We start from the raw sequence: 72,089 nt of genomic DNA, 5'->3' as shown, positions 1-72,089 counted from the left end.
AACGAATTGAGCTACAAGACCTTGACAATTACGTTCATTGTTTAATTATTAAATATTGAATATTTGCTTGGTCAGCATACGAGGAAGAAATTGGATTATTAGAGAACATGCATGGCGAACCATGATTAACACAATTATGTAGAGCAATCTCCACACCACACAGGTAGCTATCACGGTACGTAAAATCTCAACACCACATTGTTCTTGATTGCGAGCATATGAAAAAGTTGAAGTATTTCATTCCGCAATTTAGTTATTAATGGACCGTTTGTGATCGATTTTTTTTGGCAGGAAAATGCAGGAATGTATATATTACTCAAACAGGACAAAACATCATTCATACACACCTTCGTATGGGGAAGAGTCGAACGTATCAGCGTTGACAAAGAGCATTATACACAACAGCGATGAGATATACTAGGTCAAAAGAAATCTGCATGATGCTTCATTTGTTAAGGTGCGTCCTTCCAGTGTGTGTGATCTCATTCCAAACATGCCAAGACGCCAAAGAGTCATGAGCAGAACCATTCTTATCGTCTCAGGTAGATCAGCAAGGACGTCCAGCAGCCACTCCGGCCCTATGTTGCGGACGGAATCAACATCCGGCAGGGGCTAGTTTTCTGCCTTGGCCCGCCAAAGAGCTCTCGCACGAGGGTACTTGTTATGCCTGTCGCGTTGGCAAACATGTTCGCCTCCCGTTTAATAACTCCACCATCATAGCTTCTTTTCCTTTTCAGTTGAGTCATAGCGATGTGTGGACCCCTCCGGTTCCTAGTAATTCGGGCTATTTATATTATTTGGTTATCCTTGATGATTATTCTTATTATGTATGGACTTTTCCTTTGTGCAGAAAGTCGGATGCACTTTTCACTTTGACGGCTTTTTACTCATATGTCAGCATGCAGTTTGGGTGTCTCATCCTTGCTCTTCAGACTGACAATGAAAAAGAGTTCGACAACCTTGCTTTCCGCACTTTTCTGTCGCACCACGGCATAGTTTTTCGTCTCACATGCCCGTATACTTCTCAGCAGAACAATCGAGCCGAATGCGTCCTTCGCACTCTGAACGACTGCGTTCGCACGCTCCTGTTCCATGCTAACGTGCCGCCTCGTTTCTAGCCGGACGCACTCGCTACTGCTTCTCTTCTCCTTAACCTTCGCCCTTACCGCCCACTGTGGAACTATGCACCTCACCATCTTCTCTTCGGTACGCCCACATCTTATGATGGCTTGCGTATTTTCGGGTGCCTTTGCTATCCTAGCACTGCCGACTCCGCTCCTCACAAACTCGCACCTCGTTCTGTCGCTTGAATTTTCATCGGCTACCCCTCCAACTTCAAGGGATATCGGTGCTACGATCCCGTTTCCCACCGTGTGTTCACTTCCCGGCATTTTCACTTTGATGAGCATGTGTTTCCGTTTCACCAGGTACCCGCGGCTGTTCCTCCGGCCACCGGTGACGCGGGCTCCTCGACACCTCTCCCAGGGCGCTCGCGCGCCTCTCTCGGCCCGCCCTTGGCTTCGAGGCGCGCCCCCGCATGTGGCGCCTCCTCCAGCCGCGGCGTTGGCGCCCCCGGCGCCCCAGGCGCCCGTGGCCGGTCCGGTCACCCGCGCCCGTACGGGCGTTTTTCGCCCAAGCTCGCGCTACGCCATGGATGACTACGTCCACGTGTTGAGGAACGCAGTATTTCAAAATTTTCATACGATCACGCAAGATATATCTAGGAGATGCATAGCAACAAGCGAGGAGAGTGTGTCTACGTACCCTCGGTTGACGTAGTCGAACGTCTTCACGATCCAACCAATCAAGTATCGAACGCACGGCACCTCCGTGATCTGCACACGTTCCGCTCGGTGACGTCCCTCGAACTCTAGATCCAGCTGAAGCCGAGGGAGAGTTTCGTCAGCACGACGGCGTGGTGACGGTGATGATGAAGTTACCGGCGCAGGGCTTCGCCTAAGCACTACGACAATATGACTGAGGTGGAAATCTGTGGAGGGGGGCACCACACACGGCTAAGAAATCAACTTGTGTGTCTATGGGGTGCCCACCTCCCCTGTATATAAACGAGGGGACGAGGAGGAGGGCCGACCTCAAGGGGCACGCCCAAAGGGGGGATTCCTACTCCTAGTAGGAGTAGGTTTCCCCCATTCCTAGTCCATGTAGGAGAAGAAGGAAGGAGAGGAGAGGGAGAAGGAAAGAGGGGGGCGCCGCCCCCTCCCTAGTCCAATTCGGACTAGCCCATGGGGGGCACCCCTTGAGGCCCTTCTCTCTTTCCCGTATGGCCCATTAAGGCCCACTACTTCCTCCGGCGAATTCCTGTAACTCTCCGGTACTCCGAAAAATACCCGAATCACTTGGAACCTTTCCGATGTCCGAATATAGCCTTTCAATATATTGATCTTTACGTCTCGACCATTTTGAGACTCCTCGTCGTGTCCGTGATCTCATCCGGAACTCCGAACAACCTTTGGTACATCAAATCACATAACTCATAATACAAATCGTCATCGAACGTTAAGCGTGCGGACCCTACGGGTTCGAGAACTATGTAGACATGACCGATACACATCTCCAGTCAATAATCAATAGCGGAACCTGGATGCTCATATTGGCTCCTACATATTCTACGAAGATCTTTATCAGTCAAACTGCATAACAACATATGTTGTTCCTTTTGTCATCGGTATGCTACTTGCCCGAGATTCGATCGTCGATATCCTCATACCTAGTTCAATCTCGTTACCGGAAAGTCTCTTTAATCGTTCCGTAATGCATCATTCTGCAACTAACTCATTAGTCACATTGCTTGCAAGGCTTATAGTGATGTGCATTACCGAGAGGGCCCAGAGATACCTCTCCGACAATCGGAGTGACAAATCCTAATCTCGATCTATACCAACTCAACAAACACCATCGGAGACACCTGTAGAGCATCTTTATAATCACCCAGTTACGTTGTGACGTTTGATAGCACACTAAGTGTTCCTCCGGTATTCGGGAGTTGCATAATCTCATTGTCATAGGAACATGTATAAGTCATGAAGAAAGCAATAGCATTAAACTAAATGATCATAGTGCTAAGCTAACAGATGGGTCTAGTCCATCACATCATTCTCTAATTATGTGATCCCGTTCATCAAATGACAACATATGTCCATGGCTAGGAAACTTAACCATCTTTGATTAACGAGCTAGTCAAGTAGAGGCATACTAGGGACACTCTGTTTGTCTATGTATTCACATATGTACTAAGTTTCTGGTTAATACAATTCTAGCATGAATAACAAACATTTATCATGGTATAAGGAAATAAATAATAACTTTATTATTGCCTCTAGGGCATATTTCCTTCAGTCTCCCACTTGCACTAGAGTCAATAATCTAGTTCATATCGTTATGTGATTTAACACCAATAATTTCACATCTTTATGTGATTAGTTCACATCTCCATGTGACTAATACTCAAAGGGTTTACTAGAGTCAATAATCAAGTTCACATCACTATGTGATTAACACCCAAAGAGTGATCATGTTTTGCTTGTGAGAGAAGTTTAGTCTATGGGTCTGCAATATTCAGATCCGTCTGTATTTTGCAAATTTCTATGTTTACAATACTCTGCACGGAGCTACTCTAGCTAATTGCTTCCACTTTCAATATGTATCTAGATCGAGACTTAGAGTCATCTAGATCGGTGTCAAAAGCTTGCATCGACATAACTATTTACGACAAACTCTTTTATCACCTCCATAACCGAGAAATATTTCCTTAGTCCTCTAAGGATAATTTTTACCGCTGTCCAGTGATCTACTCCTAGATCACTATTGTACTCCCTTGCCAAAATCATGCTAAGGTATACAATAGGTCTGGTACACAGCATAGCATACTTTATAGAACATATGACTGAGGCATAGGGAATGACTTTTTCATTCTCTTTCTATTTTCTGCCGTGGTCGGTTTTTGAGTCTTTACTCAACTTCACACCTTGCAACATAGTCAAGAACTCATTCTTTGACTGTTCCATTTTGAACTACTTCAAAAACTTCTCAAGGTATGTACTCATTGAGAAATTTATCAAGCGTCTTGATCTATCTCTATAGATCTCGATGCCCAATATGTAAGCAGCTTTACCAAGGTCTTTCATTGAAAAATTCTTATTCAAGTATCCTTTTATGCTATCCAGAAATTCAGTATCATTTCCGATCAACAATATATCATCCACATATAATATTAGAAATGCTACAGAGCTCCCACTCACTTTCTTGTAAATACGGGTTTCTCTAAAAGTCTGTATAAAACTATATGCTTTGATCAACTCATCAAAGCGCATATTCCAACTCTGAGATGCTTGCACCAGTCCATAGATGGATCGCTGGAGCTTGCACACTTTGTTAGCATATTTAGGATTGACAAAACCTTCTCGTTGCATCATATACAACTCTTTTTTAATAAATCCATTAAGGAATGTAGTTTTGATATCCATTTGCCAGATTTCATAAAATGCGGTAACTGCTAACATGATTCAGACAGACTTTTAAGCATCGATACGAGTGAGAAATTCTGATCGTAGTCAACACCTTGAACTTGTCGAAAACCTTTTGTGACAATTCGAGCTTTGTAGATAGCAACATTACTATCAGCGTCCGTCTTCCTCTTGAAGATCCATTTATTCTCAATGGCTCACTAATCATCGGACAAGTCAATCAAAGTCCATACTTTGTTCTTTATACATGGATCCCATCTTAGATTTCATGGCCTCAAGCCATTTTGCAGAATCTGGGCTCATCATCGCTTCCTCATAGTTCGTAGGTTCGTCATGCTCAAGTAACATGACCTCCAGAACAGGATTGCCGTACCACTCTGGTGCGGACCGTACTCTGGTTGACCTATGAGGTTCGGTAGTAACTTGATCTGAAGTTTCATGATCATCATCATTAACTTCCTCACTAATTGGTGTAGGCATCACTGGAACTGATTTTTGTGATGAACTACTTTCCAATTCGGGAGAAGGTACAATTACCTCATCAAGTTCTACTTTCCTCCCACTCACTTCTTTTGAGAGAAACTCCTTCTCTAGAGAGGATCCACTTTAAGCAACAAAGATCTTGCCTTCGGATCTGTGATAAAAGGTGTGCCCAATAGTTTCTTTTGGGTATCCTATGAAGACGCATTTCTCCGATTTGGTTTGAGTTTATCAGGCTGAAACTTTTTCACATAAGCATCGCAACCCCAAACTTTAAGAAATGACAGCTTAGGTTTCTTGCTAAATCACAGTTCATACGGTGTCATCTCAACGGATTTTTAGACGATGCCCTATTTAACGTGAATGCAACTGTCTCTAATGCATAACCCCAAAATGATAGTGGTAAATCGGTAAGAGACATCATATGTCGCACCATATCTAATAAAGTATGGTTATGACGTTCGTACATACCATTACGCTGTGGTGTTCCAGGTGGCGTGAGTTGCGAAAACTATTCGACATTGTTTCAATTGAAGGCCAAACTCGTAATTCAAATATTTCGTCTCCGCGATCAGATCGTAGAAACTTTATTTTCTTGTTAAGATGATTCTCCACTTCACTTTGAAATTATTTGAACTTTTCAAACGTTTCAGACTTGTGTTTCATTAAGTAGATATACTCATATCTGTTCAAATCATATGTGAATGTCGGAAAATAACGATACCCGCCGCGAGCCTCAACACTCATCGGATCACATACATCAGTATGTATTATTTCCAATAAGTTAGTGGCTCGCTCCATTGTTCCAGAGAACGGAGTCTTAGTCATCTTGCCCGTGAGGCATGGTTCGTAAGCATCAAATGATTCATAATCAAGTGATTCCAAAAGTCCATCCGCATGGAGTTTCTTCATGCGCTTTACACCAGTATGACCTAAACGGCAGTGTTACAAGTATGTTGCACTATCATTATCAACTTTGCATCTTTTGGCATCAATATTATGAATATGTGTATCACTACGATTGAGATTCAATAAACCATTTATATTAAGTGTATGACCATAGAAGGTATTATTCATGTAAACAGAACAACAATTATTCTTTGACTTAAATGAATAACCGTATTGCAATAAACATGATCCAGTCATATGTTGGGGAACGTTGCAGAAAACAAAAAATTTCCTATGGTTTCACCAAGATCCATCTAGGAGTTCATCTAGCAACGAGTAATCAGATTGCATCTACATACCTTTGTAGATCACGCGCGGAAGCATTCAAAGAACGGGGATGAGGAAGGCGTACTCGACGTGATCCAAATCACCGGAGATCCTAGCGCCGAACGGACGGCACCTCCGCGTTCAACACATGTACGGTCAGCGTAACGTCTCCTCCTTCTTGATCCAGCAAGGGGGAAGGAGAGGTTGAGGAAGATGGCTCCAGCAGCAGCACGACGGCGTGGTGGTGATGGAGCTGCAGTACTCCGGCAGGGCTTCGCCAAGCACTATGGAGGAGGAGGAGGTGTTGGAGAGGGAGAGGGAGGCACCAAAGGCATGGGGTGAGAAGTCCTCCATCTCCCCACTATATATAGGGGGGCCAAGGGGGGGAGCCGGCCCTAGGAGATCCAATCTCCTAGGGGGGCGGCGGCCAAGGGAGGAATCCCTCCTCCCCAAGGCACCTCGGAGGTGCCTTCCCCTTTTGGGACTCTTCCCTTCTTGAACCCTAGGCGCATGGGCCTCTTGGGGCTGGTGCCCTTGGCCCATATAGGCCAAGGCGCACCCCCTACAGCCCATGTGCCCCCCCGGGGCAGGTGGCCCCACCCGGTGGACCCCCGGGACCCTTCCGGTGGTCCCGGTACAATACCGGTGACCCCGAAACTTGTCCCGATGCCCGAAATAGCACTTCCTATATATAATTCTTTACCTCCGGACCATTCCGGAACTCCTCGTGACGTCCGGGATCTCATCTGGGACTCCGAACAACATTCGGGTTACTGCATATACATATCCCTACAACCCTAGCGTCACTGAACCTTAAGTGTGTAGACCCTACGGGTTCGGGAGACATGTAGACATGACCGAGATTGCTCTCCGGTCAATAACCAACAGCGGGATCTGGATACCCATGTTGGCTCCCACATGCTCCTCGATGATCTCATCGGATGAACCACGATGTCGAGGATTCAAGCAACCCCGTATACAATTCCCTTCGTCAACCGGTATGTTAGTTGCCCGAGATTCGATCGTCGGTATCCCAATACCTCGTTCAATCTCGTTACCGGCAAGTCACTTTACTCGTACCGTAATGCATGATCCCGTGACCAGACACTTGGTCACTTTGAGCTCATTATGATGATGCATTACCGAGTGGGCCCAGTGATACCTCTCCGTCATACGTCCCAATCTTGATCCGTGTCAACCCAACAGACACTTTCGGAGATACCCATAGTATACCTTTATAGTCACCCAGTTACGTTGTGATGTTTGGTATACCCAAAGCACTCCTACGGTATCCGGGAGTTACACGATCTCATGGTCTAAGGAAAGGATACTTGACATTGGAAAACTCTAGCAAACGAACTATACGATCTTATGCTATGTTTAGGATTGGGTCTTGTCCATCACATCATTCTCCTAATGATGTGATCTCGTTATCAATGACATCCAATGTCCATAGTCAGGAAACCATGACTATCTATTGATCAACGAGCTAGTCAACTAGAGGCTTACTAGGGACATGTTGGTGTCTATTATTCACACATGTATTACGATTTCCGGATAACACAATTATAGCATGAATAAAGACAATTATCATGAACAAGGAAATATAATAATAATAAAGCTTTTATTATTGCCTCTAGGGCATATTTCCAACAGTCTCCCACTTGCATGCACTAGAGTCAATAATCTAGTTACATTGTGATGAATCGAACACCCATGGAATTCTGGTGTTGATCATGTTTTGCTCTAGGGAGAGGTTTAGTCAACGGATCTGCTACATTCAGGTTCGTATGTACTTTACCAATATCTATGTCTCCATCTTGAACATTTTCACGAATGGAGTTGAAGCGACGCTTGATGTGCCTTGTCTTCTTGTGAAACCTGGGCTCCTTGGCAAGAGCAATAGCTCTAGTGTTGTCACAGAAGAGCTTGATGGCCCCGACGCATTGGGTATGACTCCTAGGTCGGTGATGAACTCCTTCACCCAAATTGCTTCATGCGCTGCCTCCGAGGCTGCCATGTACTCTGCTTCATATGTAGATCCCGCCACGACGCTTTGCTTGCAACTGCACCAGCTTACTGCCCCACCATTCAAAATATACACGTATCCGGTTTGTGACTTAGAGTCATCCAGATCTGTGTCGAAGCTAGCGTCGACGTAACCTTTTACGACGAGCTCTTCGTCACCTCCATAAACGAGAAACATTTCCTTAGTCCTTTTCAGGTACTTCAGGATATTCTTGACCGCTGTCCAGTGTTCCTTGCCGGGATTACTTTGGTACCTTCCTACCAAACTTACGGCAAGGTTTACATCAGGTCTGGTACACAGCATGGCATACATAATAGAACCTATGGCTGAGGCATAGGGGATGACACTCATCTCTTCTATATCTTCTGCCGTGGTCGGACATTGAGCTGAGCTCAATTTCACACCTTGCAACACAGGCAAGAACCCCTTCTTAGACTGGTCCATATTGAACTTCTTCAATATCTTATCAAGGTATGTGCTTTGTGAAAGACCTATGAGGCGTCTTGATCTATCTCTATAGATCTTGATGCCTAATATATAAGCAGCTTCTCCAAGGTCCTTCATTGAAAAACTCTTATTCAAGTAGGCCTTAATGCTGTCCAAAAGTTCTATATCATTTCCCATCAAAAGTATGTCATCTACATATAATATGAGAAATGCTACAGAGCTCCCACTCACTTTCTTGTAAACGCAGGCTTCTCCATAAGTCTGTGTAAACCCAAACGCTTTGATCATCTCATCAAAGCGAATGTTCCAACTCCGAGATGCTTGCACCAGCCCATAAATCGAGCGTTGGAGCTTGCACACCTTGTTAGCATTCTTAGGATCGACAAAACCTTCCGGCTGCATCATATACAATTCTTCCTTAAGGAAACCATTAAGGAATGCCGTTTTGACGTCCATTTGCCATATCTCATAATCATAGAATGCGGCAATTGCTAACATGATTCGGACGGACTTTAGCTTCGCTACCGGTGAGAAAGTCTCGTCGTAGTCAACCCCTTGAACTTGTCGATAACCCTTAGCGACAAGCCGAGCTTTATAGATGGTCACATTACCATCCGCGTCTGTCTTCTTCTTAAAGATCCATTTATTTTCTATGGCTCGCCGCTCAACGGGCAAGTCAGTCAAAGTCCATACTTCGTTTTCATACATGGATCCTATCTCGGATTTCATGGCTTCTAGCCATTTGTCGGAATCCGGGCCCGCCATCGCTTCTTCATAGTTCGAAGGTTCACCGTTGTCTAACAACATAATTTCCAAGACAGGGTTGCCGTACCATTCTGGTGTGGAACGTGTCCTTGTGGACCTTCGAATTTCAGTAGGAGCTTGATCAGAAGTATCTTGATCATCATCATTAACTTCCTCTCTAGTCGGTGCAGGCACCTCAGGAACATTTTCTTGAGTTGCGCCATTTTCCGGTTCAAGAGGTAATACTTCATCAAGTTCTACTTTCCTCCCACTTACTTCTTTTGAGAGAAACTCTTTCTCTAGAAAGGATCCATTCTTGGCAACAAAGATCTTGCCTTCGGATCTGAGGTAGAAGGTATACCCAATAGTTTCTTTAGGGTATCCTATGAAGACGCATTTTTCCGACTTGGGTTCGAGCTTTTCAGGTTGAAGTTTCTTGACATAAGCATCGCATCCCCAAACTTTTAGAAATGACAGCTTAGGTTTCTTCCCAAACCATAATTCATACGGTGTCGTCTCAACGGATTTCGACGGAGCCCTATTTAAAGTGAATGCGGCAGTCTCTAAAGCATAGCCCCAAAAAGATAGCGGTAAATCGGCAAGAGACATCATAGATCGCACCATATCTAATAGAGTGCGATTACGACGTTCGGACACACCATTACGCTGAGGTGTTCCAGGCGGCGTGAGTTGTGAAACTATTCCACATTTTCTTAAGTGTGTGCCAAACTCGTGACTCAAGTATTCTCCTCCATGATCTGATCGCAGGAACTTGATTTTCCTGTCACGTTGATTCTGAATCTCACTCTGAAATTCCTTGAACTTTTCAAAGGTCTCAGACTTGTGTTTCATTAAGTAGACATACCCATATCTACTCAAGTCATCAGTGAGGGTGAGAACATAACGATAGCCACCGCGAGCCTCAACACTCATTGGACCGCACACATCAGTATGTATGATTTCCAATAAGTTGGTTGCTCGCTCCATTGTTCCTGAGAACGGAGTCTTGGTCATTTTACCCATGAGGCATGGTTCGCACGTGTCAAATGATTCGTAATCAAGAGACTCTAAAAGTCCATCAGCATGGAGCTTCTTCATGCGTTTGACACCTATGTGACCAAGGCGGCAGTGCCACAAGTATGTGGGACTATCATTAACAATCTTACATCTTTTGGTACTCACACTATGAACATGTGTAGCATTACGCTCGAGATTCATTAAGAATAAACCATTCACCATTGGAGCATGACCATAAAACATATCTCTCATATAAATAGAACAACCATTATTCTCGGATTTAAATGAGTAGTCATCTCGAATTAAACGAGATCCTGATACAATGTTCATGCTCAAAGCTTGCACTAAATAACAATTATTAAGGTTTAAAACTAATCCCGAAGGTAAATGTAGAGGTAGCGTGCCGACGGCGATCACATTGACCTTGGAACCATTCCCGACGCGCATCGTCACCTCGTCCTTTGCCAGTCTCCGCTTATTCCGCAGCTCCTGCTTTGAGTTACAAATGTGAGCAACTGCACCGATATCAAATACCCAGGAGCTACTACGAGTACTGGTAAGGTACACATCAATTACATGTATATCACATATACCTTTCGTTTTGCCGGCCTTCTTGTCCGCTAAGTACTTGGGGCAGTTCCGCTTCGAGTGACCACTTTCCTTGCAATAAAAGCACTCAGTCTCGGGCTTGGGTCCATTCTTTGGCTTCTTCTCGGCAGCTTGCTTGCCGGGCGCGGCAACTCCCTTGCCGTCCTTCTTGAAAGCTTTCTTACCCTTGCCCTTCTTGAACTTAGTGGTTTTATTCACCATCAACACTTGATGTTCCTTTTTGACTTCGACCTCTGCTGATTTCAGCATTGCAAATACTTCAGGAATGGTCTTTTCCATCCCCTGCATATTGAAGTTCATCACAAAGCTCTTGTAGCTCGGTGGAAGCGACTGAAGGATTCTGTCAATGACCGCGTCATCCGGGAGATTAACTCCCAGCTGAGTCAAGCGGTTATGTAACCCAGACATAGTGAGTATGTGCTCACTGACAGAACTGTTTTCCTCCATCTTACAGCTGAAGAACTTGTCGGAGACTTGATATCTCTCGACCCGGGCATGAGCTTGGAAAACCATTTTCAGCTCTTCGAACATCTCATATGCTCCGTGTCTCTCAAAACGCTTTTGGAGCCCCGGCTCTAAGCTGTAAAGCATGCCGCACTGAACAAGGGAGTAGTCATCGGTACGTGCCTGCCAAGCGTTCATAACGTCTTGTTCTGCAGGGAGAACAGGTGCGTCACCCAGCGGTGCTTGTAGGACATAATCTTTCTTGGCAGCTATGAGGATGATCCTTAGGTTCCGGACCCAGTCTGTGTAGTTGCTGCCATCGTCTTTCAGCTTGGTTTTCTCTAGGAACGCGTTGAAGTTGAGGACTACGTGGGCCATTTGATCTACAAGACATATTGTAAAGATTTTAGACTAAGTTCATCTAATCAAATTATTAAATGAACTCCCACTTAGATAAACATCCCTCCTGTAATCTAAGTATAACATGATCCGAGTTAACTAGGCCGTGTCCGATCATCATGTGAGACGGACTAGTCAACATCCGTGAACATCTTCATGTTGATCGTATATTCTATACGACTCATGCTCGACCTTTCGGTCTTCTGTGTTCCGAGGCCATGTCTGTACATGCTAGGCTCGTCAAGTCAACCTAAGTGTTTGCATGTGTAAATCTGTCTTACACCCGTTGTATGTGAACGTTGGAATCTAACACCCGATCATCACGTGGTGCTTCGAAACAACGAACTGTCGCAACGGTGCACAGTTAGGGGGAACACTTTCTTGAAATTATTATGAGGGATCATCTTATTTACTACCGTCGTTCTAAGCAAACAAGATGCAAAAACATGATAAACATCACATGCAATCAAATAATAATAGTGACATGATATGGCCAATATCACATAGCTCCTTTGATCTCCATCTTGGGGCTCCATGATCATCTTGTCACCGGCATGACACCATGATCTCCATCATCATGATCTCCATCATCGTATCTCCATGAAGTTGCTCGCCAACTATTACTTCTACTACTATGGCTAACGCGTTTAGCAATAAAGTAAAGTAATTTACATGGCGTTTCTCAATGACACGCAGGTCATACAAAAAATAAAGACAACTACTATGGCTCCTGCCGGTTGTCATACTCATCGACATGCAAGTCGTGATTCCTATTACAATAGCATGAACATCTCATACATCACATATATATCATTCATCATTCATCACAACTTTGGCCATATCATATCACAAAGCACTTGCTGCAAAAACAAGTTAGACGTCCTCTAATTGTTGTTGCATGTTTTACGTGGCTAAAGTAGGGTTCTATCAAGAATGTTTTCTTACCTACGTGAAAGCCACAACGTGATTTGTCAACTTCTATTTACCCTTCATAAGGACCCTTTTCATCGAATCCGCTCCAACTAAAATGGGAGAGACAGACACCCACCAGCCACCTTATGCAACTTGTGCATGTTAGTCGGTGGAACCGGTCTCACGTAAGCGTACGTGTAAGGTTGGTCCGGGCCGCTTCATCCCACAATACCATTGAAGCAAGATAAGACTAGTAGCGGCAAGAAAGTTGACAACATCAATGCCCACAACAAATTGTGTTCTACTCGTGCAAGAGAACTACGCATAGACCTAGCTCATGATGCCACTGTCGGGGAACGTTGCAGAAAACAAAAATTTTCCTACGGTTTCACCAAGATCCATCTAGGAGTTCATCTAGCAATGAGTAATCGGATTGAATCTACATGCCTTTGTAGATCACGCGCGGAAGCGTTCAAAGAACGGGGATGAGGAAGGCGTACTCGACGTGATCCAAATCACCGGAGATCCTAGCGCCGAACGGACGGCACCTCCGCGTTCAACACACGTACGGTCAGCGTAACATCTCCTCCTTATTGATCCAGCAAGGGGGAAGGAGAGGTTGAGGAAGATGGCTCCAGCAGCAGCACGACGGCGTGGTGGTGATGGAGCTGCAGTACTCCGGCAGGGCTTCGCCAAGCACTATGGAGGAGGAGGAGGTGTTGGAGAGGGAGAGGGAGGCACCAAAGGCGTGGGGTGAGAAGTCCTCCATCTCCCCACTATATATAGGGGGGCCAAGGGGGGGAGCCGGCCCTAGGAGATCCAATCTCCTAGGGGGGCGGCGGCCAAGGGAGGAATCCCTCCTCCCCAAGGCACCTCGGAGGTGCCTTCCCCTTTTGGGACTCTTCCCTTCTTGAACCCTAGGCGCATGGGCCTCTTGGGGCTGGTGCCCTTGGCCCATATAGGACAAGGCGCACCCCCTACAGCCCATGTGCCCCCCCGGGGCAGGTGGCCCCACCCGGTGGACCCCCGGGACCCTTCCGGTGGTCCCGGTACAATACCGGTGACCCCGAAACTTGTCCCGATGCCCGAAATAGCACTTCCTATATATAATTCTTTACCTCCGGACCATTCCGGAACTCCTCGTGACGTCCGGGATCTCATCCGGGACTCCGAACAACATTCGGGTTACTGCATATACATATCCCTACAACCCTAGCGTCACCGAACCTTAAGTGTGTAGACCCTACGGGTTCGGGAGACATGTAGACATGACCGAGATCGATCTCTGGTCAATAACCAACAGCGGGATCTGGATACCCATGTTGGCTCCCACATGCTCCTCGATGATCTCATCGAATGAACCACGATGTCGAGGATTCAAGCAACCCCGTATACAATTCCCTTCGTCAACCGGTATGTTACTTGCCCGAGATTCGATCGTCGGTATCCCAATACCTCGTTCAATCTCGTTACCGGCAAGTCACTTTACTCGTACCGTAATGCATGATCCCGTGACCAGACACTTGGTCACTTTGAGCTCATTATGATGATGCATTACCGAGTGGGCCCAGTGATACCTCTCCGTCATACGGAGTGACAAATCCCAGTCTTGATCCGTGTCAACCCAACAGACACTTTCGGAGATACCCGTAGTATACCTTTATAGTCACCCAGTTACGTTGTGACGTTTGGTATACCCAAAGCACTCCTACGGTATCCGGGAGTTACACGATCTCATGGTCTAAGGAAAGGATACTTGACATTGGAAAACTCTAGCAAACGAACTATACGATCTTATGCTATGTTTAGGATTGGGTCTTGTCCATCACATCATTCTCCTAATGATGTGATCTCGTTATCAATGACATCCAATGTCCATAGTCAGGAAACCATGACTATCTATTGATCAACGAGCTAGTCAACTAGAGGCTTACTAGGGACATGTTGGTGTCTATTATTCACACATGTATTACGATTTCCGGATAACACAATTATAGCATGAATAAAGACAATTATCATGAACAAGGAAATATAATAATAATAAAGCTTTTATTATTGCCTCTAGGGCATATTTCCAACATCATATTCATGCTCAACTCAAACACCAAATAACATTTATTTTAGGTTCAACACTAATCCCGAAGGTAAAAGGAGTGTTTGATGGTGATCTTATCAACCTTGAAATCATTTCTAACACACATCGTCACCTTGCCCTTAACTAGTCTATGTTCATTTTGCAACTCCTATTTTAGAATTAAACTATGTACTGTGTACTCAATGCTCCCCAAATCTAGTGCATGTGATAATAGCGCAAATTTAGTTCAGTTCAAGTCTTCAAGATTAAGTGTGGGTGCCATTTAGATCATTTTTGCTATGGGCAATAGCTGCCATTTAGCTCAGTTCAAGTTCAGGTTTTGGTGCCATTTAGTTCAACTCAGTTTGGAGCATCAATTGGCAAGCAATTCAGTTTAGATATTTGCATATGTACTCCTGTTCAATTCGGTTTGGAGCAACAGCTGACATTCAGTTCAATCCAGATTTTTAGCATATGCACTCCTGTTCAATTTGCACATGCACAATGTTTATCTGAACATTCGTTGAACATTCATTTATTCATAGGGGGGGGGGGGGGGGTGCTACGCATCCACCGGCTGCCGGGTCGCTAGCCGCCAGATTTAGCGCCACCAAGCGGCTGACGGACATCCTAAATTTTGCAACATAGATTATGTTGCAGAATTTTTTGGAATAGAGATCATGTTGCGGAAATGTCGGTAGAATTATTTTTTTTGCAACATAATTTATGTTATAGAATATTTTCTGCATCAGCGATCGTGTTGTGGAAACATCTGTAGAGTTTTTTTTTGCCAAAGGTCGTATTGCATAATTTTTTGCAACAGAGCACATGTTGCAGAAACGTCACTTGATTTTTTTTTTGCAATAGAGGTCGTGCTGTAGATTATTTTTCCAACAGAACGCTTGTTGCAGAAGACGAATGAAGAAAAAAAGAAACAAATGGCACTCAGTCATTAGCGATTAAGATAAGAAGGAAAAAGAATGAGCGATGACAGGACCCACATAAGAAGCGTGGTGTGCATCTCATGCTGCGGACGAAGCGCTGTAAATCGGCCGGCCGAAGGAAATCTTTTCCCAAATTTAATGGGTACCCCAAACAGCCAAGTAACAAAAAAAGTTCCAATGTGGAATCAAAGCTAAAAGGATTTTACATTTCGTTACCCGTCTTTTTTTGTCTACTCTGCGAGGCTTGCTGTGTACATGCTACGAGTATAAAAGTTTGAAATAAGAATTTGAAATGAACCATGGGGTTTACGATTTCTAATATGGAACAGCGCGCTTGGTTGCTGGATCCCAGCCACAAATAGCCAGATCTATCAACGTAGATGCATGGTGTTGGGTCAGTTTGCACACTATTTCTTCCACAAGGCGTCGTAGAATTTCCTTTGCTGCCACACCAACAAAAGTAAAATGTAAGGCATGCATATGCTGCTACATAAAAGGGGTAAGCAAAACGAGAGATGATCGATTAGAATGTCGGCCTGCACCTGTTCTGACACTGACGGCTTTATTTTGGATAGTGCTCGCTCAAAGTGCGAGAGTTCAATCGACTCACCCAAACCTGACCCCAATCTATCTTCCAGAGCTTCCATGGCTGCTTCATTCATCTGAACAAGGAAGCAAGGAAGCATACATGCTAACTGGTTCCACTTTGCCCGTTGGATCATAGCCTAAATTACATCCATGCTTCATCAATGAAGAAGAAAAAGTCACAAAAGTACTTACCAGTGATGCTAGGTCAGCACCGGAGAGATTGTTGCACTCCTCACGGCGAGCTAGTGCATCCAAATCGACACTGGGGGAGAGTGGTTTTTTCCCGGAACCTGCTAGTGATTTGAGTATTGAAGCACGCTCGTTAGCACCAGGTAGAGGTACACAACGTTTCCTCCCAAATCTACCAGGCCGTAGAAGAGAATCGTCTATCGCATCAGTTCTGTTTGTAGCTCCAATAACAAAAACACCTTGATCAGAACTACTACCAAGTTCAGTAAGTAACTGCAAGTGCAAAGATGAACTAACATGAGAAATACAGAGCATGGAAAGAAATGACTGAACATGTTAGAGAATCTCTGCATTGCCAATATATATCGGATGTTGAAGTTACCTGGTTCACGACACGTTCAACAACCCATGCTCCCTCATTCCCTCTTTTTGTTGTCAAGGCATCTATCTGGCACGTACAACAAATTAATGGATTAACTAAAAATTTGAGCACCGTATTTTGCTTAGAATATTAAGCACCTTATCAAGCAACACATGCAAGTTGCTGAGCAACTCTAAATTCTAATAGCACAGATCAATGTATCAGACATTAAAAAAATGTTCCAGACTTTCACAGTTTCACTAAACAGGATAAATGTTACAATGAGCAAAGCAAGGACTTATTTTACCTCATCAAAAAATATTATGCATGGGGAGTTCGTCCGTGCACGGGCGAACATTTTCCTTACTCCTGATTCACTCTCCCCAACATATTTGGTTAACAGCTCAGGCCCCTAAGTTCCAAACAAAACAAGAATCTTAGTTAGCAGTCTGTATGAAACTAGAGCAAGTACCGAGAATATGGAAATCTCAAGAGGTAATATCACCGGGAGTCATAAAACTTGCGCTCAATGTTCAGTTTGGTGCTAAAACTTTAAAAAATACGGATTTATGGTCACATAACTTGTCCCCGCGTGCATATACGGTGCTTCCTCTCGTATCCAGCCACATGGCCTGTCAACATGGCATGCCAGCCCGGTGGAGGCCCACTTGTCAGTGGTTGGGAATGCACAAGGCACTAGGTGACCATAGCACGCTGGATTTTTTTACAGAGAACTCCCTCACAATTTATTCAATGCGCACAAAGCCCTCAAATATAATGAAAAAAGATGGCACACATGGGGTTCAAACATGGGACCTGTCAATAAAATAGTCCGCCATACATCATTCCATCAGTGCCGATTGACGTTCAACATGATCAACTAAAATTCGTTTAATCACAAACAGAAGCCCCAACGCAAATTGAGTGACAAAAAAGGATGGCCCAACACATTCGATCTCTCAACCTCAAGCGTGGACACACTGCAGCTAAACGCTACACTAAGTACCAAACAATGCCTGTAAAGAGAGAAGCCCAATTTTAGATATTGTCCTCGACCACTACTCGTATTCATGTTCTTTTTCTCTCAGACCGAATTTTCGACAACCGATCAGTCCCCAGAAAATTTGGCGGTCCCCGGAAAAAATGTTGTCGCCCGAAATTTTGAATTTAAACGACAAAAACAATGTCAAATATAATAACTTTTGTGTGCATACAATATCATAATGACATAGTTAGCTTAGTGGCAGGGGCCGCGATTCTATTCCTTGTATTGTGAAATATATTTTTCTTTATTCATGCTCATTTATAAAAATGGTCTCGAACTGTAACAATGAATTGAACATGCAAACTTCTATATAAGAGAGGAGTTGAGCTGACCACTCTAACAGGTGTCACTTTTTTTTTGCTAAATTAAATATATTTAGACGATAAAAAGATTTGAATTCAAAATTCATTTCAAAATTTTGGTAGATAAAAACTGGAATTGCCAAGATATTTTGAAACCCGGATTTTTTCCAACCCTCTCGAAAAAATGGAATAAAAAATTCTCGCTCATGACAAAGTTTTGTACGGTATGGATTAAACATTATACATTTTGAAACAGTTTTCTTAATTGTTTTTTGGTGAAAAAAGGTGAGATTTTTCGGTATCCAGTTTTTACTAGCCGAACCTGGGAAAAACGGGATCTAGGAAGAACTGCGTCTAATATAAAATCAGGTTTACCTCTTTACAGTAAGGAATATGTAGTTGGTGTAGTGGTTTGTTTGTGCATGGATGTACCCGAGGTGTATGGAGTTAAAATCCCTGTGCGTGTACTTTTTATTTTCATTTTTCACACCACCTCATGCTGACAAATGGGACACACAGAGGGGATTATGCTCAATTAAATTAATTAAATACAGAGCAAGGGTGCTTCTGCAAAGAAAAAATGCGGCGAGCTGTTTCGGCCACTAATAATGGGTCGTATCCACGCTGGGGTGCCACGTAAGTGCGGGATACGTCTGAATATGACCAAAGTGACCGTATTTGCACAAAAACGCACGTTGGATGACCACAAATCCGTATTTTTAAAGTTTTAGCACCAAACTGAACATCGAACACAAGTTCTATAACTTCCAATGATATTACCTCAAATCTCAACATGAGTTACCTTTTTGTAAATAAAATTAGCCCCTGCATCGTGTGCAACTGCTTTTGCTATTAGTGTTCTCCCACAGCCCGCAGGCCCAAATAGCAAAAAACCATCTTGCATATCCACTCCAAATTTCTTTAAAGGTAGATAACAGAGGACATGAATATACAAAATTACAAATAAATAAAGGATACAATTGAAACACATATAAAACATGCCGGATTTCAAGAAATATTGCAAATAAAGCACCACAGGTGCCCATGACTCTAGCTATGAGATCTGTCTTCAGTATACAAATGAACTCAATATGCAAGCCAAACAACAGACTGGAGAAAAATAGCACTTGAACTAAAATCATGGCAAGAATTATGGAATGGAGGGAGTATGATAGAACACATTTCATCACGGGATTCACCTTATAAAGTTCAGGGTGCTTGATACACCGGACGATGCAGCGATCAAGTTCTTGCTTTAAAGAATCAAGACCTCCAACATCAGTCCATTTGACATCAGGGATAGAGGAAAATCCTTCCCTTATCAATGATGGTTGAGCCACTTTAATTGCTTCCTTCAGATCAATGACAAAGGTATATATGTTAAACATGGTACAGTCTACTGAAATCCCCCCTTTTCACATGAGCGGAGGAATTAATTAATTCAACTGTTGCATGTAGCTAGATGTAAAAGTTGAAAAATCATGCTTAACTTAATTACCTCAAAGTTATCCATGGTGACACTTAGGCTCTACATCTCGTTTTGACTAAAAGGATGCCTCCACCAATTCAGTCCATTCTCATTCATTTTTACATGTATCATTAGGCAGATATCTCGTTTTCCTCCCTTAACCCTAAGCGGAGGAAAAACTCTTCCCTCCAAGCTTCATCGGCGAGCCCGTGGATTCCTTCCCTCTGCTTGCCGCTACGGCGGTCAGTGGCCGGAAGGGGATCCTGGTGCCTCCACTCTGGTTAGTTGTTTAGATTAGGGTATTTAGTCCTTGCAGGGGGTTTTCGCCACTCGGGCGAATGGCGAAACTTCTTCTTCGAGTTTATCTTTCGGGCTCTAATCCTCCTTAAATTCGTCTGTCTGGGCATAGTCAACGGAGCGCCGATGTAAATTCCTCTCGTCTCCTTGGGGTGATGAGGTTAAAGTTTCTCCTCGTGTGACGAGATTTGGTGTCAACTGCTTCACATCTACTATTCAAGTGTAAAGTGTTTAACGGCCACAATTGCGGCTCCAGAGTACTATTCCGTGGTGACACGTGCATGAAGACTTCCCGACTGTCATCGGCAAGGTCAAGCCAACTTAGATAGGGAGCGGCGACAGTGACCCGTCGGTAGCTCGTTCTAGCGGCAGTAGTGATTGTTTGATGGTCTCGAAATCTTGATGTAATTTTTATTATACTTGAGATGTTGTACTTATGAGGAATTTTTATAATAATTTGATCCTTTTCACACAAAAAATTATAGCATTAGGCAATATTATAGGGCCACATATCTAGGTGTTAGATCGAATATCCATGGACAATATATCCAAGACTTTATTATTCTAAATAATTGGAGAGCAGGTATATTATGTATAAAACATATAGAGAACTTACTTCTAAATAATGAAAGTCTTAGCATGTGTGTGATTATTTTATATTACATCTCAACAAAAAGATATTAACAATACATGATTATTTTCGTCATAATTTAAATCGCCAAAACTGCTATGCAAACGATTGCCAAAAGATAGGTTGCATGTGCATGCCGAATGATAGTGTTGGCTGGGACACCATTGTATGACGTCTATTAGGCCACCCGGTTTCGAGACGATTCTGTGTGGGATTTCATCGTCAGTCTGACATAGCGGATGTGGCATTTCATATTCACCCTTATATTTGGGCTGGATATGAGGGATGCCGGTCAGCCCGGGCGTTTGAAGACGGCCGTCTAAATCAAATTTTCATGCTCGATCAATGACCGGGCCGTCCGTCCAAACATTTGAGACGTGTTTGAGCAGCCATAGATGTTCTAAGGTTGTGCACGTTCCAAACACCTGCAGCAATTAAAAATAAGTTCTGCTACTGTTGGGGTAAACCACGACGGCTGGCCGCCCAGCACGGAAGGAACCAGTAGCGTCCGGCCGGCCGAGCACATGCCAGACGAGGCAGCGGTGCTAGTGCGGCCTAGAGCTATTTTTCCTTTGCGCTCACCGAATCATGCATGCACACGCGTACGTGCATGCAACTTTGGCCGGTCAATCGCTCCGTCACGCAGCTAGTCAGATCAGGCTTCCCGAAGCAGCTCGCATTTGCTCGACTGACCGCCCTGCCCCGGTCCCCGGAGGCCAACGACGCTTGTCAGTTCATCCTCGCCGCGTTGTGCCGTGGCTCGTAGGGAGCAGCGCAGTGTTGACGAATCGCGTCCGATCAATCGATCGGCACGAGACACTTGTTCCACGCTTGTGCATGGCGCCCTGCAGATTGATTAGACTGGACTTCCGACCGTGTACGTGTGCGCCGGTCTAACGGGGTGGCCAGCAGCACGCGACTTCAGCGCGGTCGGTCGCCGGCCGCCGCCGGCGGAAACTTATAGTGGACATAAATTTTCTGGGGGCTGAATGTGCTGTGCCCTGAGCTGCATGCTACCCTGATCGATCTAAGTATTCTTCATGACTCGGTGTGTAGTATGAACAGTAATTACTCTAATATAAAGCCTTGCACGACATGGAACTCAGTCATCGCTAGTTTACCACTACTACGTACGTATTTGTCCAAAGATAGTACGTGGCCGGCCGGTTCGAAATTCTCGAAATAGGGGTACGTGGCATTGACAAAAGGGATCGCCGTTTAAATGAAGGCGTAGTGACCGTTGGTGCACGCACGCTAACGTAACGGTGGATGCAGTTACGGTCTTACGGACAGGATGCTGCGATGAGCGGCAAAGAGACGAGGGTACGAGGCGCAGCTACAGTACGCCACGTATGCGGGGAAACATGTCCTCTTCCGTCGGTCAGTACCGGCACGCACACCAGCAGCAAAGCTACTGTGCCTACCTAGTACTAGCTTGCTTGGGCGGCCATGAGCGTCGTCCGCCCGTGTGTCGGTCGGTCTGTTCATGCTCATGCCGAGGCAGCAGGACGACGTACACGTACAGGTGGCGCGTTCCGTGCGACTGATGAAACCGGCCGGATGTCCGTAAGTTAAGTCAAACGCTTTGAACGTATAGCATGCAATAACTATCATCGGTGTCACCGTTTTTTATGCCGGATAAGGCGCTGGTCAACGTCGGCGATACACCTGCCCATGTGGGCGATCAGGACGAAGACGACGACGGCTCGTAGACGTCCCGGCGAACGTTGGCCAGCACCGCCGTACGGACGTGGACGCGCCACCGGAACGATTTAGACACGCCGATCGTGATGCCGGAACGTTCTTGCGCCGGCCACCCAGAGTAGGAAAGCACCGTCAGGGAGCGAGCTGTTACGGTCGTGGACAAAGGCGCAAGGGACAGCCGTCGCATCGTCACAGGCTACTATTCCTTTCATTTTTAAATATAAGTCTTTGTAATTCCATTATAAACTACATATGAAGCAAAATGAGTAAACCTACACTCTAAAATGCATCTATATAGATCCGTATGTGGTTCATAGTAGAATCTTTATAAAGACTTATATTTAGAATTGAAGGGAGTAATTATCTGTCGAAACAATGGATAAGGACACGCGCGGGGATCAAAAGACAGATCCATTTTGGATGAGCGGCCGCGGATTTGGCTTTGACAACTACTAATTCAAATCTTTGCAGATGCTACTCCCTCCGCATCAAATATAAGACCTTTTTTGATACTCATTCCGCGCGTCGTGGCTCGAAAAACTCACACGGCGCGATCTCACACAAAAAACGACAGAGCCCTGTGGCATTCACAAGAACATGCACAATAATTTGCAAATAGCTTTGATTTAAGCATGCAAAATACACGTAGGTAACAAGAGTATATCTATACATTGTGTACACGCGTCTATTTTTCTTGCAAACTAATATTAAACAAGAAACATGGACTAGATTGATCTACCATACCAAAAAACGTCTAGATCGATCCCTCATCCATACTTCGATGCTATAGTAAAGTTCATTACCGAAAATCCGAAATCCCCTACAGATAGTACTTAATTAATCATTGTGCGACGACCCAGCCGGGCAAACGCCGGCATGCAGCGAGCCTACGCGGCCGAGGGCGCCGGGAAGTACTTCACGGCACCGGCCTCAACCAGAGCTCCACGTAGCAGGTTGGTGCCCTCATCGCCGGCCTTGTAGTCCAGGCTCTCGTCGTTGTAGATGTCCCACCATTTCTTCACGAGCATCTTGATGTCCTCCCTGTCCATGTTGGCCTCCTCGCCGGTGTACCTCCACGGCTTCGAACCCTGCATCATTCATGCATGGCAAAGAAACATCGAGCATGAATTCAGATATAAGAATAAACAGACTAAAAATGTTTGTACTAGGAAATCGATGACAAAGACGTACCGCTGCGCAGTAGTGCACGACCTTGACCTTGTCGAGCTCGACGTTCTCCGGGTGCCTCCAGAGCATGGCCAGCACCAGGTTGTACACCGGCGGGATGGGCTTGTACACGTCCCTGAAGAACATGTTGAGAAAGTCCTGCTCGGCGAACGGGGTGGGGTCGGTGACGACGAGCCTGTCGAGGAGGGCCTTGGCGGTGGCGAGGCTGGGCTCGTGCACGAACATGCCGGCGTTGAAGTAGAGCGGTGGCGGGGGCACGCTGAGCTCACGCTCCGGCCACGCCACCCGGTCCGGGCACTGCTGGCAGTAGCCGATCCTGTACTGCAGGGTGTGGCTCCACGTCTTCTCGCAGAAGCAGTCCATGACTGCGTAGAAGCTGCCCTTGTCGAGGTCGAAGAGGTGGTCGATGTTGTCGAACACCTGGATGTCCGCGTCCAGGTACACCATCCTCTCGTACTCCACGAACTGTTCGTGCACCAGAATCAGTCAACATCTAACGATCCAGGATGGAAGAAGAAGAGAGCTAGAGAGTAAGTAGGTACCTCCCAGATACGGAGCTTGGAGTAGTTGATGACGTAGTAGGCCATGGCGAACTGGGTCTGGCTCTCGGGCGGGTACACCGGCTCGATCTCGCGGACGAGGCATCCCTGGTCGACCAGCTTGCGGCGGTGATCCTCGGGGACGTCGGGGAGCACGGCCACCACGAGCGGGTAGGCGGAGTTGACGGCGCGGAGGCCCTTGGCCAGGCCCACCACGCCCTTCCAGTAGTCGCCGGAGCCGGCGAGGAAGGTCACGTACGCCGCCCTCTTGGGCGCGGCATCCACGATGCCCTTGAGCATGGGAGCCATTGCTCGCTCGATCGCTCTTGTGTTGCTTGACAGAATGGGTGAGATGGGTTTGCTGTGTGTTGTGCACTGGTGCGTGTTTGTGTTTGATGATGCTTGATGATGGACGATGGTGGTGCCTCCTGGCGTTTATATAGGGCAGCGGGGCGTGGGATCCGCCACGAAATGGAAAGCGTTAAAAAAAAGGGTATAAATGTGGATTGGAATGTTTGAGATGGTGCTATTTTCTTGGGTGATTTGTTTCGGTGGATATAAGGTGACAAAAATCAAACATTATCTTGTCGTAGATCTCTTGCCTTATATGGTAACTGATGACTTAACTAAAGATGGCAAGGAGTGATTTTGGGTGTGATACTCCCAAAATTACCGACCATTTCTGCCACGTATGGTTCGTCGACGGATGGCATCTTCTAGTTTGACTTCAGTATATGCTGATACTGTATTAAATGGCATGTAGGAATATATTGGCAAGAGATCATCAAACGATTTATCTATCCAATCCGGATAATATTAGTTCACCCGAAATAAAAAGATGCGTACTAATATTAGTTGATTCAATCCATTCCAATCCAATTGTAGCAGGGGCTTACGTCGGTTTTACAGATAAAGGTGAAAATCCCAGGCAGAGTCTAGCTACTTCAACCGCCCTCGCGAGGCGCGTCCAGTGAAATCTGCGTAGTATTTCTTTCCACGTCTTGCTTTTCTGTCTGGTCACCCTGCATCCATCACGACAAAATGTTGTTTCTACGACCGCCAAGGAAGATCGACGGAACCTTTTGTGGTTGAGCTACCTTTCACGGTGTGGCCCATGCAAAGGAATCCATCGACAGATCGATCGCGAGATAATTAGTTAGCACATGACTGTGGTCAAATCAAACAACGAACACAAGGATTGCTAGCTATAGTGCACTGTGTCATCAGCTCAGACGGACAACAGAATGATGATGGAACTTAATTGGACTGTGCATTGTGAATTTGATACTACTATACAACATACTGCTACTAATATTATCCACGGCGCGAAGGTGAATGAAATCGTCGGCCTAGCCTGCGTGGAACAATCAGACCAGATCCCAACCAACCTTTTGTACGAACCCAACAGGAAGCTTGTATGCACATTGATCATGGACGGTGCAGCAGTTGGTGTCACCGTTTTTCTGGATAACGTACGTACGTGGTGTGGCCGGTTACTTAATTGTATGCTCCTGCGCCGTGAGAACAACACGGCTGGCAGCAGAGAGACGTACGCGTTTTTCCCCCGCCGACGCGAGGTCACTCTCCGTCGAGTCAGTAATAGCATCGAGCAGTTTTCAATGGAGAGAAATAGCGAGTCTTGAGCTAACAAGATTTGGACGGTGAAAGCAGCCAAGATGGATGGAAGCGGCCGAAGCTGAGCTGAGCTCGTCCGGTTGGGAGAGTACGACACCACAAGGTGCGGGCAGTTCGTGTCTCCCTGCCTTTTCCCTCAACTCTCTCGTTCCTAGTCGTCGTGGGCATGGCCTCGTTTGGACATGTGCGGCAACAAGACTTCTCGCGTATCCTGCAGCAACAACAGGAGCCGCTGTGTCTCGCCCGCAGCGTGACACAAGCTCGTCTCGCCGAAGCCTCGCAAACTAATGGACCAGCCCAAGTAGCTTTGAAGGTTAATACTTTTTTTATTCTCTTTTGTTTATATTTTAAAAAAATATTCCAAGTGCATGCATTTCAAAATTTAGATGCACTTCAAAATTTAAAAACCACACACAAATTTGAAAATTGTTAATGCAATGTAAATAAACATTAGCGTAATTATAAAAAATGACGATAGCAATAAACAAAGTTTTTTTTACATTTAAAAATGTTCACATGATTCAGAGTGTACGTGACACTACAAAATATGTTTATACAATGTAAAAAATGTTTCATAATTCATAAAACAAATGTTTGTACCATTCTAAAAAGTATAGGGTACATTTAAAAAATTGCACACACTTTCAGAAATATGTTCTTGATAAAATGCTCAGAACATATTAGGAAAATTTTCAAAAACATGTAGTATATGAAAAAAATGTTAATCATGCAATTGAAAAAAAAGTTAATTGTGTATAACAATAATGTTTCTGATGTATACCAAAATTTATGACGTGTATGAAAAAAGTAGACATAGAATCATATATTTCCAAAAAATGTTATGTATTTGAAAAAATTTAAACATGTAAAAATATATTTTAAATGTATACGGAAAATGTACAAATGTATGAAAAAAAAGCAGACAACAAAACATATATTTGAGCGAACCAACCTGTCGTTGGATAGTTAGGTGGACAATGGTATCCTCAGGCCACCAGTATTCAAGTCCTAGTGCTCGCATTTAGGGGCAGTTCCCACAATCATATCATTACTTTGAGATTTAAGAATCATTTTGGTCAAACATTCAGCTGCAATGTTGAAAATAAAAGGAAAGAGGGGGTCACCCTGTCTGACCCCCTTAGCACTTTGGAAATAGGTGCCTACTTTATCATATATTTTTTGCGGGAAAAAAAACCCTCTAACTTGTTGCAATTAATCTAAATAGGGGCCTACTTTATCATTAATCTAAATGGACATGGTGCAATTACGTAAAACTTGTTTTGCCCAATTGCGTCATTTTTAATTAAAACCTCTAACTTGGTGGCAGGCAATAAGAATGTCTTAATTGACCATGCCGTACGCCTTCTCAAAATCAAATTTAGTAACAAGCCCCACTTGCTTTTTAACATGAGCATGCTGCATTACTCGTGTAAAGAAAGATTGTCATGCACAATAGATCGTTTTTTATTAAAGAATCCTGATGAACACTAAACGGTTTAATAAAAAAAGATTCAAACAAGTTGTATCTAGAATATCAGTTATATATGTGGTATGAGGATGTAGGAAGGGACAAACCTTACTACGCACGTCAACACATTCAACCAGGTGATCATGGAAATAGGTCGGCTAGAGGTCAAAGCGGGAAGACAAAGCGTCAACACATTCATGCATGGCACAGAAACATCGATCATGAATTCAGATATAAGAATAAACAGACTAAAAATGTTCGTACTAGGAAATCGATGACAAAGACGTACCGCTGCGCAGTAGTGGACGACCTTGACCTTGTCGAGCTGGACGTTCTCGGGGTGCCTCCAGAGCATGGCGAGCACGAGGTTGTACACCGGCAGGATAGGCTTGTACACGTCCCTGAAGAACATGTTGAGGAAGTCCTGCTCGGCGAAGGGGGTGGGGTCGGTGACGACGAGCTTGTCGAGGAGGGCCCTGGCGGTGGCGAGGCTGGGCTCGTGCACGAACATGCCGGCGTTGAAGTAGAGCGGCGGCGGGGGCACGCCGAGCTCGCGCTCCGGCCACACCACCCGGTCCGGGCACTGCTGGCAGTAGCCGATCTTGTACTGCGGGGTGTGGCTCCACGTCTTTTCGCAGAAGCAGTCCATGACGGCGTAGAAGCTGCCCTTGTCGAGGTCGAACAGGTGGTCGATGTTGTCGAACACCTGGATGTCTGCGTCCAGGTACACCATCCTCTCGTACTCCATGAACTGTACGTGTTAGACTCTGTATTTAATGGGCCCACTTGTAATTATGTTGTACATCACTATATAATGGAAAGGTCACCCTACGTTTGGAGGTGTGCCACAAACCCTAAAACCCTTGTTTAATATGGTATTCGACCTAACGATCTAATGTCTTCCGCTCCGCCTCCGCCACCAGCCGCCGCCGCTGCCTCAAGCACCGCCGGCACCGCGGTTTCCTTCCCCGTCCTTCTACCGCCGCCCCCCGTCCACATGGATCACTCGTTCCTTCCACCGTCCCTCGCGCGTCTCCTCAACGTCGGGACTGCGCCCTACACGGCGGACGGATCGCTCGGCCCCCTGCAAACTCAATCCGCGGGGTCTCTCTTCGCCGGCCCGGTGTCTTCGCTGTACGCCGGCGTCTCCTCTTCATCGCCTGCTGCTTCGGCCCGGTCCCAGCAACCGTCGCCGCCGCCGGCTGCCGTGCACTCCCTTGTGCCCGCGCCGCCACCACCTACCGCGTCGCACCAGATGCGTGCGATCGCGCCTGCTCCGGCTGCCTCCATCTACACCGCAGCCGGCCCTACTGTTGCCGATGCCGCCCATGCCAATCACGGCGGCTACCCACTGTATGCGGCGCCGTACGGCCCATCGCCACCTGCGCGTCCTTCCTATGGTGCGTACCCTTGCCAGGGCGCGTACCCGGCTCCGCCGCCCTATGGGGCGCCCTACCCGTACGGCCCCTCGCACCTGTACGCACCGGCTGCGGCGCCATCTGCACCAATGCCCTCTCCGACGCCATACGTGGATGCCGAAGCTGCTCTGGCCGCGATCTCCTCGCCGCCGTTTTTATTCTCGCACCTCCTTCCGGTGAAGCTTAAACCGGACAATTATCTATATTGGCGTGCTCGGGTGCTTCCTCTCCTTCGCAGCCATTACTTGGAGGGGTTCGTCAACGATACACTGCCATGTCCACCGCCACATCATCCGATGTTCCGTGCGTGGATCGCTCAGGACCAAGCCATCCTCTCAGCCATCCAGTCTTCTCTGGGTGAGGGTGTGGCCGGGCTCGTCCTCTTTGCTTCGTCCTCTCATGAGGTGTGGGACATCCTGGAGTCGAGTTTCTCGTCTTAGTCTACTGCTCAATCCATGGCCATCCGTGCCAAGCTTGGTGAAACTCGCAAGGACAATGGTACGGTGACCACCTTCTACAACAAGATCAAGAAGTTGGCTGACACTCTTGCTTCCATTGGAGAGCCCCTTCGTGACAGCGAGTTCACATCCTTCATCCTAGCCGGCCTCGACAGCGACTACGACTCGCTTGCCGAGGTGATTAATGAACGCAAGGAGCCTCTTCGTCCTCAGGAACTCTACAGCCGTCTCTTGTCAACGGAGCAACGGCTCAAGGCGCGCCGCCCCGACGTCTCCATCGACTCCTCCGTCAACGCCGTGTACCGTGACAAAGGCGGTGGCCGTGGCCCCTCTGCAGCTTCCTCGGGGGGAGGGGGCAAGTCCGGTGGTGGTGCGCCCTCGGCACAACAGCAGCAGGCCCCGCGTTCTGGTGCCCCGGTAGTCGTCGTTGACGGCCGCGCCTGCGCCTGCTGTACCACCTGTGGTGCGGCTCAGCCATGTCAACTCTGTGGCCTGCCTCGCCATGTCGCCTCTCGCTGTCATCGCCGGTTCAAGATGGACTTCCTTGGCCTCGGCAATTATGGCAAGGGCAACGAGCGTCATGTTAACATGGCGCAACAGGGTCACACCCTTTCTTATCCTGTTGATCCTTCTTGGTACATGGATACTGGAGCAACCACGCACGTCACGAACGAGCTGGGCAAGCTAACTGTCCAGCAGCCTTACCGTGGGCATGACAAAGTTCACACAGCTAACGGGGCAGGTATGCACATTTCGCATGTTGGTCAGGCATCACTTCGCACAAACACCTCTAGGACATTGCATCTTAGAAATGTTCTTCGTGTTCCCACAGTTGCACGTAATTTACTCTCTGTTTCTAAACTTACAGAGGATAATAATGTTTTCTGTGAGTTTCACCCGTTTCATCTCTTTGTTAAGGATCGTGCTACGAGGAACATACTTCTTAGAGGTCGCTACCGCCATGGTCTATATGCTCTTGATGCCCCCACCGACATTCCCGCTCCTGCTGCTGCGTTCCAAGTCTTCAGTGGCGTTCGTGTGTCTCCATCACTATGGCACTCTCGTCTTGGTCACCCAGCATCTCCCATTGTTCGCCATGTCCTCCATCGTCATGAGCTACCGTCTGAGTCTAGTAATAAAGATGCCGCTGTCTGTGATGCCTGCCAGCAAGGCAAGAGTCATCAGTTACCTTTTTCTGTTTCTACACATATAGTCAAAACTCCTCTTGAGCTTGTATTTTCCGATGTATGGGGTCCTGCCCAGCTGTCCGTTAGTGGGCACAAATATTATGTCAGTTTCATTGATGCTTATAGTCGCTTTACCTGGATTTATCTTCTTAAGCATAAGTCTGATGTGTTTAATGTGTTTTTACAATTTCAAGCACATGTTGAGAGACTCCTAGATCATAAAATCATTCATGTACAATCAGACTGGGGGGGTGAATACCGCAACCTCAGTACTTTCTTTGAAAAACTTGGAATTGCTCATCGTGTTTCTTGCCCACACACACATCAGCAGAATGGTTCAGCTGAACGTAAGCACCGTCATATTGTTGAAACTGGGTTAACCTTGCTTGCTCATGCCTATGTCCCGTTTCGTTTTTGGAGCGATGCTTTTATTACAGCCTGTTTTCTTATAAATAGGCTTCCTTCGCGGCTCCTTCATATGAAAACTCCACTTGAACTCTTGCTTGGTCAGACTCCTGATTACACGTTTCTTAAAGTGTTCGGTTGTGCGTGTTGGCCGCATCTCTGTCCGTATAACAATCGCAGGTTTGAGTTCCGATCAAAGAAGTGTGTCTTTCTGGGGTATAGTTCTGTTCACAAAGGGTATAAGTGCCTTCATGTCCGGTCTAATCGTGTGTATATCTTCCGAGATGTTGTTTTTGATGAGCACGTTTTTCCCTTTGTTCTTCTTCCCTCACCTGACACAAGCTCCACACCGCCAGTGCAACCATCCACTATATTGCCTGATCAATTTGTAGATGCTGCACATTCGCCCTCTTTGTTGTCTAACCATGGTGCAGGTATTGGGAGATGTGTGCGGCTTGAGCTCCTGGATGAGGTTGACACTCCGGCTCCCTCGTCCCCGACGGCTACGTCATCACCACCCGCTCACGTCGATCGGCTGGCTTCGTGCATCTCCCATGCAACGAGCCCGCCTGTGCCCGTGACCGCGACTGCTGCACCGTGTGTCACCACTCCGGCCCAGCCGCCGCTTCTGCTGACTGGCGCATCGGCCCAGCGGCCCGTCACGTCTGCGCCGGCGTCCTTGTCATCGACGCCTGGGTCGTCACCTGCACCGACGCATGGGCCGTCCCCGCCTGGGAGTCCCCGCCATCGATGCCTGGGCCGTCTTCGCCTGGGAGTTCCGCGTCATCCTCGTCGCTTGTGCGGCACTTGTCCCGCTCATCTGGATCAGCGTCGCCCTCGAGTGCGTCGGCGTCTCCTGCTGTGTTTTCCTCGTCACCGCCACCGACTGCATCAGCCTCTGCCATGACGGATGCTGCGTCCACTTCATCATCCTCACCATCGGTTTCGCCACCTGCTCTGCCCCCGGTGTTGCGTCCTCATACACGTAGCAAAAGTGGGGTGTTTCGTCCTAAGGAACGCAAGGATGGCACGGTGGCCTGGCTTGCGACTTGCATGGCGCAGGCGCAGTCCGACCCTACTGCTGAGCCTCGGCATTTTCAGGCTGCCCTGAGTATCCCTCACTGGCATACTGCGATGGAACAAGAATACCACGCTCTTCTTAAGAATGAAACGTGGCGACTGGTTCCTCCCAAGGCTGGTGTCAACATCATTGACTCAAAGTGGGTCTTCAAGGTAAAGAAACATGCTGATGGTTCTATCGAGAGATACAAGGCTCGACTGGTTGCTAAAGGATTCAAACAACGCCATGGCCTTGATTATGAGGACACCTTCAGTCCAGTGGTCAAACCGACCACGATTCGGCTTCTGCTCTCACTGGCAATTACCCGTGGATGGTCTCTTCGTCAGCTTGATGTTCAGCATGCTTTCCTTCATGGTGTTCTTGAGGAGGAGGTTTACATGCGTCAGCCTCCCGGTTTTGTTGATCCAGCTCGTCCGCATCATCTATGTCATCTTGTTAAGGCACTCTATGGTCTGAAGCAGGCTCCGCGCGCTTGGCATGCGCGTCTTGGCACCACTCTTCGGGCTCATGGATTTGTTCCCTCTCTGGCCGATACCTCGTTATTTCTTCTTCAGCGACCTACAGTTACTATGTACCTACTGGTCTATGTTGACGATATCATCTTGGTCAGTTCCTCGGACTATGCTGCGGATCGCTTGGTTTTTGCTTTGAGTGCTGACTTTGCGGTTAAGGATCTTGGGCAGCTTCACTATTTCCTTGGCCTTGAAGTATTGTCCTCTGGTTCTGGCTTGACTCTCACTCAGCAGAAGTATTCTCTCGATATTCTTCGGAGGTCTGGTATGCTCCAGTGCAAGACAGCTACTACACTATGTCCTCCACTCACCGACTATCTACTCTCGATGGTTCTCTCCTCCCTACTGATGAGGCTACTGAGTATCGCAATATTGTTGGTGGCTTGCAGTACTTGACTATCACTCGTCCTGATATCTCCTATGCGGTCAACCGGGTCTGCCAGTTTCTTCATGCTCCTCGAGACTCTCACTGGGCTGCAGTTAAGCGCATTTTGCGTTACATCCGGTCCACTTCTTCTTATGGCTTGCATCTGCAACCGGCCCCCTCTGGCGTTCTCTCTGCGTTCTCTGATGCGGACTGGCTGGGAGTCCGGATGACAGACGATCAACGGGGGGATATGCAGTGTTCCTTGGTTCGAACTTGATCGCCTGGAGTGCTCGTAAACAAGCAACGGTGACCCGCAGTAGCACTGAAGCTGAGTACAAAGTAGTTGCAAATGCCACAACAGAGCTTATTTGGATACAGTTTTTGCTCAGAGAGTTGAAGATTCCTCAGAAGCAGCCGCCGGTGCTTTGGTGTGATAACATTGGGGCGACGTATTTGTCTTCAAATCCAGTCTTTCATGCTCGCACCAAACACATTGAAGTTGATTACCATTTTGTCAGGGAACGTGTTGCCCAGAAACTGCTTCTTATCAAGTTCATCTCCTCGAAAGATCAACTTGCTGACATCTTCATGAAGCCACTGCCTCTTCCTCAGTTTGAAGGGTGTAGGCACAATCTCAACCTAGTGAATTCTTCTGAGCACGGTTAAGATTGAGGGAGGGTGTTAGACTCTGTATATACTGGGCCCCACTTGTAATTATGTTGTACATCACTATATAATGGAAAGGTCACCCCATGTTTGGAGGTGTGCCACAAACCCTAAAACCCTTGTCTAATAGTACGTACACCAGAATCACTACCGGACTCACGGTCTATGCCTACGGCCAGGGGCCGTCGGCATAGGTCCTTTGCCGTCGGCATAGATCTATGCCTACGGTTGCCGTCGACATAGACCCGTCGACGTAGATATCGTCAGCGTAGTCTTGTCAGACCGTCGGCATAGTATAGCCGTCAGCATAGGGACCTATGCCGACGGCCGGGGTTAGCCGTCGGCATAGTTTAGCCATTGGCAGTGTTTTTCCGTCTGACGGCAACGGACGGCGCCGTCAAAAGCGCTGACGAGTCATGGGACGCCATGTGGCAGAGGTACGCTGACGGCTTGGCCGTCGGCATAGGTAGAAATCTATGCCGATGGCCTAGCCGTCGGCGTACCTCTGCCACGTGGCGTCCCGTGGTGCTCCTGGTGGCAGTGCTATGCCTACAGCAAAGCCGTAGGCATAGTCCTGCCACGTGTCTTTCCCTGGTTTCTCCTGGCGGCAGGGCTATGCCTATGGCAAAGCCGTCGGCATAGATGAAAATCTATGCCGATGGCATTGCCGTAGGCATAGATCTGCCACATGGCAAGCCCTGGTAACTCCTCGGCTTATATATGCCGACGGCTTTGCCGTAGGCATAGTTTTTTTTTATTTTTTTTGTTATTTTCCCTGTTTTTTCTTTTTCAATTCATTTGACAGCATTTCAAAGCAGAATAATATGGAATTATGCAGAAATATGACAGTTCATCATCTAAACATACTCAAGTTCATCATCATCATCTAAACATAGTCAAGTTCATCATCATCATCATCTAAATATCATCACCGGTGGAAGTTCATGAACATAAAAGTAGTGCAAGACATGGAACATCATAAAAGTAGCAACATGAAAGGCATGGCACGACGGCCACATGCACGGAATCATCATCGACATCAAGCAAGACCACCTCCGCCAAAACCACCACCAAGACCACCTCCACCAAAACCACCACCACCAAGACCACCTCTGCCAAAACCGCCACCGCGACCACCATCACTCTGCCAGATCGGAGTGACTGGGGTCGATGGAGCAGTAGTCGAGCCACCGGTCCCCTACATGTTTCAGAAAAGATTCTAACGGTAAATATGATATGATAGTGTTGAATGAACGAGAACTAGTTTGCCAGTAGTTAGGCAAATGTACTAACCGGAGCATCACTGCCTAGTGCCACCCATTCATCGAACGTGGGCACGTGTGGGGGTTCTCCCGCAGGTGGTGGTGGGGGTCCCATTTGTGGTGGATCCGTGCGGTTACTCCAAGACGCCAACATAGCCTGGATGTTAGTTAAACAAGCAAACTAGAAGGTCAAAAGGAATGAAAGTGCAAAAATTTAGCTTGGTTTTAAGAGGGCAAAACTAACCGCCATCATCTGACGGTTGTAATCATCATTTGCCTTCACTCGTTGCAAGTGAAGGAAATATGCCCTAGAGGCAATAATAAAGTTATTATTTATTTCCTTATTTCATGATAAATGTTTATTATTCATGCTAGAATTGTATTAACCGGAAACATAATACATGTGTGAATACATAGACAAACAGAGTGTCACTAGTATGCCTCTACTTGACTAGCTCGTTAATCAAAGATGGTTATGTTTCCTAACCATAGACAAAGAGTTGTTATTTGATTAACGAGGTCACATTATTAGTTGAATGATCTGATTGACATGACCCATTCCATTAGCTTAGCACCCGATCGTTTAGTATGTTGCTATTGCTTCCTTCATGACTTATACATGTTCCTATGACTATGAGATTATGCAACTCCCGTTTGCCGGAGGAACACTTTGGGTGCTACCAAACGTCACAACGTAACTGGGTGATTATAAAGGAGCATTACAGGTGTCTCCAAAGGTAGATGTTGGGTTGGCGTATTTCGAGATTAGGATTTGTCACTCCGATTGTCGGAGAAGTATCTCTGGGCCCTCTCGGTAATGCACATCACATAAGCCTTGCAAGCATTGCAACTAATGAGTTAGTTGCGAGATGATGTATTACGGAACGAGTAAAGAGACTTGCCGGTAACGAGATTGAACTAGGTATTGGATACCGACGATCGAATCTCGGGCAAGTAACATACCGATGACAAAGGGAACAACGTATGTTGTTATGCGGTCTGACCGATAAAGATCTTCGTAGAATATGTAGGAGCCAATATGGGCATCCAGGTCCCGCTATTGGTTATTGACCGGAGACGTGTCTCGGTCATGTCTATATTGTTCTCGAACCGTAGGGTCCGCACGCTTAAGGTTTCGATGACAGTTATATTATGAGTTTATGAGTTTTGATGTACCGAAGGAGTTCGGAGTCCCAGATGAGATCGGGGACATGACGAGGAGTCTCGAAATGGTCGAGATGTAAAAATTGATATATTGGACGACTATATTCGGACATCGGAAAGGTTCCGAGTGATCCGAGTATTTTTCGGAGTACCGGAGAGTTACAGGAATTCGCCGGGGAGTATATGGGCCTTATTGGGCTTTAGGGGAAAGAGATAGGAGAGGTTGGGCGCCCCCCCAAGGCCTAGTCCGAATTGGACTAGGGGGAAGGGCTGCGCCCCCTCCTTCCTTCTCTCCTCTTTTCCCTTGCCTTGACTCCCAGTCCTAATACATGGAAGGACTCCTAGTTGGACTAGGAAAGGGGGAATCCTACTCCCGGTGGGAGTAGGACTCCCCTAGGGCGCGCCATAGAGAGGGCCGGCCCTCCCCTCCTCCACTCCTTTATATACGGGGGCAGGGGGCACCCCATAGACACACAAGTTGATCATTGAGATCGTTCCTTAGCCGTGTGCGGTGCCCCCTGCCACCATATTCCACCTCGATCATATCGTTGTAGTGCTTAGGTGAAGCCCTACGTCGGTAGAACATCAAGATCGTCACCACGCAGTCGTGCTGACGGAACTCTTCCCCGACGCTTTGCTGGATCGGAGCCCAGGGATCGTCATCGAGCTGTACGTGTGCTAAGAACTCGGAGGTGCCGGAGTAACGGTGCTTGGATCGGTCGGATCGGGAAGAATACGTATGACTACTTCCTCTACGTTGTGTCAACGCTTCCGTTGTGATCTACAAGGGTACGTACATCATACTCTCCCCTCGTTGCTATGCATCACCATGATCTTGCGTGTGCGTAGGAATTTTTTTTGAAATTACTACGTTCCCCAACAGTGGCATCCGAGCCTAGGTTTTATGGTTTGATGTTATTTGCACGAGTAGAACACAAGTGAGTTGTGGACGATATAAGTCATACTGCCTACCAGCATGTCATACTTTGGTTCGGCAGTATTGTTGGATGAAGCGGCCCGGACCGACATTACGCGTACGCTTACGCGAGACCGGTTCTCCCGACATGCTTTGCACAAAGGTGGCTAGCGGGTGACTGTCTCTCCAACTTTAGTTGAACTGAGTGTGGCTACGCCCGGTCCTTGCGAAGGTTAAAACGGAGTCTATTTGACAAACTATCGTTGTGATTTTGATGCGTAGGTAAGATTGGTTCTTGCTTAAGCCCGTAGCAGCCACGTAAAATATGCAACAACAAAGTAGAGGACGTCTAACTTGTTTTTGCAGGGCATGTTGTGATGTGATATGGTCAAAACGTGATGAGATATAAGTTGTTGTATGAGATGATCATGTTTTGTTATCGGCAACTGGCAAAAGCCTTATGGTTGTCTTTATATTGCATAAGATGCAAGCGCCAAATAATTGCTTTACTTTATCGCTATGCGATAGCAATAGTTGCAAGAGCAATAGTTGGCGAGACGACCGTGTGACGACACATTGATATAGATCAAGATGATGGAGATCATGGTGTCATGCCGGTGACGATAGAGATCATGACAGTACTTTGGAGATGGAGACCAAAGGCGCAAGATGATGATGGCCATATCATGTCACATATTTTGATTGCATATGATGTTTATCTTTTATACATCTTATTTTGCTTAGTTTGACGGCAGCATTTTAAGATGATCTCTCACTAAATTATCAAGAAGTGTTCTCCCTGAGTATGCACCGTTGCGAAAGTTCTTCGTGCTGAGACACCACGTGATGATCGGGTGTGATAGGCTCTACGTTCAAATACAACGGGTGCAAAACAGTTGCACACGCGGAATACTCAGGTTATACTTGACGAGCCAAGCATATACAGATATGGCCTCGGAACACGGAGACCGAAAGGTCAAGCGTGAATCATATAGTAGATATGATCAACATAACGATGTTCACCATTGAAAACTACTCCATCTCATGTGATGATCGGTTATGGTTTAGTTGATTTGGATCACGTGATCACTTAGAGGATTAGAGGGATGTCTATCTAAGTGGGAGTTCTTAAGTAATCTGATTAATTGAACTTAAATTTATCATGAACTTAGTCCTGGTAGTATTTTGCAAATTATGTTGTAGATCAATAGCTTGCGTTGTTGCTTTCATATGTTTATTTTGATATGTTCCTAGAGAAAAATTGTGTTGAAAGATGTTAGTAGCAATGATGCGGATTGGATCCATGATCTGAGGTTTATCCTCATTGCTGCACAGAAGAATTATGTCCTTGATGCACCGCTAGGTGACAGACCTATTGCAGGAGCAGATGCAGACGTTATGAACGTTTGGCTAGCTCAATATGATGACTACTTGATAGTTTAGTGCACCATGCTTAATGGCTTAGAATCGGGACTTCAAAGACGTTTTGAACGTCATGGACCATATGAGATGTTCCAGGAGTTGAAGTTAATATTTCAAGCAAATACCCGAGTTGAGAGATATGAAGTCTCCAACAAGTTCTATAGCTAAAAGATGGAGGAGAATCTCTCAACTAGTGAGCATGTGCTCAGATTGTCTGGGTACTACAATCGCTTGAATCAAGTGGGAGTTAATCTTCCAGATAAGATAGTGATTGACAGAATTCTCTAGTCACCATCACCAAGTTAGTAGAACTTCGTGATGAACTATAATATGCAAGGGATAACAGAAACAACTCCCAAGCTCTTCGTGATGCTGAAATCAACAAAGGTAGAAATCAAGAAAAACATCAAGTGTTGATGGTTGACAAGATCACTAGTTTCAAGAAAAGGGCAGAGGGAAGAAGGGGAACTTCAAGAAGAACAACAAGCAAGTTGCTGCTCAAGTGAAGAAGCCCAAGTCTGGTCCTAAGCCTGAGACTAAGTGCTTCTACTTCAAAGGGACTGGTCACTGGAAGCGGAACTACCCCAAGTGATTGGCGGATAAGAAGGATGGCAAAATGAACATAAGTATATTTGATATACATGTTATTGATGTGTACTTTACTAGTGTTTATAGCAAACCCTCAGTATTTGATACTAGTTCAGTTGCTAAGATTAGTAACTCGAAACGGGAGTTGCAGAATAAACAGAGACTAGTTAAGGGTGAAGTGACGATGTGTGTTGGAAGTGGTTCCAAGATTGATATGATCATCATCGCACACTCCCTATACTTTCGGGATTAGTGTTGAACCTGAATAAGTGTTATTTGGTGTTTGCGTTAAGCATGAATATGATTTGATCATGTTTATTGTAATACGGTTATTCATTTAAGTAAGAGAATAAATTGTTGTTCTGTTTACATGAATAAAACCTTATATGGTTACACACCCAATGAAAATAGTTCGTTGGATCTCGATCGTAGTGATACACATAATCATAATATTGAAACCAAAAGATGCAAAGTTAATAATGATAGTGCAACTTATTTGTAGCACTGCCGTTTAGGTCATATTGGTGTAAAGCGCATGAAGAAACTCCATGCTGATGGGATTTTGGAATCACTTGATTATGAATCACTTGATGCTTGCGAACCATGCCTTTTGGGCAAGATGACTAAAACGCCGTTCTCCGGAACAATGAAGCAAGCAACAGATTTGTTGGAGATCATACATACTGATGTATGTGGTCCGATGAATATTAAGGCTTGCAGCAGGTATCATTATTTTTTGACCTTCACAGATGATTTGAGCAGATATGGGGATATCTACTTGATGAAACATAAGTCTGAAACATTTGAACAGTTCAAAGAATTTCAGAGTGAAGTGGAAAATCATCGTGACAAGAAAATAAAAGTTTCTACGATATGATCGCAGAGGTAAAATATTTGAGTTACGAGTTTGGTCTTCAATTAAAACAATGTGGAATAGTTTCACAAACTCATGCCACATGGAACACCACAGCATAATGGTGTATCCGAACGTCATAATCGTACTTTATTGGATATAGTGCAAGCTATGATGTCTCTTACCGATCTACCACTATCGTTTTGGGGTTATGCATTAGAGACAGCTGCATTCACGTTAAATAGGGCACCATCAAAATCCGTTGAGACGACGCCGTATGAACTATGGTTTGGCAAGAAACCAAAGTTGTCGTTTCTTAAAGTTTGGGGCTGCGATGCTTATGTGAAAAAGCTTCAACCTGATAAGCTCGAACCCAAATCGGAGAAATGTATCTTCATAGGATACCCAAAGGAGACTGTTGGGTACACCTTCTATCACAGATCCGAAGGCAAGACTTTTGTTTCTAAATTCGGAAACTTTCTGGAGAAGGAGTTTCTCTCGAAAGAAGTGAGTGGGAGGAAAGTAGAACTTGATAAGGTAATTGTACCTGCTCCCTTATTGGAAAGTAGTACATCACAGAAAACTGTTTCTGTGACACCTACACCAGTTAGTGAGGAAGCTAATGATGATGATCATGAAACTTCAGAACAAGATACTACTGAACCTCGTAGATCAACTAGAGTAAGATCCGCGCCAGAGTGGTACGGTAATCCTTTTCTGGAAGTCATGCTACTAGATCATGATGAACCTACGAACTATGAGGAAGCGATGATGAGCCCAGATTCCGCGAAATGGTTTGAGGCCATGAAATCTGAGATATGATCCATGTATGAGAACAAAGTATGGACTTTGATGGATTTGCCCGATGATCGGCAAGCCATAGAAAATAAATGGATCTTCAAGAGGAAGACGGACGCTGATAGTAGTGTTACTATCTACAAAGCTAGAATTGTCGCAAAAGGTTTTCGACAAGTTCAAGGTGTTGACTACGATGAGAGTTTCTCACTCGTATCTATGCTTAAGTCTGTCCGAATCATGTTAGCAATTGCCGCGTTTTATGAAATCTGGCAAATGGATAAACAAAACTGCATTCCTTAATGGATTTACTAAAGAAGAGTTGTATACGATGCAACTAGAAGGTTTTGTCGATCCTAAAGGTGTTAACTAAATATGCAAGCTCCAGCGATCCATCTATGGACTGGTGCAAGAATCTCGGAGTTGGAATATACGCTTTGATAAGTTGATCAAAGCATATAGTTTTATACAGACTTGCGGTGAAGCCTGTATTTACAAGAAAGTGAGTGGGAGCACTACAGCATTTCTGATAAGTATATGTGAATGACATATTGTTGATCGGAAATAATGTAGAATTATTCTGCAAAGCATAAAGGAGTGTTTGAAAGGAGTTTTTCAAAGAAATACTTCGGTGAAGCTGCTTACATATTGAGCTTCAAGATCTATAGAGATAGATCAAGACGCTTGATAAGTTTTTTCAATGAGTACATACCTTGACAAGATTTTGAAGTAGTTCAAAATGGAGCATTCAAAGAAAGAGTTCTTGCCTGTATTACAAGGTGTGAAGTTGAGTAAGACTCAAAGACCGACCACGGCAGAAGATAGAAAGAGAATGAAAGTCATTCCCTATGCCTTAGTCATAGGTTCTATAAAGTATGCCATGCTGTATACCAGATCTATTGTATGCCCTACCACTGAGTTTGGCAAGGGAGTACGATAGTGATCTAGGAGTAGATCACTGGACAGTGGTCAAAATTATCCTTAGTGGAATAAGGATATGTTTCTCGATTATGGAAGTGAAAAAAAAGGTTCATCGTAAAGGGTTACGCCGATGCAAGTTTTGACACTAATCTAGATGACTCTAAGTCTCGGTCTAGATACATATTGAAAGTGGGAGCAATTAGCTAGAGTAGCTCCATGTAGAGCATTGTTGACATAGAAATTTGCAAAATACATGCGGATCTGAATGTGGCAGACCCGTTGACTAAGATTCTCTCACAAGCAAAACATGATCACACCTTAGTACTCCTTGGGTGTTAATCACATAGCGATGTGAACTAGATTACTGAATCTAGTAAACCCTTTGGGTGTTGGTCACATGGCGATGTGAACTATGGGTGTTAATCACATGATGATGTGAACTATCGATGTTAATCACATGGTGATGTGATCTAGATTATTGACTCTAGTGCAAGTGGGAGACTGAAGGAAATATGCCCTAGAGGCAATAATAAAGTTATTATTTATTTCCTTATTTCATGATAAATGTTTATTATTCATGCTAGAATTGTATTAACCAGAAATATAATACATGTGTGAATACATAGACAAACAGAGTGTCACTAGCATGCCTCTACTTGACTAGCTCGTTAATCAAAGATGGTTCTGTTTCCTAACCATAGACAAAGAGTTGTTATTTGATTAACGAGGTCACATCATTAGTTGAATGATCTGATTGACATGACCCATTCCATTAGCTTAGCACCCGATCGTTTAGTATGTTGCTATTGCTTCCTTCATGACTTATACATGTTCCTATGACTATGAGATTATGCAACTCCCGTTTGCCGGAGGAACACTTTGGGTGCTACCAAACGTCACAACGTAACTGGGTGATTATAAAGGAGCATTACAGGTGTCTCCAAAGGTAGATGTTGGGTTGGCGTATTTCGAGATTAGGATTTGTCACTCCGATTGTCGGAGAAGTATCTCTGGGCCCTCTCGGTAATGCACATCACATAAGCCTTGCAAGCATTGCAACTAATGAGTTAGTTGCGAGATGATGTATTACGGAACGAGTAAAGAGACTTGACGTTAACGAGATTGAACTAGGTATTGGATACCGATGATCGAATCTCGGGCAAGTAACATACCGATGACAAAGGGAACAACGTATGTTGTTATGCGGTCTGACCGATAAAGATCTTCGTAGAATATGTAGGAGCCAATATGGGCATCCAGGTCCCGCTATTGGTTATTGACCGGAGACGTGTCTCGGTCATGTCTACATTGTTCTCGAACCGTAGGGTCCGCACGCTTAAGGTTTCGATGACAGTTATATTATGAGTTTATGAGTTTTGATGTACCGAAGGAGTTCGGAGTCCCAGATGAGATCGGGGACATGACGAGGAGTCTCGAAATGGTCGAGACATAAAGATTGATATATTGGAAGCCTATGTTTGGATCGGGGACATGACGAGGAGTCCCCAAGGCCTAGTCCGAATTGGACTAGGGGGAAGGGCTGCGCCCCTCCTTCCTTCTCTCCTCTTTTCCCTTGCCTTGACTCCTACTCCTAATACATGGAAGGACTCCTAGTTGGACTAGGAAAGGGGGAATCCTACTCCCGGTGGGAGTAGGACTCCCCTAGGGCGCGCCATAGAGAGGGCCGGCCCTCCCCTCCTCCACTCCTTTATATATGGGGGCAGGGGGCACCCCATAGACACACAAGTTGATCATTGAGATCGTTCCTTAGCCGTGTGCGGTGCCCCCTGCCACCATATTCCACCTCGATCATATCGTTGTAGTGCTTAGGCGAAGCCCTGCGTCGGTAGAACATCAAGATCGTCACCACGCCGTCGTGCTGACGGAACTCTTCCCCGACACTTTACTGGATCGGAGCCCGGGGATCGTCATCGAGCTGTACGTGTGCTAAGAACTCGGAGGTGCCGGAGTAACGGTGCTTGGATCGGTCGGATCGGGAAGAATACGTACGACTACTTCCTCTACGTTGTGTCAACACTTCTGTTGCGATCTACAAGGGTACGTAGATCATACTCTCCCCTCGTTGCTATGCATCAGCATGATCTTGCGTGTGCGTAGGAATTTTTTTGAAATTACTACGTTCCCCAACAGCAAGTACTCTCGCACCTCGAGATTCCTATGCTCGACAAAGGCCTTATATGCCTACATAATTTAGGTTGTTTCTAAGTGAGCAATGTTGAAAATGAACTGAGAATGCTAGAGAGAAAAAGATAAAGGGGAAGTACTTACAGCATGCTGGCTGGCTAAGGGAGTCTGTGAACCCCCCGTACTCTCTAACTAGCTCGGGTTGGTAGACCGAAGCCGTGTGGACGAGATCGAAGGAGTTATCAAGCCATCGAAACACGGATACCGGCCATGTGACTTCCCCTGGATGGCCACCACCGCCGTGTCGTCGATCTGAGACTGGGCAACCTCAGGAACAGGAACGTCCGGATGCAACTTCTGATAGTGCTGAGTGTAAGACTCTAGGTGCTCCTCGGTCTTGCCGTAGTACTGGCTCTCGCCCTCCTTGGGATGACTCCGCTCGCGGGCCAGCTTCCACGACTCAATGTCTGAGAGCGGCCTCTTCAACTTGTCCTCCTGCAACGTCAAACAGAAGTTAGCTATACATAAGAACATGATGGTAAAGAAGAACAAAAATGCATCATGCATATAGATATACCTTCATGGCCTTGAAGCCCCAGTGGTTCCTGTTTCCTTGGCCGTGTGTCCCGTCTTTTCCACGGTTAGCCCGGGCCTTGATGCTCTTGGCAGCAAACTCTGCATCGTCGCCGAGCCACCTATCCACCAAACTCGCCCATCCGTCATGCCTTCCATAGCACCAACGAGGAACAACCTATGCAAATTTTGGAAGCATGACATGTGAGCACGAAACATATAGTTGACTGCTTGAAACAATGATAAGTTAGTAATAGTTACCATCATGAACTGCTCCCTGTTCAAGGTAAGTCGTTGCCTCCGCGCTTGAGTTTTGGTCATCTTTTGTTGCAGGTAGATGTGGTAGTACTGCGAGACGGCAACTGTGACGCCCCCGATTCAATCGTACACTAATCATACACGCAAATGTGTACGATTAAGATCAGGGGCTCACGGGAAGATATCACAACACAACTCTACAAATAAAATAAGTCATACAATCATCATATTACAAGCCAGGGGCCTCGAGGGCTCGAATACAAGAGCTCGATCATAGACGAGTCAGTGGAAGCAAACAATATCTGAGTACAGACATAAGTTAAACAAGTTTGCCTTAAGAAGGCTAGCACAAACTGGGATACAGATCGAAAGAGGTGCAGGCCTCCTGCCTGGGATCCTCCTAAACTACTCCTGATCATCGTCAGCGGGCAGCACGTAGTAGTAGGCACCTCCGGTGTAGTAGGAGTCGTCGTCGAAGGTGGCGTCTGGGTCCTGGGCTCTAACATCTGGTTGCGACAACCAGGTAGAAGAGATAGGGGAAAAGGGGGAGAAAGCAACCGTGAGTACTCATCCAAAGTACTCGCAAGCAAGGAGCTATACTACATATGTATGCATTGGTATCAACTGGAATAAGGCTATTATATGTGGACTGAACTGCAGAAAGCTGAGATAAGGGGGGATAGCTAGTCATTTCGAAGACTACGCTTCTGGCAGCCTCCATCTTGCAGCATGTAGAAGAGAGTAGACTGAAGTCCTCCAAGTATCATCACATAGCATAATCCTAACCGATGATCCTCCCCTCGTCGCCCTGTGAGAGAGCGATCACCGGTTGTATCTGGCACTTGGAAGGGTGTGTTTTATTAAGTATCCAGTTCTAGTTGTCATAAGGTCAAGGTACAACTCCAAGTCGTCCTGTTACCGAAGATCACGGCTATTCGAATAGATTAACTTCCCTGCAGGGGTGCACCACATATCCCAACACGCTCGATCCCATTTGGCCGGACACACTTTCCTGGGTCATGCCCGGGCTCGGAAGATCAACACGTCGCAGCCCTACCTAGGCACAACAGAGAGGTCAGCACGCCGGTCTAAATCCTATGGCGCAGGGGTCTGGGCCCATCGCCCATTGCACACCTGCATGTTGCGTACGCGGCCGGAAGCAGAACTAGCCCCCTTAATACAAGAGCAGGCTTACGGTGCAATCCGGCGCGCGCCACTCAGTCGCTGATGTCACGAAGGCTTCGGCTGATACCACGACGTCGAGTGCCCATAACTGTCCCCGCGTAGATGGTTAGTGCGTATAGGCCAATAGCCAGACTCAGATCAAATACCAAGATCTCGATAAACGTGTTAAGTGTCCGCGAACACCGACCAGGGCCAGACCCACCTCTCTCCTAGGTGGTCTCAACCTGCCCTGTCGCTCCGCCACAAAGTAACAGTCGGGGGCCGTCGGGAACCCAGGCCCACCTCTACCGGGATGGAGCCACCTGCCCCTTCAGCCCCCAACTCCGAACAGTACCACAGGTAATGTAACTGTGTAAAGTATATAGTATATGCCCGTGATCACCTCCCGAAGTGATCACGGCCCAGTAGTATAGCATGGCAGACGGACAAGAGTGTAGGGCCACTGATGGAACACTAGCATCCTATACTAAGCAGTAGGATAGCAGGTAATGGTAACAACAGTAGTAGCAAGGACAGGCTATGCATCAGGATAGGAATAACGGAAAGCAGTAACATGCTACACTACTCTAATGCAAGCAGTATAGAGAAGAGTAGGCGATATCTGGTGATCAAAGGGGGGGCTTGCCTGGTTGCTCTGGCAAGGAGGGATCGTCAACACCATAGTCGTACTGGGGGTCTCCGGCAGTCTCGGGGTCTACCGGAAAGAAGTAACGGAGGGGGAACACAATAAATAACAGAGCAATCAATGTAACAAAAAGCAAGATGCGGCATTACGTTGTGCTAGGGGTGGCCTGACGCGGTACGAGGTGATACCGGTGAAGGGGGGAAACATCCGGGTAAATATCCCCGGTGTTTCGCGTTTTCGGACAGATGAACCGGAGGGGGAAAGTTGCGTGTTCGCTATGCTAGGGATGCGTGGCGGACGAACGGGTTGCGTATCCGGGTTCGTCTCGTCGTTCTGAGCAACTTTCATGTACAAAGTTTTTCCATCCGAGCTACGAATTATTTTATATTAATTTTTAAAGTTTTAAATCATTTTCTAGGATTAACATATTATTTTAATTCAAAATTGCATTTATGACGTCAGCATGTCATCAGCAGTCAACTCTGACCATTGACTGGTCAAGCTGACACGTGGGTCACATTGTCATTGACTGAGTTTATCTAAAACAGATTAATTAGTTTAAACAGTGATTAGGTTAATTTAACAGACCTAATTAAGTTAACTAATTAATTAATTAATTAATTAATTTAATTATATTTATTTTTTTCTCTTTTTTTAACAGGGGCGTGGGTGGGGGGCCCACTAGGCAGTGGCCCATAGGGCCAAACGGGCGCGGGCGAACGGACGCTGCTCGATCGGGCGCACGCCCGAGGGGCGCTGGGTACGCACGGCGCACGCCGGCCAGGGCCAGAGGAGGCGGCAGAGGGATTGCCGCGGCGAGGTGCTGTCGGCCAGGGCTGCGCGTGGTGGGCGAGGCCGGCGAGGCCAGCGCGTGTGCGCATGGCCAGGAGGGCATTAGCGGGGCACGCCGCTACGGCGTGCGACGCGACGACCAGCAAAGGCGGGGGCGGTTCGAGGCGGAGGCGGGCACGCAAGCGCAACAAGCGGCCGGAGTGGGCGGGCACGGGGAGGCGGCGCACGGCAAGGACGGCGCAGAGGGCGCGTGCTCACCGCAGGCGCACGCGTGGGCGGTCTAACATGCGGTGACCGCGAGCGAGGGGCGAGGCAGAGAAGGGGAGAGGCCCGGGGCCTCACCAGCGTTGATGGGGAGAGGGGGCGACGAGGCGTGAAGAGGCCGGTCGTGGAGGAGGACGAAGACGGGCGGTCCGGCGACGCAACATCAGGGAGACGGGGTGACTTCGGGGCGAGGTGGCGGCGAGGTCCAGCGGCTTCAGAGGTGGGGCGGCGTCGGGCTCGTTGCCCCTTCCCGATCCAGATCGGGTAGGGGAAGAGGATCGAGAGGGGAGGCGAGCCGGAGACGGGCGGCAGGGAGGAGGCCCTGTGACGAGCGTCGGCGGCGGCATCAGGCGCACGAGGTTCTTGGGCGGCGGCGGCGCAGTCGGGGATGGCTCCTGCGTCGGGATCGGGCGCGGCCCCGATCTAGATCGGGACGAGGGGGAGAGAGACGTGGGGGGAGAGTGGAGATCGTGCGGGAGCAGTGGGGGTGGATCAGGCTAGGGTTTCCGTCTGTGGGGGGGGGATTATGGAGGGGTTAGGTGGGCCGGCCCAGTTGGATGGCCAGCTGGGCTGAGGCCCAGCGTGGGGGGGGGGGTCTTTCTTCCTTTTCTTTCTTTGTTGTTTTGTTTTTGTTAGACCTTTTCTTTTTATTTATTTTCTTTTCTGTCTTATTTCTAGTTTCTTTTAATCTTTAGTTTTTACAAAAATCACCACTAGTATCTAAAGTAGTATTTATAAACAAACTGCTGTCACATCAATTCTTAACCCATAATAAAATATTTTTAATATTTTATAAAATCCAATAGGTATTTGTTTAATTGCTTTCACTACTGTTTTAATTAGTTTAGAGCCCTTAAACATTTTATCAAGGTTTGGTTTCTCCATCGTATTTACACATGATTTATCTGACCCACCTTGAACATTTTGGTTTCATTGTTTGAAAACTTTTATTATTTGCCTTTAGTTGAATTTTGAATTTGAAACGGTTTTGAACTAACCTGGGATTAACTAAACTGACAGAGGTGACGTGTCACCATTAACGTGAGATTACTGTAGCATGATTATCCGGGCGTCACAGCAACCCAGCGCACCTCGTACTGCAACTGACGAGCTTTCTTCTTCGCAGCCGCAAGCAAGACCACGTCGGCTCTGGCCTTGTGCTCGTCAAGAACTCTATAGAGTTGCTGCAATCATGCATAAACCAGAAGCAAACAAGGCATGAGTTGAGTGATTCAATGATAAACTATGAATGAAACTGAAGACAAGTGATTCAGAAGAGAACTTACCCAACATTTGGTGATCACGGCCTTAGCGGCCGTCCCGTACTCCGCGTTGCTGCAAGCCTCGTAGTGGGCCCAGCTCGTGGCCAAAACCCGCAGCTGCGGGTCCCTGTCTGGCCGCGGGGAGAATAGGCCAGGCCAAAACTCCTTCAACAGGACAGTGATAAGGCCGTTCGGTTTACGTCCCTTTCCGCGAAGGATCCAGTTTCTGCAAAAGAATCAAATGATTGCCATGTGTACAATAAGAAAATGTTGTCATGTGTTGAAAATATGATTGAGAGGCACTTACTTTGTCCCCACAGGTTCAATGAGCCACTTGTGCTCCTCGATAGACGGTGGTGTAGGTAGTCCGGCATTACCACGCAGCCACCCCTGCGGAGCACCCGGTGGCAAGTCACCCCACAACTCGGGATCAACATCCCCTCCACCCTCCTCGCCCTCCTCCTCGGCCTCCTCCTCCTCGGCCTCCTCCTCCTCACCCTCCTCCTCGCCATCAGGAACATACTCCTCCTCCTCAGACTCAGAAGGTGCCTCTGTATAGGAGGGCATCGAAGAAGACCCTCCTATTTCGGACACAGCCCGGAGTTTTTTGCCCTGGCTGCCTCTCCCCCCACCTCCTCCTCCTCTAGGGGCTCTCCCCCACCGCCTCCTCCTCTAGGGTCTCCTCCCCCGACCCCTCCACCTCCCTGTGAGGTGTCATCCTCGCGTAGTCGGGAGGGAACCTTGTGGGCTCATCCACTCCGAGTAAGTCCTTTGAATTTACTGAGGAAACTGGCGCCGCTGGACTTGCCCATGATTAGCAAACCTGCATTGAGAAGAGAATAAACAATTAGTAAGGATATCAATTAAACAAGCATACAGGAAAAACATTAATACCAGAAGAGCACATTAAACATACTATTGTAATGATCATTACAAGAACTTACATTTTCTAGAACCCATATGAATCATCACTATTGTAATCTATTTGTGGACCAGTCTCATCATCACTATCACACATATATTATTCGTTGTCTGATGGAGGTGGAGGCTCTTCCTCATCGTCAGCATCTTCATTTAACTTTTCAAGCATAATTATGTCTCTTTGATTCACAACTGCCTCACCATCAATCCGTGCATTGTCGTCATTTCGGTCCAGGTCAACATAACCCAAGTCATCATCCTCGTTGTTTCAGACCACGTCATCATGTTCCTCTTGATAGAACACTCCCTCGTATGTCATGGGGTTTATGTTGTAGTAATCATCATCGTTCGGGTCCGGTAGCTTACCATGCGGCGACACCTTGAACACAACTTCCCAACCCTTTAGGTACTCTTTCTGGCATGGGTAAGGCAGATAATATACTTGTGTGGCCTAGGTAGCGGCGATAAAGAGATCAGCTCCGGCATAGATGGTTGATGGTTTAACTTCAACTAAACCAACAGAAGGCGTATATCTCAGACCCTTTTTGGGGTCGAACCTGTTGGGTTTCGTAGTAATTTCAAAAACTTTCCTATGCACACGCAAGATCATGGTGATGCATAGCAACGAGGGGAGAGTATGATCTACGTACCCTTCGTAGATCGCAATGGAAGCGTTGACACAACGTAGAGGAAGTAGTCGTACGTCTTCTTCCCGATCCGACCGATCCAAGCACCGTTACTACGGCACCTCCGAGTTCTTAGCACACGTACAGCTCGATGACGATCCCCGAGCTCCGATCTAGCAAAGCTTCGGGGAGGAGTTCCGTCAGCACGACGGCGTGGTGACGATCTTGATGTATTACCGACGCATGGCTTCGCCTAAGCACTACAACGATATGATCGAGGTGGAATATGGTGGCAGGGGGCACCGCACACGGCTAAGGAATGATCTCAATGATCAACTTGTGTGTCTAGAGGTGCCCCCTTCCTCCGTATATAAAGGAGCCAAGGGGGAGAGGTGCGCCGGCCAGGAGGAGGGCGCAGGAGGAGTCCTACTCCTACCGGGAGTAGGACTCCCCCCCAATCCTATTCCAACTAGGATTCCCAAGGGGGAAAGAGGGAGAGGGGTGGCCGGCCACCTCTCCTAGTCCTAATAGGACTAGGGGAGGGGGGGGGAGGCGCGCAGCCCTTATGGGCAGCCCTTTCACCTTTCCACTAAGGCCCAATAAGGCCCATATGATTCCCGGGGGGTTCCGGTAACCTCCCGGTACTCCGGTAAAATCCTGATTTCACCCGGAACACTTCCGATGTCCAAACATAGGCTTCCAATATATCAATCTTTATGTCTCAACCATTTCGAGACTCCTCGTCATGTCCGTGATCACATCCAGGACTCCGAACAACCTTCGATACATCAAAATGCATAAACTCATAATAACTGTCATCGTAACATTAAGCGTGCGGACCCTACGGTTCGAGAACAATGTAGACATGACCGAGACACGTCTCCGGTCAATAACCAATAGCGGGACCTGGATGCCCATATTGGCTCCTACATATTCTACGAAGATCTTTATCGGTCAGACCACATAACAACATACGTTGTTCCCTTTGTCATCGGTATGTTACTTGCCCGAGATTCGATCGTCGGTATCCAATACCTAGTTCAATCTCGTTACCGGCAAGTCTCTTTACTCGTTCCGTAATACATCATCTCACAACTACCATATTAGTTGTAATGCTTGCAAGGCTTATGTGATGTGCATTACCGAGAGGGCCCAGAGATACTTCTCCGACAATCGGAGTGACAAAACCTAATCTCGAAATACGCCAACCCAACATGTACCATTGGAGACACCTGTAGTACTCCTTTATAATCACCCAGTTACGTTGTGACGTTTGGTAGTACCCAAAGTGTTCCTCCGGTAAATGGGAGTTGCATAATCTCATAGTTATAGGAACATGTATAAGTCATGAAGAAAGCAATAGCAACATACTAAACGATCGGGTGCTAAGCTAATGGAATGGGTCATGTCAATCAGATCATTCAACTAATGATGTGACCTCGTTAATCAAATAACAACACATTGTTCATGGTTAGGAAACATAACCATCTTTGATTAACGAGCTAGTCAAGTAGAGGCATACTAGTGACACTTTGTTTGTCTATTTATTCACACATGTATTATGTTTCCGGTTAATACAATTCTAGCATGAATAATAAAAATTTATCATGATTATAAGGTAATAAATAATAACTTTATTATTGCCTCTAGGGCATATTTCCTTCAGTCTCCCACTTGCACTAGAGTCAATAATCTAGATTACACTGTAATGATTCTAACACCCATGGAGCCTTGGTGATGATCATGTTTTGCTCGTGGAAGAGGCTTAGTCAATGGGTCTACAACATTCAGATCCGTATGTATCTTGCAAATCTCTATGTCTCCCACCTGGACTAGATCCCGGATGGAGTTGAAGCGCCTCTTGATGTGCTTGGTCCTTTTGTGAAATCTGGATTCCTTTGCCAAGGGAATTGCACCAGTATTGTCACAAAAGATTTTCATTGGACCGGATGCACCAGGCATGACACCTAGATCGGATATGAACTCCTTCATCCAGACTCCTTCGTTCGCTGCTTCCGAAGCAGCTATGTACTCCGCTTCACATGTAGATCCCGCTACGACGCTTTGTTTAGAACTGCACCAACTGACAGCTCCACCGTTTAATGTAAACACGTATCCGGTTTGCGATTTTGAATCGTCCGGATCAGTGTCAAAGCTTGCATCAACGTAACCTTTTACGGTGAGCTCTTTGTCACCTCCATATACGAGAAACATATCCTTAGTCCTTTTCAGGTATTTCAGGATGTTCTTGACCGCTGTCCAGTGATCCACTCCTGGATTACTTTGGTACCTCCCTGCTAAACTTATAGCAAGGCACACATCAGGTCTGGTACACAACATTGCATACATGATAGAGCCTATGGCTGAAGCATAGGGAACATCTTTCATTTTCTCTCTATCTTCTGCAGTGGTCGGGCATTGAGTCTGACTCAACTTCACACCTTGTAACACAGGCAAGAACCCTTTCTTTGCTTGATCCATTTTGAACTTCTTCAAAATCTTGTCAAGGTATGTGCTTTGTGAAAGTCCAATTAAGCGTCTTGATCTATCTCTATAGATCTTTATGCCTAATATGTAAGCAACTTCACCGAGGTCTTTCATTGAAAAACTCTTATTCAAGTATCCCTTTATGCTATCCAGAAATTCTATATCATTTCCAATCAATAATATGTCATCCACATATAATATCAGAAATGCTACAGAGCTCCCACTCACTTTCTTGTAAATACAGGCTTCTCCGAAAGTCTGTATAAACCCAAATGCTTTGATCACACTATCAAAGCGTTTATTCCAACTCCGAGAGGCTTGCACCAGTCCATAAATGGACCGCTGGAGCTTGCACACTTTGTTAGCTCCCTTTGGATCAACAAAACCTTCTGGTTGCATCATATACAACTCTTCTTCCAGAAATCCATTCAGGAATGCAGTTTTGACATCCATCTGCCAAATTTCATAATTATCAAATGCGGCAATTGCTAACATGATTCGGACAGACTTAAGCATCGCTACGGGTGAGAAGGTCTCATCGTAGTCAACCCCTTGAACTTGTCGAAAACCTTTTGCGACAAGTCGAGCTTTATAGACAGTAACATTACCGTCAGTGTCAGTCTTTTTCTTGAAGATCCATTTATTCTCAATTGCTTGCCGATCATCGGGCAAGTCAACCAAAGTCCATACTTTGTTCTCATACATGGATCCCATCTCAGATTTCATGGCTTCAAGCCACTTTGCGGAATCTGGGCTCACCATCGCTTCTTCATAGTTCGTAGGTTCATCATGATCTAGTAGCATGACTTCCAGAACTGGATTACCGTACCACTCTAGTGCGGATCTTACTCTGGTTGATCTACGAGGTTCAGTAGTATCTTGTTCTGAAGTTTCATGATCATTATCATTAACTTCCTCACTTATTGGTGTAGGTGTCGCAGAAACAGTTTTCTGTGATGTACTACTTTCCAACAAGGGAGCAGGTACAGTTACCTCGTCAAGTTCTACTTTCCTCCCACTCACTTCTTTCGAGAGAAACTCCTTCTCAAGAAAGTTTCCGAATTTAGCAACAAAAGTCTTGCCTTCGGATCTGTGATAGAAGGTGTATCCAATAGTTTCCTTTGGATATCCTATGAAGACACATTTCTCCGATTTGGGATCGAGCTTATCAGGTTGAAGTTTTTCACATAAGCATCGCAGCCCCAAACTTTCAGAAACGACAACTTTGGTTTCTTGCCAAACCATAGTTCATAAGGCGTCGTCTCAACGGATTTTGATGGTGCCCTGTTTAACGTGAATGCGACCGTCTCTAGAGCGTATCACCAAAATGATAGCGGTAAATCAGTAAGAGACATCATAGATCGCACCATATCTAGTAAAGTACGATTACGACGTTCGGACACACCATTACGCTGTGGTGTTCCGGGTGGCGTGAGTTGCGAAACTATTCCACAATTTTTCAAATGTACACCAAACTCGTAACTCAAATATTCTCCTCCACGATCAGATCGTAGAAACTTTATTTTCTTGTTACGATGATTTTCCACTTCACTCTGAAATTCTTTGAACTTTTCAAATGTTTCAGACTTATGTTTCATTAAGTAGATATAACCATATCTGCTTAAATCATCTGTGAAGGTGAGAAAATAACGATATCCGCCACGAGCCTCAATATTCATTGGACCACATACATCTGTATGTATGATTTCTAACAAATCTGTTGCTCTCTCCATAGTATCGGAGAACGGTGTTTTAGTCATCTTGCCCATGAGGCACGGTTCGCAAGTACCAAGCGATTCATAATCAAGTGGTTCAAAATGTCCATCAGTATGGAGTTTCTTCATGCGCTTTACACCGATATGACCTAAACGGCAGTGCCACAAATAAGTTGCACCATCATTATCAACTCTGCATCTTTTGGCTTCAACATTATGAATATGTGTATCACTACTCTCGAGATTCAATAAGAATAGACCACTCTTCAAGGGTGCATGACCATAAAAGATATTACTCATATAAATAGAACAACCATTATTCTCTGATTTAAATGAATAACCGTCTCGCATCAAACAAGATCCAGATATAATGTTCATGCTTAACGCTGGCACCAAATAACAATTATTTAGGTATAATACTAATCCCGAAGGTAGATGTAGAGGTAGCGTGCCGACCGCGATCACATCGACTTTGGAACCGTTTCCCACGCGCATCGTCACCTCGTCCTTAGCCAATCTTCGCTTAATCCATAGCCCCTGTTTCGAGTTGCAAATATTAGCAACAGAACCAGTATCAAATACCCAGGTGCTACTGCGAGCATTACTAAGGTACACATCAATAACATGTATATCATATATACCTTTGTTCACCTTGCCATCCTTCTGATCTGCCAAATACTTTGGGCAGTTCCGCTTCCAGTGACCAGTCTGCTTGCAGTAGAAGCACTCAGTTTCAGGCTTAGGTCCAGACTTGGGTTTCTTCTCTTGAGCAGCAACTTGCTTGCCGTTCTTCTTGAAGTTCCCCTTCTTCTTCCCTTTGCCCTTTTTCTTGAAACTAGTGGTTTTGTTAACCATCAACACTTGATGCTCCTTTTTGATTTCTACCTCCGCAGCTTTCAGCATTGCGAAGAGCTCGGGAATAGTCTTGTTCATCCCTTGCATATTATAGTTCATCACGAAGCTCTTGTAGCTTGGTGGCAGTGATTGGAGAATTCTGTCAATGACGCAATCATCTGGAAGATTAACTCCCAATTGAATCAAGTGATTATTATACCCAGACATTTTGAGTATATGCTCACTGACAGAACTGTTCTCTTCCATCTTGCAGCTATAGAACTTATTGGAGACTTCATATCTCTCAATCCGGGCATTTGCTTGAAATATTAACTTCAACTCCTGAAACATCTCATATGCTCCATGATGTTCAAAACATCTTTGAAGTCCCGATTCTAAGCCGTAAAGCATGGCACACTGAACTATCGAGTAGTCATCAGCTTTGCTCTGCCAGACGTTCATAACATCTGGTGTTGCTCCAGCAGCAGGCCTGGCACCCAGCGGTGCTTCCAGGACATAATTCTTCTGTGCAGCAATGAGGATAATCCTCAAGTTACGGACCCAGTCCGCGTAATTGCTACCATCATCTTTCAACTTTGCTTTCTCAAGGAACGCATTAAAATTCAACGGAACAACAGCACGAGCCATCTATCTACAATCAACATAAACAAGCAAGATACTATCAGGTACTAAGTTCATGATAAATTTAAGTTCAATTAATCATATTACTTAAGAACTCCCACTTAGATAGACATTCCTCTAATCCTCTAAGTGATCACGTGATCCAAATCAACTAAACCATGTCCGATCATCACGTGAGATGGAGTAGTTTCATCGGTGAACATCATTATGTTGATCATATCTACTATATGATTGACGCTCGACCTTTCGGTCTCCGTGTTCCGAGGCCATATCTGTATATGCTTGGCTCGTCAAGTATAACCTGAGTATTCCGCGTGTGCAACTGTTTTGCACCCGTTGTATTTGAACGTAGAGCCTATCACACCCGATCATCATGTGGTGTCTCAGCACGAAGAACTTTCACAACGGTGCATACTCATGGAGAACACTTCTTGATAATTTAGTGAGAGACCATCTTATAATGCTACCGTCAATCAAAGCAAGATAAGATGCATAAAAAGATAAACATCACATGCAATCAATATAAGTGATATGATATGGCCATCATCATCTTGCGCCTGTGATCTCCATCTCCGAAGCACCGTCATGATCACCATCGTCACCAGCGCGACACCTTGATCTCCATCGTAGCATCATTGTCATCTCGCCAATCTTATGCTTCCACGACTATCGCTACCGTTTAGTGATAAAGTAAAGCATTACATCGCGATTGCATTGCATACAATAAAGCGACAACCATATGGCTCCTGCCAGTTGCCGATAACTTGGTTACAAAACATTATCATCTCATACAATAAAATTTAGCATCATGCCTTGACCATATGACATCACAACATGCCCTGCAAAAACAAGTTAGACGTCCTCTACTTTGTTGTTGCAAGTTTTACGTGGCTGCTACGGGCTTTAAGCAAGAACCAATCTCACCTACGCATCAAAACCACAACGATAGTTTGTCAAATAGACTCTGTTTTAACCTTCGCAAGGACCGGGCGTAGCCACACTCGGTTCAACTAAAGTTGGAGAGACAGTCGCCCGCAAGCCATCTATGTGCAAAGCACGTCGAGGGAACCGGTCTCGCGTAAGCGTACGTGTAATGTCGGTCCGGGCCGCTTCATCCAACAATACTGCCGAACCAAAGTATGACATGCTGGTAGGCAGTATGACTTATATCGTCCACAACTCACTTGTGTTCTACTCGTGCAAATAACATCAAACCATAAAACCTAGGCTCGGATACCACTGTTGGGTTTCGTAGTAATTTCAAAAAATTTCCTACGCACACGCAAGATCATGGTGATGCATAGCAACGAGGGGAGAGTATGATCTACGTACCCTTTGTAGATCGCACAGCGTTGACACAACGTAGAGGAAGTAGTCGTACGTCTTCTTCCCGATCCGACCGATCCAAGCACCATTACTCCGGCACCTCCGAGTTCTTAGCACACGTACAGCTCGATGACGATCCCCGGGCTCCGATCCAGCAAAGCTTCGGGAAGGAGTTCTGTCAGCACGACGGCGTGGTGACGATCTTGATGTATTACCGACGCAGGGCTTCGCCTAAGCACTACAACGATCTCAATGAACGGCGAGGTGGAATATGGTGGCAGGGGGCACCGGCTAAGGAACGATCTCAATGATCAACTTGTGTGTCTAGAGGTGCCCCCTGCCTCCGTATATAAAGGAGCCAAGGGGGAGAGGTGCGCCGGCCAGGAGGAGGGCGCAGGAGGAGTCCTACTCCTACCGGGAGTAGGACTCCCCCCCAATCCTATTCCAACTAGGATTCCCAAGGGGGAAAGAGGGAGAGGGGTGGCCGGCCACCTCTCCTAGTCCTAATAGGACTAGGGGAGGGGGGGAGGCGTGCAGCCCTTATGGGCAGCCCTTTCACCTTTCCACTAAGGCCCAATAAGGCCCATATGATTCCCGGGGGGTTCCGGTAACCTCCCGTTACTCCGGTAAAATCCCGATTTCACCCGGAACACTTCCGATGTCCAAACATAGGCTTCCAATATATCAATCTTCATGTCTCGACCATTTCGAGACTCCTCGTCATGTCCGTGATCACATCCGGGACTCCGAACAACCTTCGATACATCAAAATGCATAAACTCATAATAACTGTCATCGTAACGTTAAGCGTGCGGACCCTACGGTTCGAGAACAATGTAGACATGACCGAGACACGTCTCCGTCAATAACCAATAGCGGGACCTGGATGTCCATATTGGCTCCTACATATTCTACGAAGATCTTTATCGGTCAGACCGCATAACAACATACGTTGTTCCCTTTGTCATCGGTATGTTACTTGCCCGAGATTCGATCGTTGGTATCCAATACCTAGTTCAATCTCGTTACCGGCAAGTCTCTTTACTCGTTCCGTAATACATCATCTCACAACTACCATATTAGTTGTAATGCTTGCAAGGCTTATGTGATGTGCATTACCGAGAGGGCCCAGAGATACCTCTCCGACAATCGGAGTGACAAAACCTAATCTCGAAATACGCCAACCCAACATGTACCATTGGAGACACCTGTAGTACTCCTTTATAATCACCCAGTTACGTTGTGACGTTTGGTAGTACCCAAAGTGTTCCTCCGGTAAACGGGAGTTGCATAATCTCATAGTTATAGGAACATGTATAAGTCATGAAGAAAGCAATAGCAACATACTAAACGATCGGGTGCTAAGCTAATGGAATGGGTCATGTCAATCAGATCATTCAACTAATGATGTGACCTTGTTAATCAAATAACAACTCATTGTTCATGGTTAGGAAACATAACCATCTTTGATTAACGAGCTAGTCAAGTAGAGGCATACTAGTGACACTTTGTTTGTCTATTTATTCACACATGTATTATGTTTCCGGTTAATACAATTCTAGCATGAATAATAAACATTTATCATGATTATAAGGAAATAAATAATAACTTTATTATTGCCTCTAGGGCATAAGTTTAATTGAAATTATAGGGTGCATGAGTTTAATTGAAATTATAGGGTGCATGAGTTTAATTGAAATAGGTAATAGGGAAGTGTGAAAAATTACTTTTTCCATGAACCACGCAACGAAATTTTTCCTTCCATCAGCACCCTTTCGGAGAAGAGCAAGTGCCTCCGCTTCAGTAGGAGGCAGCATTCCCGTCCATTCTTCTTCAACGAATCGACTACAATAAGAACAACGGTATAAGAACTAGGCAAAGTGAACATAACGAATTGACTAAAAGAATGGTGCAAAGGTATTACCTCATCCACTCATCCTCAACTTCCTTGATGTTGTGCAAGATATAGAACATGACATCCTCCCACTCATCTCGTGGCATGAGATAAGGTTTCGAGCATCCAGCCCTACCACCTTGCCCGATGAATAGAGGCAACTTGGGTTTATAGTTGGGTTCTTCTATATTGTATCGAGACACCTTATTGTGCAACGTGGGAACATGGTCTGGATAGTAGGCTGTCCTGAGGTCTGCCACCTCCTCTAGGATAACTGCCTCAGCTATGGAAGCTTCAATCTTAGCTTTGTTTCCACATTTCTGTCTCAGATGCTTGTTCTGTCTCTCAGGGCCGTACTACCAACGATTCTGCATAGGCCCCCCAACAATACCTCATTCGGGAGGTGCAAAATGAGATGTGTCATCGGAGTAAAGAAGCCTGGCGGGAAGATCTTCTCTAGCTTGCATATCAACTCCGACGCCTTCTTATGCATTTCTTTTATCTTCTCAGGACATACTTCTTTAGCACAAAGCGTGCGGAAGAAATGGCTTAACTCCGCAAGCACACGCCAGACACGCTCGGGAACATAGCCCCGAACCATCACCGACATAATCCGCTCAATCCATACATGATAGTCATGACTCTTGAGCCCGGTCACTCTGCCCATTGAAAGATTGACCCCCTTACTTATATTCGACGCATAACCATAAGTGAACTTCACGATGTGTTTCAGCCACTTGAATGCCTCCATCTTATGATCCTTTTTAAGTACGAAGTCAGCATCTGGCTTGAACCAAGATTTTCGACTGCCCGTGGGAGGCTGCATGTGTAGACGTGGTCTATCACAAATATTCTGTTGATCAACTCTAGCATTAACATTATCCTTTGTCTTATCAGGAATGTTAAGGATCGTGTGAAAAAGGGACTCTGCGACATTCTTTTCGGTGTGCATCACGTCTATGTTGTATGGAAGTTTGAGGTCCTTAAAATAGGGAAGCTGCGTGAAGGGGGTAATGTGAGTCCAGTTGTGCGTCTCACCATATCCTTCAATTTTTTTCCCTTTCCCTTTTCCTTTGCCCTCGCCCTCGTCTTCGCCCGTGGCTTTGCCTTTGCCTTTGCCTTTGCCTTTCCCTTCAACGGCAGGCTTAAGAGCTTTCAACTGAGCAAGCACATCCGCACCAGAAAACATTGGAATCTCGTTTACTTCATGGACAACTTTGCCTTTTGTGAAGTTCTTCTTGTCTTCCCTATCAGGATGGTCTGGAGGGAGAAACTGTCGATGCAGGTCAAATGCAACATACTTGCCACCCTTCTTCAGCCAAATGAAAATCAAGGCCTGCATGCACACTAGGCAAGGCATCTTTCCACTTGTACACCATCCGCAGAACAGGGCATAACCGGGAAAGTCATGCATGCAATATTGTAGCCAAACTTTCATCAAGAAATTTTTCTGCAGATGTCGGTCGTATGTCAACCTCGGGAAGTACCAAGAATGGTGCAAATCATCCACCAACGGCTGCATAAACACACTCAAATTCTTCCCCAGATATTCAGACCCCGGAATTATAAGCGACAGGAACATGGTCTTGCGTTGCATTATGGCGCCGGGAGGGAGATTGAGCGGAATAACAAATATGGGCTAACAGCTATATGGATTAGACGACATACCATATGGATTGAACCCATCACCTGTTATAGCAATTCTGACATTCCCAGCCTCGGCTGCTTCCTCCGGGTACTATCGAATGACTTCCATGCTTCACCTCCTGATGGATGTATAAATTTTTTTGGATTGTACCTTTTCCCTTCCTTGTGCCACTTCATCATTTTGACAGACTCCTCGGTGATGAAAAGGCGCTGCAGTCTTTTTATAAAATCAAGATACCGAAGAACCTTCACAGGGATTTTTAGCTGCTGCTTCTGACCATGCTTATCGACCACCTCAATATACCGAGAGGAACCGTACTTCCTAGAGTACTTTTCATCCGCATACTCATGCCTAAACAAAAGGCAATTCTTTGGACAAACATGTATTTTCTCATAGTCCATGGAGAGCGCCTTCATGATTTTCTTCGTAGCGTATATGGTTTTCGGCAGTTCATGGCCCTCAGGCAGGCTGTTAGCCCATACTCCCAGAAATGCTTCGAAGCAACCTCGGCTACAGCCGTACTCAGCCTTGACTGCCATCAGTTGCGAGATGGCATCCAGCACAGACAGCTTGGCACCCTCATAGAGAGGTTTCTTTGACGAGGCCAAGATTTCCAGGAAGGCCTTTGCGGTTTCCTCCGGTTCCTCCGGTTCATTCGCTGAATGCGACGGAGATGTCGGCTGTGCAGTAAAGACATCATCTAGCATGTCTCTAACCCCATCATCCTCATAACCAGCGACGCGTTGTCGTATCACATCCTCCCTACCACGGTCCTGCTGGGCAAAGTTTATCGGCATATTAAAGTTGGGCATAAATCCATGCGTGCGAAGGTGCTTAGTCATCTCACTCTTATCTCTGCGGATACGTCTCTTACATCTGGCACACGGGCATTCTGGCACCATCCTCATTGGACTACGGAATATCTTTTTCAAAAACACATTAGTTTTCTCGACCCACTCTGTTGTTACTTGATTCCGACGAAAAAACCCACTATACATCCACTGATTGTAACCCGACGACCAGTTTAAGCCGACGGCCAGGACTGGGCTGTCGGCATATCTCGAACTAGGCCGACGGCAGCCGTAGGCATAGCTTTGGCCGTCGGCATATGCCCGTTTTCCGGTAGTGAATCAGTCAACATCTATCGATCCAAGATGGAAGAAGAGAGCTAGAGGGTTAGTCAGTAGGTATCGTACCTCCCAGATGCGGAGCTTGGAGTAGTTGATGACGTAGTACGCCATGGCGAACTGGGTCTGGCTATCCGGCGGGTACACGGGCACGATCTCGCGGACGAGGCAGCCCTGTTCGACCAGCTTGCGGCGGTGATCCATGGGGACGTCGGGGAGCACGGCCACCACGAGCGGGTAGGCGGAGTTGACGGCGCGGAGGCCCTTGGCCAGGCCCACCACGCCCATCCAGTAGTCGCCGGAGCCGGCGAGGAAAGTCACGTACGCCGCCTTCTTCGGCTCGTCCTCCACGATTCGCTTGGGCATGGGAGCCATTGCTCGCTCGATCTCTCTTGTCTTGCTTCAAAGAATGGATGAGATGGGTTCGTTGTGTGTTGTGGACTCGTGCGTGTTTGCGTTTGATGCTTGATGGTGGGGCCTGCTGGGCGCTTTATATAGGCGCCATCCGCGACGAAATGGAAAGCGTAAAAAAAGTCTGGACTGGAACGCTCTGAGATGGACTTTCCTACTATTTTCTCGACCCTTTCATCTAGTTTCCTTTTACTCTTGTGCGGATTTTTCTCGAAGAAGACGGCCATGGCCCCCATTTTCATTACAAAAATATCCCTTGATTTGTGGCGCCACCCTCACTTTGATATTGTTGGCTGATTTGTTTCGGTGGATAAGGTGACAAGAACCAAACATTATCTTCTTCTCGTAGATATCTCGTTGTAGCTGGAGCCAGGACATATGTCGGTTTTACTAAAAAAAGGTGAAAAATCCATGCAGAGTCTAGCTACTTCAACCGACCTCGCGAGGTGCGTCCCGTGAAATCTGTCCACGCCTTCCATTTGTGTCTAATCACCCTGCATCCATCATCACAACAAAATGTTTCTACGGCAGACACCAGACAGAGGAGGTCGATGGAACCTTTTGTGGTTCAGCTACCTTTCCGGGTGTGGCACATGCAAAGGAGCCATCGACAGATCGCGAGATCAACTAATCAGCACATGATGGTGCGGTCAAATCAAACAAGGACACCAGCTAGTGCACTGGTATATTATCAGCTCATGAGGATTACGGAATGATGATCAAGATTAACTCGGACTGTGCAGGTGAATGATAACCGTCCGCCCCGCGCCTGCGTACGTGGAAGAGCTAGGCCAGATCCCAGCCAGCATTTTGTACGAACTAAACTGGAAGCTTTTGATCATGGCCGGTGCAGCAGTTGGTGTCACCGTTTTTCTGGATAACGTACGTGGTGTGGCCGGTTAGTTAATTACACCTCCTATGCCGTGAAAACAACAACACGGCTGGCTGCAGAGAGACGTACGCGTTTTGCCCCGCCGACGCGAGGTCACTCTCTGTCGAGTTAGTAATAGCATCGAGCAGTTTTCAATGGAGAGAAATAGCGAGTCTTGAACTAAAGATTTGGACGGTGAAAGCCCAGTCCGGTGCTTGGCACTTGGCAGCCAAGATAGATTCCAATGCGGAATACCAATATTTGAGACCATGACAAATATTAGCTACTAATTGATCGGTTATCAAGTTGCTAATATTTGACAAGTCTTGCAATTACAAATGTTTGGCAATGCCAACATTTGGAAACCAATCATGCTTTTCGTGTCTTCCTGTCTTTTTCCTCAACCGCTCAACTCTCTTGTTCCTAGTGGTGGGCGTGACCGGGCGTTTAGACATGTGCGGCAATAAGACTCCTCGCGTATCCTGCAGCAACAACAGGAGCCGATGTGTCTCGCCCGCAGCGTGACACAAGCTCATCTCGCCGCCGCCTCCCAACTAATGAACCGGCCCAAGTAGCTTTGCAGGTTAATACTTTTTTCTTCTCTTTTGTTTACATTTTAAAAAATATTCCAAGTACATACATTTCAAAACTTAAATGCACTTAAAGTATTTAAAAACCACAAATCTGAATTTTTTTAACACAGTGTAAATAAATATTAGCATAATTATAAAAAATGATTATGGCAATAAACAAAGACATTTTACATTTTACAAGTACATACATTTCAAAATTTAAGTGCACTTAAGAATTTAAAAACCATAAATTTGAAAATTGTTAACACAGTGTAAATAAATATTAGCGTAATTTTAAAAAAATGATGATAGTGACAAACAAAGATCTTTTTTACATTTAAAAATGCTCACATGATTCAAAAAAGTGTATGTGACATTTAAAAATATGGTTATACAATGTAAAAAATGTTTCGTAATTCATAAAACAAATGTTTGTACCATTCTAAAAAGTATAGGGTACATTTAAAAAATTGTACACACTTTCAGAAATATGTTGTTGATAAAATGCTCAGCACATGTTTTTTTTTGCGAGGGTAAAGGGAGTTTATTAAAGAGTTATAGAGTTACAGTCGAGAGGCCACAAGTCCTCAATACAAGGTGGAACCGAGCGCAGCCAGACAGCCGTGGCACGCTCGGTGCGGCTATACTTAGCCAACCGATCGGCAACTCTATTTTGAAGTCTAGTGATCTTTTGAGGAAAAAACTCCCTAGTACCAAGATGTGCTTTGATCTCCATGACGATCTGTCCATACGCCGAACGAAGAAGTGCATCATTTGTCAAGCTAGACAAAGCTTCAGACGAGTCCGTCTGAACCACCACCGGCAAGTCAGAGTGTTGTAGTGCTAAGGCCAAACCTTGCATGATCGCATGTAGTTCTGCTTCCAGCGGATCATTGCAATAGAAGATGAAACGGTATGCAGCCATTAGGACATCTCCTTTGTCATTTCTAAGCACCATACCAACAGCAGCAGATCCATCCTCCTTCAGGAACGAGCCATCAACTGATAGAGCCACCCTACCTGGCTGAGGCGCCGGCCATGGAGTCGATATGACCCTGCCCTTTTGGTCTGGTATCGGCATCTCCCCGGTTGACATTTCTCCTTTAATGATCTCCTCCGTAGTGTAGCATGCAGCCAGCTTAATGGACTTGTAGTAACTGTCAAGGAATTCGACGGTGGCTCGAATAGGAGGGAACTCCTTCCCATGGATCAGGTCGTTACGTAGCTGCCAAATCCGCCAAATAAACATAAGTAGCATGTCCTGGACATCGGTCGAGCACTTCGCCAGTAAAGTAGTTAACCATTCTCTCCCATCATGGATTAAGAAATCATCCTTCGGGAGTGGCCAGCGGCAGCGCATGTTAATCCAGAGCAAACGTGCATGTGAGCAAGTCACCAAGGCATGAAATGAGTCCTCCTCCTCCACCCCACAAATCTGACAACTTGATCGTGTCGTCAGATGTCTGTATGCCTTGCAACTCTGCGTTGCCAAAGTCCCTGTCACACATCTCCATGCGTTGATCTTCATTTTTTGAGGAACCCTAGACTTCCAGATGTAGTTCCATCCTGACCGGTTCCCATCTGGGGCAGTACTCGAGGCACCATTTGCTGTAATAACATTGTGATCATATGTAGCCAGCTTGTATGCACTCCTCACCGTAAACCCCCCACTCTTTTCCGGGAACCAGGCAAAAAAGTCCTCACGTTGGCGAGGCGAAGTTCTGATTTTCAGGATGTGATCAACATCCATTTGCCAAAAGAACTCCCTCAGCCGAGTCTGATTCCATGCACCATTATCATCCAAAAAGTCAGAGACTCTGTTAAAATGATAGTTTCCCTTAGGAGTTATCAGACGGAAGGAAAACGGCCGGGGCAGCCAAGGGTCGCGCCAGGTGCAGATCATCATGCCATTACCGACCCGCCAGATGACGCCTTTCTTGACCAACGCAAGGCCATGTAGAATACCTTTCCATACCTCAGAACCAGAGCCCGGGAACACCGTATCCAAAAGCTGACCAGAAGGATAGTATTTTGCCTTCATCAACCGCGCACATAGGCTATCTGGTCTATCCAGGAGCCTCCAGGCTTGCTTAGCTAGTAGCGCTTGGTTAAACGCCCTCATATCCTAAACCCCATGCCCCCCATGGGTTTAGGCAGACGCAGCCTATCCCAGCTCATCCATGCCATCTTCTTCTTGCCGTTCTCTACCCCCACCAATACTGACGTATCATCCTTGTAAGATCATCACAAACAGAAGCCGGGAGTTTGAAGACACTCATTACATATGCTGGTATGGCCTGTGCCACTGACTTAATAAGAATCTCCTTGTTCCCCGACGACATGTACTGTTCACTCCAATCCACAAGCACTTTCCTCAAACGCTCTTGGAGAGTCTCAAATTTCCCTTTATGCATCCTCCCCTCTGGAACCGGCAAGCCCAAGTACTTGGGTTCGAACGCTTCTAGGGTGATATCCAGCGTGTGTTTAACCTCCTGAATAACATCCGGACGACACTGGCTTGAGAAAAGAATGGAACACTTCAACGGGTTTATGAGTTGTCCAGTCGCCGTCGCAAATGTGTTCAACACCCCTTTCACTAACAATGCCTGCTGATTTATAGCATGGAAAAATAGGAGGGAGTCATCCGCAAATAATAGGTGTGTAATCACCGGAGCACCTCTACTGATCTTGACTCCACTAAGACCATTCTCCCTTGCAGCCTTTTCCACCAACGCAGAGAGAGCATCAGCCACAAATAAGAAGAGAAAAGGAGATAAAGGATCACCTTGACGGAGGCCCCTCGATGGAGAGAAGGATTCCAGCAGCTTCCCGTTAAATTTTACCGAGTATTTCACCGACGAAACACCCAATCCATAACCCGAGCAATCCATTCAGGTGAGAAGCCCCACTTGGCCAAGGCTTTTTCCAAGAACACCCAATCCACCCTGTCATAGGCCTTGGAGAGATCAAGTTTGTAGGCACAAATATCCTCTGCACTGTTCCTTATTGACTGGATATGATGAATACAGTCAAACGCAATAATAGAGTTATCAGAAATCAGCCTCCCCGGGATGAAGGCGCTCTGATTTTCAGAGATGAGATCATTGAGAATAGGCCGCAATCTGTTGACAATGCATTTTGAGATGATGTTGTATATAACATTGCACAAGCTTATTGGCCTAAAATCTTTCAGGTCCTTGGGATGAGGAACCTTAGGAATTAGCACAATAGCCGTATCGTTAACATCATCCGGCATAACTCCAGACGCAAAAAACTCATGAACTACAGCAACAATTTCAGTTTTGAGTAGAGCCCAATTCCGTTGGAAAAACCTAGCAGGTAGTCCATCGCAACCTGGAGCTTTGAGGGGCCCGATCTGAAATAAAGCATTAGAGATCTCCTCTTCGGAATAAGGCCTGCATAACATAATGTTCATCTCCTCTGTAACTTTTGGAGCAATGCAATCCAACACCTCGTTCGGGGATAGGGTTGGATCTTTTGTGAAGATCTCCTTAAAATAGGAGTGAGCCATCCTCTCCATATCTGATGGAACACTGCACCACGTTCCATCCTACATCCGTAGGCGTTGTATCAGGTTCCTACGGGCCCGCCAAACCGCTCTGCGATGCAAATATTTGGTGTTGCGCTCACCTTCCTTCAGCCAGGTGATCCGCGACCATTGTAGCCATAGCATCTCCTCTCTGTATAGGAGCTCATCGAGCTGGTTCATTTTATCCCGGACTGCAGTACGGTCTGCTCCAGCCATCTGAAGGTCTGTCAGTTGTGTGCGGAGCCTCTCAATATCCTTCAACACATTGCCAAACTGCTTTTTACTCCATTCTTTCATATCCTTTAAAACCTCCCGGAGGGACTTGGCCACCGACCCCATGCTGCCTGTAGTTTTGTGTTTGTTCCATGCATCCGCAATCACTTGAGGCAGGCCAGAATCACATTCCCACATAATTTCATAACGCAAGGAGGAGGGTCGACGCTGCTGGTCCTGCAAACCCTCCAAGTGTATCAACAGGGGGCAATGATCCGAACATGAGGTGGCCAAATGAACCACCCTTGCTAACGGGAACGTATCCCGCCAGGCTTCATCAGCACAAGCAGGATCCAACCGCACCCGAACATTACGGTCAGAGTCCTGGCCATTGTTATACGTGAACGGAATCCCCGAGAAGCCTAGGTCTTCGAGTTCACACACCTCCAAACAATCTCTGAAGGCCACCATCTGAGCTTCCGAGCGTTCTGTCCTTGATAGATGTTCATGTTGCCACAAAGCTTCATTGAAGTCGCCGCACACCATCCACGGCTCGCGCGAGAAAGCTCGAAGCCGGCAGATGTGCTCCCACATACGATAGCGGTTTTCCACCCTGGGCTCTCCATAGACAAAGGTGCACCGCCAAGATGTGCCTGATCCACCATCGACCACACTGACATCAATATAACGATTACAAGAATCATTCACCGTGATCGAGAGGGACTCATCCCAGAAGAGTGCTAAGCCCCCACTCCTCCCATCACTACTCACACCATGAAAACCTTTCAGACCAAGTCTCCAACGTAACTTTTCTATTTTCACAGTAGCTTGCCTAGTCTCGCACAGGAAGACAAGCTTGGGGTTATTGGCTTTTGAGAGGGCCAAAACCTCACGAACTGTCCGGCGGTTCCCCCCGGCAGTTCCAAACTAGGGCATTCATTGCATCCGGCGGTCTTCCTCGAGGGAAGCCGCTGATCTCTGAGTTGTTGCATGATCCTTGGTGAGCTTGACACGTTTGCTGCCAGAAGAGCTGCTCGTTGGCGAGGCATTCTCTCCTGGATCTTGACCGCTGCCATCCGTGATGGCCAGCACCTCCTTCTTGCTTTTTGGTTTGTTCAGAGTATCATCTCCCACACTATCCATATTCAATCTCTTCCTCACATCCCTATCAACATCCATGATTGTACCCAGGTTCTTCACCGGGCTTGTTGCTGTGTCGAGCGTATCGGGGTCCAAAGCCTTGAGGCCAGGGTCCAAGGAAGCACTAGGGCTGCTGTTCTTCCTCATCGGGCGAGATTTATCTGCCCTGCTGGGGGTTTGCTCAGGCCTTGGCCGACTGGGGCCGTCAGCGTATAGCCAGTTGCCAAACTTGAGACTTTGCTTCTCATGAACCCCGGATCCGCACTCCTTGTGCTCATGTCCAATCCGACCACAGAAACTGCAAAAACGGGCCAACTTCTCATACCGCACCAAATAAACCTGTCTCTCCTGCGCACGGACAACGCTAACAAACTTTGTCAGAGGCTGCTTGATATCATGGTTTACCCTAACCCTAATATAGTCTCCACGGGTGTTGCCGTTCAAACGCATCTCTAGGATTTCTCCAGCCCCTTTAAGGAGTCGCTCAACAATACCTTGTTTGCAGTAGGGATCAGGTAGTTTGTGGACTTGTAGCCAGATGGGCATATGATCGAAAATCACATCATCCGCCTTGGTGAAACCATCATACGAACACAACAAGACCGCCATGTTGCGGAAGAGCCAAGGGCCCTGCATCATCATCCGCTCCCAGTCGCCCAGGCAGGAAGCTTGGACAACAAATCTGTTGGGTCCGACCGGGCGAAATCTGACCCTTTGCGCCGGATTCCAGGCCGCCCTCATATCCTTGTAGAAGGCTGCCTGCGAGAAATTCTTGTCGGTGTGAACCCTAGCTAGGGCTAGCCACCTAACGCTCTCCCTGATTTCTGGATCCTCCTCATCAATCTCAACATCATTGAACTCCTCATCGTTCAGATCTAACTGATCGAAGAAATCTTCCAGGATGGGGGTTGCGGCCGCCGATGCGCCTCCACTGGTGGCAGAGTTGGCGTCCGAGGGTGAGGCCATCCTGGCGTGGTTGGGGCGCTGCACGATTGACGGAGACGGCGATCAGACTTTGCGGAGGGTGAAAGTACTCAGGGGCGGCAGTTCGCCCGAGAGGATAAAAACCCTAGGCGCGAGGCGTAGGGGATTCATGCTCAGCACATGTTAGGAAAATGTTCAAAACCTTGTATATGAAAAAAATGTTAATCATGTAACTGAAAAAAAAAAGTTAACCTGTCAGCCATCTGACAAAATATTCGACCACGTGTCCACAATATGCACGTGAGTTTCCTCTAGTATATATATTTTGGGTACCCGCATATATAGCCTTTAAGTATCATAAGCCGGGAATTACACTTACATGTGTTCAGCTCAAACACTTGTAACTCTCTAATTACATGTCGAAGTCCAAATATATGCAAGTCATACACATACTACGTATTTGATACACACAATTCTAGTCTAGTCTAGTCTTGTAAAGATGATAGTAGATGGCTACTAAATCAAGAAGAAGGATGATAGTCGTGCGCTACGCTGCTGGTGCCGAGCATCTGGGCCAGCAGAAGAAGCCAATCAGGATCGCTGGGCTTCATGTATCCGACGCACTTCCTTTTGTAGTCGCGAATGGGCAGCGCTCCATTGGCGCGAAGCGCCTCTTCGTTGGCCAGCAGGTAGGTGACAAGCTGAGCTCTGAACCTGCAGAAGCGGTTGAAGCGCCAGTTGGCGGTGCCGTAGTACTCGGCGGCGCTCGTAGAAGAGCAGCGCGTCCGGGAGGTCGTTACGGTCCAGGTGGAACTCGGCCAGGTCGGAGCAGGCGGTGGCGGCCAGCCGCTGGTCGCCGTTCTTGACGAACAGCGCGAGGGCCTCCTCCAGCGCGAGCTTCATGGCGGCGACGTCCTCCTCGCTTTTCTCCTCGATCTCGGCGTAGCATTTCGCCGAACGGAGCAGCGCCGACCCCGCGCTCAGCTCGCTTCCTCTCTGCATCAATGTATGGCGACCATGATATCATATGAAACTGTCCAAAAATAGCTAGGAGTAATTAACACCGATTCCAAAAAAATAAATAACTGAAACGATATTTTACCCTGAGAGAATAGGCGGCTAACTCGCTGTATGCCTGTATCGCTTTTCTCCAGCTTCCGGTTCGGGTGTACATGTAGGACGCGTCAGCCAAGTCCTTCCAGCCGGCGAAGCTCGTCCCGCTCCGCATCTCCAACCAGCACCGGGCCATGAGCCGGTCGCCGCACCCCTCCGGGCCCTCCCCATCCCGCTCTTCCTCGCACTCCACCAGCACCTTCTTGCACCCCTCGCACAGCACGCTTTTGCTCCCGTCCTGTGCCTTTTCGGCTTCCTCCTCCTCCTCCGCGTCGCAACGCGGGATCAGCTTGTAGCCGCGCCGGCGGTTGTAGTAGCGGCGAAACTCGAAAAGCACGCTTTTGCACCCGCCCTGCACCATTTCGGCTTGCTGCTCCTCCGCGTCACACCGCGGGATCGGCTTGTATCCGCGCCGGCGGTTGTAGTAGCGGCGAAACAGCGACGTTATCGTCCCGACGACGTGGCAGCTCGAGTGGACCATCACGGCGGCGGTGAGCCCAGACTTTCGGCGTTGAGATCGATCGGGTTAGGGTTGGATGGGTTCTGCTTGTATGAGCGTGGACGGCGGCGTACCGAGTTTATATATGTAGGACGTGTGCCTGCCATCCGTGCCCTCCCTGGATCAGCCAGAGTTTCGTGCCTATTTCGGCTACCCGAGCGGGTCGGATTGAGATCCCGTGCCCCGCTCAAGGCAGGGCACGCTGTGCCCTGAGGCCCACGATCCACCATCCGCTCTCCATCCGACGAACTGCAGCAAGTTAACCTAAAATTGGACCAGTCCGCTTGATCCTTTCTCTTTCTCACGCAGGCGATGCACGACGCGCGGCTCGTACTTGCCCTCGCCGAGCCCCATCGAGCGGAGGAGCTCCCGAATCACCCGCGTGTCCCGAGGTTGGTCCGCGGCGGAGGCACCCGCCGCCGCTGCCGACGGAAGAGATGGCCGTCCGCCGCCGCCGTCCATGGTTCGCTGGCGTCCCCTTCCTCTGTTCCACGCATGATGACGCGAGGCGAGCTGCTGGTCCCGTTGTCGAGGGGAAGGGAGACGAGCTGCTCCGGCTGCTCCTCCAGGACATGAGGAAACGACCTCGACGGCTGCCCACCTCTGGCTGCTCCGTCCGCCTACCCTCTGGCGGCTGCCTCCGCACGTTCTGACGACCCGTCCGCCTGCCCGCTCGGACTGCCATGGGCGCCCTGGACAGAAGTAGCGAGGACATGTCTGTACTACACACGAACAGCAAATTCAGTTAGTAGTTAACACTGGACAACTCTAGAATACAAAATTCAATAAAATGAAAATAGAGATAACATCAATAAAGTGTTTAATATGCAGAATTTAGTACCGAACATGAACTGAAGAAGAGTTGAACTGAGGCATTCATTATACAATCAATTATAAAATAAAATCAAAATGAATTGAACAATGTACGAACTTTGAGCATTAGTAACTCAAATTTGGCACCAACAATCTGTTCTTACATAATCCTTGAAGTACATAAATTAGGCCAATCTACTTGCACACTTAGGCCACGAAAGACTATAGTCAGCCCCCAAAATCCAAAATACTATAGTCATCTTTGTCCAAAATACTAGTCAAAATGTCCAAAATACTATCTAACAAGCTTGTACATGTTAGAACAGATCTTCATCATAAACACCGTCAGGGGGTGTAACGCCCTCGATGCGGCTATAGCTCCCACGTGTCGAGGCACGACTTAGAGACATAACCGCATTGAAAGCAATGTC

At 46.6% G+C, this 72,089-nt stretch overlaps 1 protein-coding gene and 2 pseudogenes across 1 annotated transcript; all 3 read right to left on the bottom strand.

Moving 5' to 3' along the window:
* Window positions 1-16,113: 16,113 nt before the first annotated feature.
* On the bottom strand, window positions 16,114-19,883 carry LOC125534914 (cell division control protein 48 homolog C-like; annotated as a pseudogene).
* Window positions 19,884-22,981: 3,098 nt separating this feature from the next.
* LOC125535543 (galactinol synthase 2) lies at window positions 22,982-24,515 on the bottom strand. Its single transcript, XM_048698611.2, has 3 exons — window positions 24,114-24,515; window positions 23,575-24,036; window positions 22,982-23,471 (listed from the first exon to the last, which is right to left on the bottom strand). Exons 1-3 carry the CDS (start codon window positions 24,417-24,419, stop codon window positions 23,271-23,273), a joined length of 969 nt encoding a protein of 322 aa, XP_048554568.1. The 5' UTR covers window positions 24,420-24,515; the 3' UTR covers window positions 22,982-23,270.
* A 2,571-nt stretch (window positions 24,516-27,086) lies between these two features.
* Window positions 27,087-62,001, bottom strand: LOC147983703 (galactinol synthase 3 pseudogene; annotated as a pseudogene).
* Between the last annotated feature and the right edge of the window lie 10,088 nt (window positions 62,002-72,089).

This window comes from Triticum urartu, chromosome 2A (assembly GCF_056163025.1).
Source record: "Triticum urartu cultivar PI428250 chromosome 2A, HENAU_Tu73, whole genome shotgun sequence".
Taxonomy (NCBI): Eukaryota; Viridiplantae; Streptophyta; class Magnoliopsida; order Poales; family Poaceae; genus Triticum; species Triticum urartu.
Note: the sequence above shows the minus strand (reverse complement) of the source record. Positions and strands in the feature narration are given on the sequence as shown.

Bases quoted from the DNA above. Each gene is read 5' to 3' on its own strand.
- LOC125535543 (XM_048698611.2), bottom strand. From the start codon at position 24,419: ATGGCTCCCATGCTCAAGGGCATCGTGGATGCCGCGCCCAAGAGGGCG. The intron at 24,037-24,113 runs GTACCTACTTAC...GTGCACGAACAG, and splicing joins CCAAGCTCCGTATCTGGGAG to TTCGTGGAGTACGAGAGGAT. The intron at 23,472-23,574 runs GTACGTCTTTGT...TGAATGATGCAG, and splicing joins TCGTGCACTACTGCGCAGCG to GGTTCGAAGCCGTGGAGGTA.